At 49.0% G+C, this 70528-nt stretch overlaps 2 protein-coding genes and 1 pseudogene across 10 annotated transcripts; all 3 read right to left on the bottom strand.

Moving 5' to 3' along the window:
• Positions 1-20401: 20401 nt before the first annotated feature.
• SH3BP5L (SH3 binding domain protein 5 like) lies at positions 20402-40278 on the bottom strand. The gene is made up of 7 exons (XM_079773190.1): positions 40114-40278; positions 39292-39876; positions 33266-33328; positions 33001-33129; positions 31243-31404; positions 29666-29839; positions 20402-29343 (listed from the first exon to the last, which is right to left on the bottom strand). The coding sequence occupies exons 2-7, from the start codon at positions 39472-39474 to the stop codon at positions 28894-28896; spliced, it is 1161 nt and encodes a 386-aa protein (XP_079629316.1). The 5' UTR covers positions 39475-39876; positions 40114-40278; the 3' UTR covers positions 20402-28893.
• A 5794-nt stretch (positions 40279-46072) lies between these two features.
• Positions 46073-48359, bottom strand: LOC307100120 (serine/threonine-protein kinase A-Raf-like; annotated as a pseudogene). Its single transcript has 2 exons — positions 47928-48359; positions 46073-47445 (listed from the first exon to the last, which is right to left on the bottom strand). The product of its transcript is annotated as a serine/threonine-protein kinase A-Raf-like (transcript).
• A 3969-nt stretch (positions 48360-52328) lies between these two features.
• Positions 52329-60497, bottom strand: ZNF692 (zinc finger protein 692). Of its 8 annotated transcripts, XM_079771185.1 has the most exons (12): positions 60358-60497; positions 59775-59967; positions 59492-59523; positions 58904-59164; positions 58347-58395; positions 58131-58256; positions 57618-57839; positions 57453-57530; positions 57288-57366; positions 55804-55918; positions 53030-53129; positions 52329-52940 (listed from the first exon to the last, which is right to left on the bottom strand). In XM_079771185.1, exons 2-12 carry the CDS (start codon positions 59954-59956, stop codon positions 52664-52666), a joined length of 1521 nt encoding a protein of 506 aa, XP_079627311.1. In that variant the 5' UTR covers positions 59957-59967; positions 60358-60497; the 3' UTR covers positions 52329-52663. The 8 variants fall into 8 exon arrangements, with proteins under 8 accessions (XP_079627311.1, XP_079627316.1, XP_079627317.1 ...); XM_079771190.1 differs by lacking the exon at positions 58904-59164; XM_079771191.1 differs by lacking the exons at positions 58904-59164; positions 59492-59523.
• Between the last annotated feature and the right edge of the window lie 10031 nt (positions 60498-70528).

The raw sequence follows: 70528 nt of genomic DNA, 5'->3' as shown, positions 1-70528 counted from the left end.
TGAAGATAATGTAAGAAGCCTCTGAGACAACTTCAAGCATACCAACATTCGCATTATGATGGTGCCAGAAGGAGGAGAGAGAGAGCAAGATATAGAAAACCTATTTGAAGAAATAATGACAGAAAACTTCCCCTACCTGGTGAAAGAAATAGATTTACAAGTATAGGGAGCAGAGAGTACCAAACAAGAGGAACCCAAAGAGGCCCACACCAAGACACATCATAATTAAAAGACCAAGGGTTAAAGACAAAGAGAATCTGAAAGGCAGCAAAGAAAAGCAGTTACCTACAAGGGAGCACCTATACAACTGTTAGCTGATTTCTCAACAGAATCTTTGCAGGCCAGAAAGGAATAGCAAGAAATATTCAAAGTGATGAATAGCAAGGATGTACAACCAACATTACTTTACCCAGCAAATCTCTCATTTAGAATTGAGGGTAAGATAAAGAGCTTCATAGACAAGAAAAAGCTTAAGGAGTTCATCACCACCAAACCAGTATTACATGCCATGTTGAAGGATATTCTTTAAGAAGAAGAAGAAAAAAGATAAAAATATGAACAATAAAATGCCAGTACATATCTATCAACAATTGAATCTAAAAATCAAAATAAACAAACAAGGAATCTAATGAACAAAATAAACTGATGAATAAAATAGAACCAGAGGCATGGAAACATGGAACAGACTGATGAATCTCAAAGGGAAGCGGGGAGGGGGTGCAAAGAGATTAACTAAAGACCATACGCATATGTGCATTACCTATGGAAACAGATAATAGGGGGTGAAGACCTGGGATGGGTCTGGAACCAGGTGGAGAGGGCAGTTGGGGGGGGGGGCCGGAAGGGAGGAGGAAGAAGGGGACATTTGTAATACTCTCAACAATAAAGATTTAAAAAATAAATAAAATACCAAAAAAAAGGATGCTTACCAAACATTTAACAATCTAACCAATGTTTTTTCATTGATAATGCACTGCACATGTATGAGGTAAAGTTTACTATCCAATAAAAGGAAAAGCTAATTTGTGATCTTGCTATACAGATATGAAAATTAGAACATTTTGTTGACATTGATAAATTGAGAATTATTTTCAAATTATGCAATAGTTTATCCTATATAATAAAGAGGTAATATGCAAATTGACCATCACTCCAACACACAAGATGGCTGCCCCCATGTGGTCAAAGATGGCCACCCCCATGTGGACACATGGGGGTGACACAAGATGGCCGGCAGGGGAGGGCAGTTGGGGGGGGGAACCAGGCCTGCAGGGGAGGGCAGTTGGGGGCAACCAGGCTGGCAGGGGAGGGCAGTTAGGGGTGACCAGGCTGGCAGGGGAGGACAGTTAGGAGCAATCGGGCCAGCAGGAGAGCAGTTAGGCGTCGATCAGGCTGGCAGGGGAGTGGTTAGTGAGTGATCAGGCTGGCAGGCAGAAGCGGTTAGGGGCAATCAGGCAGGCAGGCAGGCGAGTGGTTGGGAGCCAGCAGTCCTGGATTGTAAGAGGGATGTCCCAGATTGTAGAGGGTGCAGGCTGGGCTGAGGGACACACACACACACACACACACACACACACACACACACACCATGCATGAATTTTGTGCACTGGGCCTCTAGTAAAATATAATGTTAATAATACTAAGTAGACAGAAGAGTTAGTGAAGTTACTTAATATGGACTGACTTAGTTTTGAAATTGATATGCTTTTGCTTCAAAGTCAAATAAAGTCTTCTAAAAAAGTGAACCAATTTTGTTCATGTGAATGAGAATACTAAAAGAAAATATATATGCACTTATAATACACTCTGTGTTCATCACAACATTATTCACAGTGGCCAAAACATGGAAACAACCAAAGTGCTCTTCGATGCATAATTGGATAAAGAAGATGGTGCATATATACAATGGAATACTACAGCCTTTATAAACTGGAGACAAAGAGACTCAGTAGATTCAGATTATTTTGATTTTTTTCCATTAGAGAGAGAGAGCAGGCCTTTCCCATTTGGGGACACCCCTGCTCAGATGGAGTTTGTATATGCTTCCAATAAACTTCCATATTTTATTAAAGAAGCCTTTAGTCCATGAGTTTATTCTTCAAACTTCATAGGACAAAAACCCACAAGAAGAATCTGCACCCCAAACCCCATGTTTCAGTTTGGCCATGGAGCCAAGGAGCCACACAGAGTAAGGGTTTTCAGTTGTGTCTTCCAGGGAAGTTTATGTCCAGGAGTCAGAAGGGCGAGTGCCAGGGTCTTTGACTACATTGCAGGGAGGCAGATCTGCAGGGAGGTTATGCCAATGAGTGCACCAAGACATCACAAGACAGAACCAGCACCGCAGCTTTCATGCTGTGGTCAAGGTTGAGCCTCACAGACAGACAGTCTGAGGGTGGATCCCACCCACAAACAGACCAACAGCAATCAGGGCTAATTACAAGAGAAGGGCCCACATAACCTAAACAAGGGACATTCCTAGAGCATCCAGTCAGGAGATCAAAGAGAATGTACTACTTGGTCCCATAAATCATCTTCTACATAAGACCATCAAACAAAGACTGAGAGTCATAGCACTTCTATTTAATACATAGAAATTAACACAAAAACAAAACCAAAATGGGAAGACAAAGAAAGAGGTCCCAAATGATAAAACAGGAAGAATCTCTAGAAAAAGAGCTAAATGAAATGGAAGCAAGCAAATTATCAGATATAGTTCAAAGTAATAATTATAAGGATGCTCAAGGAAGTTAGTGAGAACTACAACACCATAAAAAAGGACATAGAAACCATGAAAAAATAACCACTCAGAAATGAAGAATGGCATTAAGAATACAATGGAAGAAATTAAAAGAAGGTTAGGTGAAGCAGAGGATCAAATAAGCAATTTGGAAGACAAGATAGAAAAAAACAATCAGAGCAGCAAAAAGAAAACAATTTAAAAGCATGAGGATACCTTAAGGGAACTTCAGGACAAAACGAAACGTAACAACATCCATATTGTAAGGCTACTGGAAGAAGAAGAAAGTGAGCAAGATATAGAGAACTGTTCATAGAAATAGTGACAGTAAACTTCCATAACCTGGTGAAGGAAAAAGTCAAACAAGTTCAGGAACCACAGTGTCCCGATCAAGATTAACCCATGGAGACCCACAATAAGACACATCATAATTAAAATGGCAAACATTAGCCCAAACCGGTTTGGCTCAGTGGCTAGAGTGTCGGCCTATGGACTGAAGGGTCCCAGGTTCGATTCCGGTCAAGGACATGTACCTTGGTTGTGGGCACATCCCCAGTAGGGGGTGTGCAGGAGGCAGCTGATCGATGTTTCTAACTCTCTATCCCTCTCCCTTCCTCTCTGTAAAAAATCAATAAAATATATTTAAAAAAAATAAAATGGCAAACATTAAAGACAAAGAGAGAATTTTAAAGGCAGCAGGAGAGAGACAAATAGTTACCTACAAAGGAGTTTCAATGAGATTGTCAGCCTGATTTCTCAACAGAAACACTTCAGGACAGAAGGGATTGACATGAAATATTCAAAGTAAAGAAAAGAAAGGACCTGCATCCAAAACAACTCTATCCAGCAAGGCTATCATTTAAAGTTGAAAACAAAATGAAAAGCTTTCTAGAAAAAAAGACTAAAAGAGTCTTGCAATGTCAGCTTGCAAGAAAAGTTAAAGGGTTCCTCTAAGAATGAGAAGAAATAGGGAGAGAAAAAAAATAGGTATAAAGAATAAAATGGTAATAAATAAATAAGTACCTATCATTAGTAGTCTTAAGGTAAATGGATTAAATGCTCCAATAAAAATAAAAAAATACATAGGGTAGTTGAAAGGATAAGAAAACATGACCCATATATATGTTGTCTACAAGAGACCCACCTCAGAACTAAATATGCACAGAGTCTGAAAGTGAAGAGATGGGGGGGAAAATAAATAACCCATGCAAATGAAAAAGAAAAAAGAAAAAAAAAAAGCTGGACTAGAAATATTTATATCTGACAAAACAAAGCTCATAAAAGAGACAAAGAAGACCACTACATAATACCAAAGAGACCGAAACAACAAGAAATAAGCCTTGTAACCATGTATGTACCAAAACAGGAGCACCTAAATATATATTTTTAAAACTCTTGGTGGACTTAAAGGAAAGATCAACAGCAATAGAGTAGGGAAATTTAACACCGCACTGTCATCATAGGATGGATCTTCCAGACAAAAACTCAACAGCAACCTTAAAGGACACACACTAGATCAGATGGATTTGCTATTTACAGAACATTTTATCCCAAATCAGCAGAATATACATTCTTGTCAAGTGCACATGTAACATTCTCAAAGATATGCCACATGTTAGGGCACAAAGTAAGTCAATAAATTTAAGAAGATGGAAATTGTATCAAGCATCTTCTAAGATCACAATGGCATGAATCTGGAAATTAACCACAATGAAAAAACTCAAAAACATTCAAACACATGTAAATAGCATGTTATTAAACAATAAATTGGTTACCAATAACATCAAGGAAGAAATTTTAAAAAATTATCTAGAAACAACTGAAAATGAATACACAGCAACCCAAAACCTATGGGACACAGCAAAAGCAGTCCTGAGAGGGACGTTCATAGCATTACAGGCCTACCTCAAGGAGCAAGAAAAATCTCAAACCACCTAACACTGAATCTAAAAGAACTAGAAAAAGAACAATGAACAAAGCCAAGAGTAAGTAGAAGGAATGAAATAATAAAGATTAGAGTGGAAAAAATTTTTGTTTTTGAGCTCTATTTCTCCGTATAGAGATTTACCTGAAAAGTACAAACCAAGCACAGGCATGCAATTCTCCAGGCACTTCCATATTGCTTAAATATTTACAAATATGTAAGCACCTTGTTTGAAAGCATGACAGTTTTGGTGTCAGAAAGAAACACTCCATGTATATCAAATCTTTAAGTTTTAACATTTGCACAACTCCAAATATTCCTCAGAAAAGAGTCTCGTTCTCACTTTACATCTGCAAGTCCTCATATTTCAGCAGCATACCTTGAGGAACCATAACCTGTCACTCGATGTACCACTAATTGCTCAAAATAGAGACTTAAAAAAAAAACCCACAATATTAAAGATCCACAAAACAAAGAGCTGGTTCTTTGAAAAGATAAACAAGATTGATGAAGCTTTAACAAGAGTCATCAATTCAAAAAAAGGGAGGCGGGGGCTGAAATAAATAAAACCGGAAATGAAAGGGGAGAAGTAACAACTGAGTCCACACCTATACAAAGGATTTTAAGAAATACTATGGACAACTCTATGCCAATAAATGGGACAAACTGGGTGAAATGGACAAATTACTAGAAACATGCAACTTCCTAAACTCAATCATAAAGAATCAGAAAACCTAAATAGACTAATATCAACTAATAAAAGCAGAGCAGGAATCAAAAAACTCCCAGCAAACAAAAGTCCTGGACAGGATGGTTTAATGGGAAGTTTTCCCAAACATTCAAAGAAAAACCTATACCTATCTTCCTCAAACTATTCCAAAAAATTGAAGAGGATGGAAAACTCCCAAGCTCTTTTTTTGAGGCCAGCATTATCCTAATACCAAAAATAAAGACACTACAAAGAAAGAAAATTAAGCCCTAACCGGTTTGGCTCAGTGGATAGAGCATCAGCCTGCGGACTGAAGGGTCCCAGGTTTGATTCTGGTCAAGGGCATGTACCTTGGTTGTGGGCACATCCCCAGTAGGGGGTGTGCAGGAGGCAGTTGATTAATGTTTCTCTCTCATCGATGTTTCTAACTCTCTCTTCCTCTCTGTAAAAAATCAATAAAATATATTTTTTAAAAGAAAAGAAAAATACCATATGATCTCACTTATATGTAGAATCTAATGAACAAAATAAACTGACAAAATAAACATAGAGGCATGGATACATGGAACAGACTGACAGCTGTCAGAGGGGAGGGTGTTGGTGGGCTGGATGAAAAAAGGTAGAGTGATTAAGCAATATATATAATACATCGACACAGACAACAGTGTGCTGATAACCAAAGGCAAAGTATGAAGGGGGACAGGTGAAGGAGGGCAAAGGGCGGTAAAATTGGGATGGAAAAAGGCTTTGCTTGAAGCGATGGGCACATGATGCAGTGTGCAGATAATGTTTTATTGAGTTGTACACTTGTAACCTCTATGGTTTTGCCAATAAACTTAAATCTTTTTCCTACAAAGCAACGATAATCTAAACAGCATGGTATTATTGGCAGAAAAACAGACACACAGACCAATGGAACAGGATTGATAGCTCAAAAATAAACTCGCATTTATATGGGAAATAATTTCTGACAAAGGTAAAAACACATAATAGAAAAAATATCCTCTTCAATAAATGGTGCTGGGAAATTTGGGAAGCCACATGAAAAGATTGATACTAGACTACAGTTTGTTCCATACAAAAAAATTAACTTAAAGAGTATTAGAAAACTATATATAAGATCTGAAACAATAAATTACGTAGAAGAAAACATAGGTACCAAATTTATGGACCTTGGTCTTAAAGAAGATTTTACAAATTTTATTCCAAAGACAAGGGAAGTAAAGGCAAAAATAAATGAATGAGACTATATCAAACTTAAAACCTTCTGCACAGCAAAACAAGAAGGCAACTGTCAGAGCAGCAAGAGCACAGCTGCTCTGAGTCTGCATATTCATCTGAATTCTGCTCGATTACACCAAGTGTCAGGGCAGGTTCCTTCTCAAAACCTGCTCACTACACTGACTGTTGGGTCCGAGCCCCTCTGCCAGGGGCTGGACCTTCTTGGATGCCAGGTCTTAGATGGAGAAGCCATGAGAAGTTGTGGGTGTGTAAGAATGAGTCTTTATTGTAGAAGCCAGTGGTCCTATAGCCATCAGACAAAAGAGTTCTTCACAGAAAAGTTTTATACAGGCAGCCGCACACCGGCTGGTGAACAAATACATCTTTCCCACAAAAGCAGCATTAGCCTCTGTACCCACAGCTGTTATCTGAGCAGCTACACGCTGCCTCTAGACTCACTGCCTCACATAGCAGCAGCTCCTGAGCTCTCTGCCTCAGCAGCTTCTCCTACCTCTCCAGCCTCACATAGTAGCTATATCCTCTGTGCCTGCCTTTTCTTCTCCCCCTCACACTGGCTGGTTAACATGTATTGTACTATTTAGACAAGGGAGGCTTCTTTCCAACTAGTGACCTTGTTGTGCACCTGCACATTGTCCTTGGACATTCTGATTTAGATTCCCATGTCCAGAGTGGCCTTGGCCGTCCGGCGTACAATCAACAAGGCCTTTCACACTCTGAGTTGCCTTGACTATCTGGCGACTCTGGCATGGTTCCCACAGCAACCAACCAAATAAAAGAAGATATTTGTACACAACTCTGACAAAAGGTTAATATTCAAAATACATAAAGAACTCATACAACTCAACACCAAATAAACAAACAACCCAATTAAAAAATGGGCAGAGGACCTGAACAGAAACTTCTCTTGGGTGGTGAAGACCTGGGGGGGTGGGGGAGATAGGGTAGGGACTGGGAGGACGGGGGCTGGAAGATTCTCTCTCATCATTGATGTTTCTTTTTTAAAATATATTTTTATTGATTTCAGAGAGGCAGGGAGAGAGAGAGAGAGAGAGAGATAGAAACATCAATGATGAAAGAGATTTATTGATCGGCTGCCTCCTGCACGCCCACACTGGGGATCGAGCCCACAACCTGGCCATGTGCCCTACCAGGAATTGAACCTCGACCTCCTGGTTCTTGGGTCCATGCTCAACCACTGAGCCATACTGACCAGGCTCATCATTAATGTTTCTATCTCTCTCCCTCTCCCTCCCTCTTTGAAATCAATAAAAATATTTGTAATTTTTTCTTAAAAATATAAAATCAAGTCTTTTCCATAATCAGGGGAACCAGGGCTCAGAGCAGCTATGAGGACACAAAACCACACTGACAGACCACGAACTCCTAGTTGAGGCCGTGGAAATGACCAGGACCCTAGGCCTTGGATGCCATGCTCCTGGTTTCAACTTCTCCCAAGCTGCAATCATCCCTCCCAGACCAGACCAGCTCCACACCTCTGGGTCTGGCATGGGGACTGCCCTGCAGAAGACAGACCTGATGAAGGGTTGGAACAGGTGTGTGAGGAGCCTTATATACAGGTAGCTACACAATCTTTTTGAGTTTTTTTATTGTGGTTGATTTATAGTTTCATGCCACTGTGATCGAGAAGATGCTTGATATGATCCTCAGTCTTCTAAAATTTGTTAAGACTTATTTTGCGTCCTAACATGTGGTCTATCTTTGAGAATGTTCCATGTGCACTTGAGAAAAATGTATGTTCTGCTGCTTTGGGATTAAAAGTTCTGTAAATATCGAGAAAAACCAATATGGCGGCATAGTTATACACCTATATACAACCACACCAAAACAACTAAAAGACAAAACGACTATCACCCAGAACCATGGGAAAGCTGGCTGAGTGGAAGTTCTACAACTAGAAGAAAAGAAAAAAGTGCATTGAGACTGTGTAGGAGGTGCAGAGCCGTGGAAAAGCAGAGGTACGGAGGCACACGCGGAGAGGGCTGGCAACTGAGGACGCGATTGTCTTTTTCAAGCAGGAGGGAGACACAAGCTCCCGACTGCTCTGAACTCCAGTTTCCGGTGAGACTCTGGAGACCCAGACTCCTATGGGGAGAAACTGGACTATCTGGCATCGGGTTGGAAAGTGAGGGTGGCTTTCTCGCAGAGGTGCGCGCAGAAATCATTGTTTACTGCGCTAGGGCGCAGGACTCGGGGACACAGAAACGCGAAGACGCAGAGATGGCTGATGGGCAGCCATCGCTGTTTGCCACGCCCTAGTGAGTCCCTGAGACCCCACCCCACACAATTTACAAACCCACCCAAACTGTGCACAGTGGCTTTTGCATATGAATGGCCCTATCTCAGCTTAACCTAACAAACTGCAGCTGGGTCAGCTGCAAAACTTCCAAACCCCAAGCAAAGAGAAGAAATCTGCAGATCTTGCTGTAGCTCCTGCTGGGTGGCCTCAGACAGCAGCTGACTTGCACCTCCTTGGAGATCCAGGAACCAGTGTACCTAGTGGTCAGTGTGAAACGACACCAGATTTCAACTCTTCACATCCATAAGCAACAATCAAGAGGCAGACTCAGTCAGCACCAAAGCCCCACTGAAACAAGTCTTGCCCCATAAGGGTGTCTCCAGCACAGCAGTTCTTCCATTATAGACACAGCTGATCCTCACAGCCAATTGGCCTGGAGGTCAATTCCTCCCAGTGTACCAACAGCAATCAAGGCTCAACTACAACAAGACTGTGCACACAGCCCACAAAGGGGTGCACCAAGAGTGTCCACCTCAGGTGATTGGGGAGGCTGAGCCACTGGGCCCTATAGGTCACCTACCACACAAAGCCACTCCATCAACACAGGGAAGCAGCCAAAATGCGGAAACAAAGAAACATGTCACGAATGAAAGAAATGGAGGAAAGCAAACTACTGGATATAGAGTTCAAAACCACAGTTATAAGGTTACTCAAGAATCTTCTAGAAATCGCCGAGAAACTTAGTGAGACCTTCAAGGATCTTAATGAGAAAGCAAAAAAAAAAAAAAAAAAAAAAGGGGAAAGGAACAGTCAGAAATCAAGTATACACTGTCTGAAATAAAGAATAATATACAGAAATCCAACAGTAAACTAGAGGACCCCAAGAATCAAACCAAAGATTTGAAATATGAGGAAGCAAAAAACACCCAACCAGAAAAACACAAAGAAAAAAGAATCCAAAAATATGTAGATAGTGTAAGGAGCCTCTGGGACAACTTCAAGCGTACCAACATCCGAATTATGGGAGTGCCAGAAGAAGAGAGAGAGCAAGATATTGAAAACCTATTTGAAGAAATAATGACAGAAAACTTTCCCTACCTGGTGAAAGAAATAGACTTACAAGTCCAGGAAGTGCAGAGAACCCCAAACAAAAGGAGTCCAAAGAGGACCACACCAAGACACATCATAATTAAAATGCCAAGGGCAAAAGACAAAGAGAGAATCTTGAAAGCAGCAAGAGAAAAACAGTTAGTTACCTACAAGGGAGTACCCATACGACTGTCAGCTGACTTCTCAACAGAAACTTTGCAGGCCAGAAGGGAGTGGCAAGAAATATTCAAAGTGATGAACAGCAAGAACCTACAACCAAGATTACTCTACCCATTCAGAATTGAAGGTCAAATAAAGAGCTTCACAGACAAGAAAAAGCTAAAGGAGTTCATCACCACCAAACCAGGATTATATGAAATGCTGAAGTGTATTCTTTAAGAAGAGGAAGAAGAAGAAAAAGGTAAAGATAAAAATTATGAACAACAAAGTGACAACAAATACATATCTATCAACAAGTGAATCTAAAAATCAAGTCAATAAAAAAAATCTGATGAACAGAATAAACTGGTGAATATAATAGAATCAGGGGCATAGAAAGGGAGTGGACTGACAATTCTCGGGGGGAAGGGGGCGTGAGGGGTGTGGGAAGAAGAATCTTACACCTATGGATGAGGACAGTGGCGGGGGGTAAGGGCATGGGGGGGGGGAATCAGGTGGAGGGGAGCTATGGGGGGAAAAAGAGGAACATCTGTAATAATCTGAACAATAAAGATTTATTTTTAAAAAGTTATGTAAATATCAATTAAGTCCATCTAATCTAGTGTATTGTTTAAGTTTGGTATTTCATGACTGTCTGGAAAACCTATCTATTGATGACAGTGAGGTGTTAAAGTCCCCTACTATGACTATATTGCTGTCAACCTCTCAAAGTCCCCTAAGAGGTTTTTAAAAATATAGTTATGTGTTCCTATATTTGGTGCATATGTTTATAAGGGTTATATCCTCTTGTTGGATCAATGCCTTTAGTATTATGTAGTGAACATTTTGCCTCTTATTATGGTCTTTGTTTTGAAGTCTATTCTGTCATGAAATAAGTATTGTTACCCCAGCTTTTTTTCCATTTCCATTTGCATGTTGGAATATTTTTCCACCCTTCAATTTCACCCTATGTGAATCTTTTGTTCTGAGCTGGATATCTTGTAGACAACATATATATGGTTCTTGTTTTCTTATTCATTCAGGTACCCTATCTCTTTTCAATGAAGCATTAAATCCATTTACATTTAGGTCATTATTTTATTTTTTTAATCTTAAGTAATTTATTTTTTTAATTAAATCTTTATTGTTGAAAATATTACATATGCACCCTTTTTCCCCCCATTAACCCCTTCTAGCCCACCCCCACCACCTGCCATAGGCCTTCACCACCCTATTGTCTGTATCCATGGGTTATGCATATATGCATACAAGTTCTTTGATCTCTTCCCACCCACCCACCCTCCCCTGTCTTCCCTCTGAGATTTCAGTCTGTTTTATGCTTCTATATCTCTGGATCTATTTTGTTCATCTGTTTATTTTGTTAATTAGATTCTACATCTGAGTGAGATCATGTGATATTTGTCTTTCTCTGACTGGTTTATTTTATTTAGCATAATATTCTCCAGGTCCCTCCGTGCTGTCTCAAAGGTTAAGAGATTGTTCTTTTTTACTGATGCATAGTATTCCATGGTGTAAATGTACCATAGCTTTTTTATCCACTCATCTACTGATGGACACTTGGGCTGTTTTCAGATCTTAGCTATTGTAAATTGTGCTATGAACATAGGGGTGCATACATTCTTTCTGAGTGTTTCGGGTTTCTTAGGATACATTCCTAGAAGTAGGATCATTGGGTCAAATTGCAGTTCCATAGTTAATTTTTGAGGAAACTCCGTACTGTTTTCCATAGTGGCTGCACCAGGCTGCATTCCCAACCAGCAGTGTACTAGGGTTCCCTTTCTCCGTATCCTTGACAACACTTGTCCTTTGTTGATTTGTTGAAGATAGCCATTCTGACAGGTGTGAAGTGATACCTCATTGTCGTTTTAATTTGCATCTCTCTGGTATGTCCCCTTTAGAGAAGTATCTATTTAGGTACCTTGCCCATTTTTAAAATTTGATTGTTTGCCTTCCTTTTGTTAAGTTATATGAGTTTCCTTATATATTTTGGATATTAAACCTTTACCTGATATATCATTGCCAAATATGTTCACCCATACAATGGGCTCCGGTTTCATTTTGTTGATGGTTTCTTTTGCTGTGCAGAAGCTTTTTATTTTGATTTAGTCCCATTTGTTTATTTTCTCCTTAGTTTCCTTTGCCGTGGGAAATGTACTGGTATCTATAAATATATTGCTGTGAGAGAAGTCTGAGATTTTGCTGCCTATGGTTTCTTCTAGGGTTTTTATGGTTCCATGACTTACATTTAAGTCTTTTATCCATTTTGAGTTTATTCTTATGTATGGTGTAAGTTGGTGGTCTACCTTTATTTTTTATTTATTTATTTTTTGCATGTATCTGTTCAATGTTCCCAACACCATTTGTTGAAGAGACTTTCTTGACTCCATTGTATGTTGTTTCCTCCTTTGCCAAATATTAATTGAGCATAATGGCTTGAGTCAATTTCTGTGGTCTCTGTTCTATTCCTTTGATCTATATGCCTGGTCTTGTGCCAGTACCACCCTGTTTTGATTACAGTGGCTTTGTGGTATAATTTGATATCTGGTATTATGATCCCTCCAATTTTGTTCTTCTTTCTCAAAATTGCTGTGGCTATTTGGGGTCTTTTTTGTTCTATATAAATTTTTGGAATATTTGTTCTAGATCTGTGAAATATACTGTTGGTATTTTAATAAAGATTGCAGTGAATCTGTAGATTGTCTAGGGTAGTATGGACATTTTAATGTTGATTCTACCAATCCGTGAACATAGTATATTCTTCCACTTGTTTATATCTTCCTCTATCACTTTTTTCAAAATCCTGTAGTTTTCAGAGTACAAGTGTTTTACTTCCTTGGTTAAGTTTATTCCTAAGTATCTTAATTCTCTTGTTGCAATGGTAAATGAGATTATTTGCTTAGTTTCTCTGAGAATTCATTATTGGTGTATAAAAATGCCATCAATTTCTGGGTGTTGATTTTGTATCCTGCTATATTGCCACATTCATTTATTAAATCTAACAATTTGTAGTGGTCTTTAGGATTCTCTATGTTCAATATTATGTCCTCTGAAAATAATGAGAATTTTACTTCTTCCTTTTCAATTTGGATGCTTTTTATTTCTTCTTCCAATCTGATCACCAAGGCTAATATTTCCACTACTATGTTGAATAGAGTGGTGAAAGTGGACATCCCTGTATTGTTCCTGTTCTTAGGGGAAATGGTTTCAGTTTTTGCCCATTGAGTATAATGTTGGCTGTAGTTTTGTTGTATATTGCTTTTATTATGTTGAAATATGACCTTCTATTCCCACTTTGTTGAGATTTTTATCAAAAACGGGTGTTGGATTTTGTCAAATGCTTTTTCTGCGTCTATTGACATAATCATGTGATTTTTGTCTTTCAATTTGTTTATGTGATGTATCACATTTATTGATTTGCTAATATTGTACCAGCCTTGTATTCCCAGAATAAATCCCAGTTGGTCATGGTGTATGATCTTGTTAATATATTGCTGGATCCGATTTGATAATATTTTGTTGAGGATTTTAGCATCCATGTTCAGCAGGGATAGTGGCCTGTAATTTTATTTGTAGTGTCTTTATGTTGTTTTGGAATTAGGATAATGCTGGCCACATAAAAAGAGCTTGGGAAGTGTTCCTTCCTCTTAGACTTTATAAAAATAGTTTGAGGGGTATATGTGTTAGTTCTTCTTTGAGTGTTTGGTAAAACTCCCCTATGAAGCCATCCAGACCAGGGCTTTTGTCTACTGGGAGTTTTTTTTGTTTTGTTTTGTTTTGTTTTGTTTTTACTGGTTCTATTTACTCAGTTGTTATTGGCCTATTCAGGTTTTCTGATTCTTCCTGATTTAATTTTTGGATATTGTATTTTTCTAGGAATATGTCCATTTCCTCCACATTGTCCAGCTCATTGGCATAGAGTTGTTCATAGTATTTTCTTACAATCCTTTGCATTTCTGTGATGTCAGTTGTTACTTTACCACTTTCATTTCTGATTTTATTTGTGTCCTCTCTCTTTTTTCTTGATGAGTCTGGCTAAAAGTTCATTAATCTTGTTTATCTTTTCAAAGAACCAGGTCTTGGTTTCATTGACTTTTATATTGTTTTTTTCTTTTAGCCTCTATGTAATTTATTTCTGCTCTAATCTTTATTGTTTCCTTCCTTCTACTTACTCTGGGCTTTTCTTTTTGTTCTCTTTCTAATTCTTTAAGTAGTAGGGTTAAATAGTCTATTATTAATTTTTCTTGTTTTTTGAGGTAGGCCTGTAGTGCTATGAACTTCCCTCTCAAGACTGTTCTTGCTGTGTCTCAAAAATTTTGGGTTGTTGTGTGTCCATTTTCATTTGTTTCCAGAAAGTTTTTTGTTTCTTGATCTCATTGGTAACTTTCTTTGTTTAATAGCATGCTATTTAAACTCCATGTGTTTGTATGTTTTTTAGTGTTTTTACTGTAGTTGATTTCTAATTTCATTCCATTGTGATCTGAGAAGAAACGTGATATGATTTCAATCTTCTGGAACTTGTAGAGACTTGTTTTGTGTCCTAATCCATGTGCACTTGAGAAGAATGTATATTCTGCAGCTTTGGGATGAAATGTTCTCTAAATGTCAATTAAATCCATCTCATCCAGTTTGTCATTTAGAGTCACTATTTCCTTATTTTTTGTCGGGAAGATCTATCCAATGAAGTCAGCAGGGTGTTAAAGTCCCCTACTATGACTGTATTGCTGTCAATCTCTTTCTCTTAAAGTCCTTTAGAAATTTAAAAAAAAAAGGGGGGGGGGAGGTTGATGACAAATATGTGATACCTTAATCAATAAAGTAATTAATAAAAAAAAAGAAAAAAAATATATTTAGGTGCTCCTATATTGGTTGCATATGTTTACCAGGGTCATATCCTTTTGTTGTATCGACCTCTTTAGTATTATGAAGTGGCCTTTACTGTCTCTTGTGATGGCCTTCATTTTTTTTTCTACCGTCTTGTAATTCACTAATCCAATCCTCAGCTTCCCCTAATCTGCTGTGTATTCCTTCCAATGTGTTCTTTATTAGTGCTGTGTCATTTTGTCACATATGAGTATGGTTTTTTTTTTTTTCATTTCTATTTGTCTGAAAAAAAATTTCCATTACTTCACGCTCATCTTGTGTGAGGCTTTTGTCCTAAAGTGGACATCTTGTAGACAGCATAAAATTGGGTCATGTGTTTGTATCCATTCAGATACCCTTTGTCTTTTGATTGGCGCATTTAATCCATTTATATTTAAGGTTAGTATTGGTAGATACTTATTTATTGCCATTTTAATTTTGTATGCCTAGGTTCTATTTCTTCTCATTACAGCAGTCCCTTTAGCATTTCTTGCAGTGCTGGTGATTAACTCCTTTAGCCTTGTTATGTCTGGGAGGCTCTTTATTTCACCATCTATTTTGAATGATAGTCTTGCTGGATATAATAATCTTGGTTTCAGGTCCTTGCTTTTCATTACCTTGAATACTTCATGCCATTCCCTTCTGGCCTGTAGAGTTTCTGATGAGAAATAAGCTGACAGCCTTATGGGATCTCCTTCGTAAGTAAAACATTGCTTTTCTTTTGCTGCCTCTAAGGGTCTCTCTAATTTTTGGCATTTTAATTATGATGTGTCTGGGCATGGGCCTCTTTGGATTCTTCTTGGTTGGGACTCTCTGTGCTCCTGAACTTGTGTGACTTTTTCCTTCACCAGGTTAGGGAATTTTTCTGCCATTATTTCTTCAAACACATTTTCTATCCCTTGCTACCTTCCTTCCTCTTCTGCTGCACCTATTATGCAAATATTGTTATATTTCCTGTTGTCCCACAGCTCCCTTAATCTGTCCTCCTGTTTTTGAATTGTTTTTCCTTTTTGGTTCTCTGATTTTTTTTCTACCCTGTCTTCTAATTCACTAATCCAATCCTCAGCTTCCCTTAATCTGCTGTGTATTCCTTCCAATGTGTTCTTTATTAGTGCTATGTCATTCTTTATTTCCAACTGGTCTTTTTTCATAGTTACTATATCTTGTTTCATGCTGTTGAGCATCTTTACCATCATTATTCTGAACTTTATATCAGACAAATTTTATATCTACATTTCATTTATCTCTTCTTCTGGAGAATTCTTCTTTCATTTGGGGGATGTTTTTTTGTGTCCCCATTTTGGCTGCCTGTTTGGGTTTGTGTCTATGATTAGGTAGATCTGCTATGACTCCCAATCTCTAGTTCAGGACACAATCAGACACTTTCTAATTGGTCCTGAGTATCCTGTTTGGGGCTATTAGCAATCCACAGCTTGTGGCTCCTTCTGCTGGAGCTGGATCCATTGGAAAAGACCAAGATGTGCACCAGGATCTGCTTTTCCTAGCCCAAGGCCCAGAAGGAGATCAGGCAAAGACTCAAAGCCTCCAGAGATCTGCCTCTGCCTGCAGTCTGATTGTTATCAGCCTTGATTGGCCTTATGCTATTGACCACAGTGTGGGCCAAGAGTTCTTCCAACAGGATGTGGTGACTACCTCCCCCCCAGGCCACAATCACCTGGGTAACAAAGGTCTGCATGAGAAAGATGTCCTCTGCAGCCCAAGGCAATGACTTGGCACAGGAAAATGGGGGTAGCTGCCCTCCTAGCTCCAAACCCATGATGATCTTTTGAATGTATTGCTGGATCCAACTTGCCATTATTTTGTTGAGAATTTCTGTATCTATATTCACTAAGAATATTGACCTGTAATTTTTTCCTCTGTAGTGTCTTTATCTGGTTTTGGAATTAGGATAGTGCTGGCTTCATAAAAGAACCTTGGAAGTCTTCCACTCACACACCCCCTTGAAACTTTTGGAATAGTTTGAGGAGGAGAAGTATTAGTCTTCTTTGAATGTTTGGTAAAACTAGCACATAAATCTATCCAATTTAGAACTTTTGTTTGCTGGGAGGTTTTTTATTATTATTATTCCTGCTTCAATTTCATTAGTTATTATCAGCCTATTCAGGTTTTCTGATTCCTCCTGATTGAGTTTTGGAAGATTGTATGTTTTTAGGAATTTTCCGTTCACCCATGTTGTCCATATAGATGTTCATCAAATTTTCTTACAATCCTTTGTATTTTGGTGGTGTCAGTTTTTACTTCACCTCTTACATTTCTGATTTTATTTGTTGGGTCCTCTCTCTTTGTTTCTTGGTGAGTCTGGCTAAAGGTTAATCAATCTTGTTTATCTTTTTGAAAACCCAGCTCTTGGTTTCATTGATATTTTGTAGTTATTTTAGTCTCTGTGTCATTTATTTCCAATCTGATTTTTACTATTTCCTTTCTTCTACTTCCTCTGAGCTTTTCTTTCTAATTATTTTTTAAAAAATATATATTTTTACTGACTTCAGAAAAGGGAGAGGGAGATATAAATATCGATGATGAAAATCATTGATTGGCTGCCTCCTGCACTCCCCCTATTAGGGATTGAGCCCACAACCCGGGCACGTACCCTGACCAGGAATCAAACCGTGATCTCCTGGTTCATAGGTCAACACTCAACCACTGAGCCACACTAGCTGGGCTCTTTCTAATTATTTAGTTGTAAGGTTAGATATCCTTGTTCTTTTTTTTTTTTTTTTTTCTGCTCTGACTGGGTGATTTTTTTCTACCTTATCTTCCAAATCACTGATTCGATCCTCTGCTTCGTCAAGCCTATTTATTCCTCCCAGTGTATTTTTTAAAATTTCAACTATGGTAGTCTTTATTGCCATCTGATTATTTTCCATATTTTCTATGTGTTTGTGGGGTTTTTTTTCCATGCTGTTGAGCATCTTTATAGCCATTACTTTGAGTTCTGTTTCTGATAAATTGCTTGCCTCCTTTTCATTTAGCTCTTTTTATAGATAGTCCTCCTGTGCTTTTTATTATTAATTGGGGCCTGTTCGTTTGTCTCCCAATATTGGCTGTCTCTTGTTGTCTGTTTCTATGTAGTAGATAGAGCTGCTATCACTCACAGTCTTACTTAGGTGCCTTCTGTAGTAGGTTTCCTGTGGGACCCAGTGGTGCAATCTCCTTGATCTCCTAAACTGGGTGCTCTAGGAATGTCTCTTTTGTGGGTTATTTGGGCCTCCCTGTTTTAACTGGGTCTTAAATGCTGTTGACCTGTTCGTGGGTGGGATCAACCCTCAGACTGGCTCTCTCAACCACATCCACAGCATGCAAGTTTGCATGCTGTCCACTCTTTGTGTCATCTACTGGACCTGGTTTTGCGTGGGAGGGGTCAATCTGTGTAGACAGGTCAGCTTCCTGGAGCTCTGATATAGGGGCAGATCAATAAAAGACCATGCACTGTGAGCTCAACATCCACGTCGGCTAAGCTCACCCTCTATGTTGCTTGGACTCCCTCCAGTCTTATGCAGGAAAGCTGCTGAGTAGGCCCAACCTGGCCACACCACACTGACCCTTCCACAGGGTGAAAGCTCAGTAAATTGGGGCAACCGATTTGGGCAGATAGGGCTAGTGGGTCCACTAGTTTGGGGCAGCATAGTTTGACTCTCAAATGGGGAGAATGTGCCCCTACTCCAGAGCCATCCATCCAGACTCTGCCAGTCTCCAACTCTGGCTCTCCCAGGAGGAGTGCACCACAGGTTCATGCTGGGTGTAGCCAGCTGTCCTCACTGAAGGAGCAAGCTCAGCAGGACAGGATGGGATCACAGGGACCTGGGCCAGCAGATCAAGAAAGCCTTCTTTTGCGAGTGTCACCAACTGTACCACAGGAAGGGTCGAGCTGCATTCCTCCTTTTAGCTCTGTAGCCACTCCTGCTCAAGCCCTGGACTGGAACTTGTGAGGTAGATGCACTCTGAATGTGCTGGCTCTGAGCAAAGCCTCCTTCCCCCTCAAAACTGAGCCTAGCAGCATGGGGCCAACAGGGCTTTTGAAAACTGATCAAAGCAGTTTTCCATCAGTGGGGGGGCTAGCCCCCGTGAGGAGAGAGAGCTGTACAACTCCTCTCCCTCGCTCCACAGCTCCACCATCAGCGATCCCAACAGAGCCACATTCCAAAGCTACAGCTCCAAGCTACGCCCCCTGCTCCCTTACCCCAGCAGGACTTGGAGGAACAGATCAAAGCAGCCCTCTGATGGGTGTGGCGCTGGCTCTCAGCTCTTAGCGGAGTGAGCTCCTAGTCTTCCCCGAGTGCACCACCAGAGACCCCAACAGGAGGCTCCTAGTGATCACACCAATGTCCCAGTTCAGAGTTGTGCTCCCTCTCCGCTACGAGGCTGCACCAGTAGTACAGTGCCAGCAGGGCTTGGAGAAACAGATCAAGGCGCCCTGGCCAGTTTGGCTCAGTGGACAGAGCGTCCGCCTGCGGACTGAAGGGTCCCGGGTTCTATTCCGGTCAAGGGCTCGATCTCCACTAGGGGGCGTGCAGGAGGCGGCCGATCCATGATTCTCTTTCATCAATAATGCTTCTACCTCTCTCTCTTCCTCTCTGAAATCAATAAAAATGTATTTTAAAAAAATAGATCAAGGCAGCCCTCTGCTTGGGGTGGCACCAGAACTTGGGAGGGGAGAGAATGTCACCCTTCCCGTAGCTCCACAGCACACTGCCAGACTCTGGGAGGGTCCCTAAGGGGCTATGTGAAATGTCCCAGTTCGGAGTTGTGTCCTCTTCTCCCTTCCCCCCAGATCTGGGCTTAGCAGAATGGGGCCAGCAGGCTTTAGAAATGCAAATCCAGGCAGCCCTCCACTGGGAGTGGCACGGAGCCGTGGGAGGGGTGCTGCCTGAGAACCTGACAAAGAGGTCTTCCTTTGGGGTGACTAACCCATGGGTTCGGGAAAACTGGCCCTGGTTCCAAAATTACTCAGTTCAGTGATCGTCTGTTTATAGCTTCTCCAGAAGGAGCCCAGCTCAGGTCTCTATTGGGTACAGCCAACAGTCCTTTTTCCTGGGTTCAATCCTGGCAGGGTGGCGTCACCAGTATTGGGAGGACAGGATTAGTACTTTCTCCAGCTGGAGCTGAAAGGATAGAAGCGCTTGACCCTGGCAGGTGGCATCCAAGGGCCATGTGGGATGTTGACGCAGGACCAGGACCTCAGTAGCTTATCATCCAGATCTCTGGAGCCATGCCACCTAGATCTTCTCTTCATGGCTTCCATATGCCGAGTCTCCTTCCCTCTACCCGAGCCACAGGTGAGTGCCCAAGCCCTTGTGTGTTGGCCCTTAAGCACCTGGGATTCTAGACTCCCTCCTCTTTCCAGCAAAGTCCTCACTTATTTTTGCTGCCAATGCTGAGCGGGCTCCTCTTCCCAGCCCTGGTGCTCTGGTCTGGTGGTCCCAGTGTGGGGATGACCCCACTTTCCTCAGGAGGGACTTTTGCAACCACAGTATCCCTTTGGATTTCAGCTGCTGCACCTGGGTGCAGGGGCTCGCCCTCTCCGCATCCCCACCCTTCTTACCAGTCTTAGTGCAGCTTCCTTTTTCCATCCTCCTGTTTAGGTGTTCTTCAGTGTGTTTTTTTTTCAGGTTGATTGCTCTAAATTTTAGCTGTAAATACAGTTTGGCATCAGGAGGTGTGTGTTGCTTTCACCTGCTCCACACCAGTCTGCATCCCCACCACAGTGCACTAAGGTTCCCTTTTGTCAGCGTCCTCACCAGCACTTAACTTATTGATGGTAGCCATCATCTCAGGTGTGAGGTGATAACTCATTGTAGTTTTAATTTGCATCCCTCTGATGATTAGTGTGAAGCTCAACATTTTTTCATATAGACTCGTACTTTTTACATTTGTGGGTGTAAGATAGTTAACAACATAATAATGAGGGGATTTGTGGTCTCTGCTCTGGTGTTGGTTGTGCTTTGAGGGGTCCAGAGAAAAAGAATGATACTCCAAAGGTGTGTGATCTTAGAAGCAAAAGACAACAGGCTTAGTTAAGGTGAAGATTTGACTTTTGATAGGAAAAAATACTGCCCTAGCACATGACTATCCTCCCTGAACTACTTTCAGTTAGACATTTTTAATTTCAGACCATTCTATGGGGTTCTTTTGGTCTCTTGAGTTTGTAAGGCTGCCATGCAGGCCTCCCATAAATGTGTAAGGTTTAAATTGGTATGTGGCCCCTTTTTCGTCCACAGCTTTACAGAGGCAACTAAAGCCTGAGACACAAACTGAACTGAAGCTAACACCCCAAATGCAAAGTACGGGGCTTGTTTGAAGCCTGAGACCACTCAGTGTTAAGGGGCAATTGGGGAAATTTTAATTTGGTTTCACAGATGACACTAAGAAATTATTAATTTAGTCTGGTGTGCAAAGGCACTCTGCTTATGTTCCAAAGGCCTTATTTTTCAGACTTGCATTCCAGAAACAGCAAATCCAACTTCTGCCACCTCCCTGATAATGTTCACAGCCTTTGTTTTTCCTATCGCCTAAAATACACCAGACACCGTCCCCCAGGTAAATGGTAAGGCTGTACTTCCTACTCCTTTTAAGTTAGACCAGGTGACCTGGTGAATAAAGGGGAATGAAGTGACTGTGCCACGTTAACATACTGGGTGCCACCCCAACCCACCCCTGAGTTTCTGACCCAGGGACTTGAGAATGTGCATTTCGAAGATGCAGATGATATTTATGTTGCTGGTCTGGAGGACCCACTTTAGAAACCAGGGTTCTAGAAGAATCCTCTCTGGGCCAGGATCTCAGAGTGATGAAAGGAGGGTGAGAGACAGACATTTCTTATTTCACTGTGAGATGTTCATGCTCATAACTGATCATACCCCACACAAAAAACAAAATTCCTAGAACCCACAGTCCTCAAGGAAACATCACTGTTTTGATTAGACTTGCCCGGTCAGTGTCAGCTGGGTTCCAGGCGCACAAATCCTCATAGATTAATGGTGCGGAGCTGCCCGGAGGGCCTGGGGCACATCCTGAGCACAGTTCTCTGCGTCTTCCTACCTGGTCATAGGATGGCACTTCCAGGAGGAAGTTCAATTCTTCCCCGTGTCTCCAATGGTCCTGCCTACATATTGCATTCACTCGTATCTGGCTTCCAATTACGGGATATCAAACCCTGTTGGGGCCAGTTGGGGTTGGAGCATGTTTGAAACAAGGTTTATCAGTGATTTTCCTCACATCAGAGCCATAAACTTGTAGCTGGCAGATGGTCGCAAAATGCAGACAGCTCCAGGAAGGGCCCTCACCCTAGGACCTTGAGCTACGTCAAGGTAAGGATTATAAATCTGACCTGGGTCAGTGAGCGCCCAGGCACCTCTGAGCACCGTTCTGCTACTGGCTGAATCACCGGGGCATACTCCTGCTTCATCTGAGGCCCCCACTGCAGCGGAGTGCACCTGTCTTCACCTCTCCTCTCCACTTTTGTATTCATTTCTCTGGTTGCACAGTATTTCCTCTCCCCTCCATTTATGTTTCCATACCAATTTGCTTGCCTTTCACATTTTGTCTGGATGTGTCTTTAATATATTCAATTTAATTCAGAAAAAAAAAGATAAATAAACAGCATATCCAAGGTGGCAAGTAAGCTAAATAGCTGGCTGCATTTAAAACAAAACAAAACAAAATCTTGAGTTTGTTTTTGTTGGTGCCATGAAGACATAGCTTCCCTCCAAGAGATCATTCTAAGGCCTTGTGCCCTTTCTTGTTATTGACGGATTCCTTCCAACTGAGTCACCAGTCCCTTCTGCTAAATACAACTGTTTGAGGGAGGAGGAAAGTTTTGTGATCAGAGGCTTCAGAAATCCTGTCCAAAGTGGAAGCAGAGTTGAGGGCAGCTGAAAGAAAGCCCAATAAGAGAGCAGGGGCTGCACACTCCTGCCCAGGCACTGGGGCAGAGGGGCTCCTGGCCTCTCTCCAAGGGGAGTGGGAGACTGAAACCACAGCAGCGACACTGAGGTTAGCAAAGGGAGGGGTGTAAAGCGAGGGCCTCTCACCCTCCTCTCAACAGTGGCGGCTCCTGAGAGCCCACCCAGTCCCAGGAGCCCCCTGCCAGGAAGCCCTCCCTGCCAGCAGCTTCCATTATCCCTCCTCTTCCCCCAGCCCCACACCCCTGTAAGAATTCCTGCCTCACCTCTGGAGAAGGGCAGGCCCATCATGGCTGACATGCCCTTCTGCTGGGTGTGGAGTGGAGAGGACCCTAAGGAGAGAGGAATGGGGACAGGGTGGCCGAGGGCATGTGTGATGAAGCAGCAGCTGAGGAAAAAGGAGTTTGTCTTCTTTTGCCAAACTCTGCCAGCCTGGCCTCCATTCCATCCTAGATCCAAATGTTCCTCTGTCCTAAATGGGGGAAAACTCCTTTTGACTCCCCTTCTCCAACTGTGCTGAACAAGTCAGCTGTTTATCCCAGGTGTGGTCAACGCCTGCCAGCCACAAGGAAGGAGAGGCCACCCAAGCACTCCGCCCTCCCCGGAACGGCAGGGTCCTGGCGCAATGGACAGTCATCAGCTCACACCCAAAGCAGCCCCCCCCCCCCCCGCCCCGCCTCTGGCTGGGTCCCAATCAACCCTGGACTTGGGAGTTCCCATGCTCTGTTCCCAAGACCTCTGCAAACACATCCCCCCGGCTCACATCACCCACTAAACGCCTCACAGGCCCCAACTCTCCACCGGCCACGTCGTTAGCTCTTTAAAGAACCCGAGAGGTCATCTGCCCGGGGCGGCGCACTTCCTGCAGACTGGGACACTGAGGCCCAGGGGAGCTGAGCGGGTCATTCATGTGCACACAGCCCCTCGTGGCATAGGCACACCAATGACACCCCTCCCTGGACAGTGTGGTCAGTGCTTTTCTCTCATGGGTCACATCTGCCCCCTTTTACACTCAAGTGTACCAGTTTAGACCATACATGGCGTATGGTCACTCTATCATGTCTATTGTAGCATGTTAAGTGTTGAACAAGATGGAGTCAAATGAGCTTTGGGGAACTTGGAGAGGGTGGGGGGGATTAATTCAGAGCTGGCCGGAGAGCTGGGAACCAGAAAGGCCTTTCTTTGATGACAAGTCCACCTGAGCTGGGTCTCAAATCCAGGCAGAAGTCCAACAGGTTAAGCAGGGGGGAAACATGTCAAGAGTAACACAAGATCAGCAAGTTAGTGGGCAGATCTTGATGGACAGTGCCGTGTGCCAGACCCTGAGAACACAAGATGGGTGAGACACAGCCCTGGCTGGAGGGGCTCAGGACAGATTTCAGAAGAGGCCCAGGGTCAGGAAGACTTGGAGGCGGGGGCCCTCCAGCTTGCACCCACTGGCTGGGTCAGAGCTTCAAAGCAATGAGTGCCCCACTCAAAGCACCCCCCGTTTCATCTCCCAGATCCCTCCTTGACTGCAGCCCTCTCTAGTCATCTGTTTACTGCCCTGCATCACCTGCTACCAGCACGCACCTGTGTTCCTCATCTGGGCACCCCACCCACTTCATGGTGTTTCTAACAAGCCCTACCAGTGTTGGTACTCAGAAAGATCCTGGCAAATACTCCTTAATAAACTGAACACATTCAGCCCTGGAGGGTGTCTTCAGTGGTTAGAGCATCAGCCCACGCACCAAAGGGTCACAGGTTCAATTCCCGGTCAAGGGCAGGTACCTGGGTTGCAGGTTCTATCCCCGGCCCCAGTTGGGGTGCATGCGGGAGGCAACCAATCAATGTGTCTCTCTCACATCAATGTTTCTGTGCCTCTCTCTCTTCCCCGCCCCTCCCTGCAACCCTCCCTTCTTCTCTAAAAATCAATGGGAAAAATATCCTCTAGTGAGGATTAAAAAAACAACGTGCACACATCCATTTGCCAGCCAGTGGATTGCCCTGGTTCCATCGGTCCCAGTGTACAGAACTGGGGCTCAGGAATGGTGGGGTTGGGGAGGAGGGGTGGAGAGATATGATTGCCCAGGAATGGAAGGTGGAGGGAGTTAAGCATGAACAGGGACAGGGCCCTAGGGAGGACAAGAAATGTGGGCGGAGCAAGAGGACAGGGCACAACAGGCACAGAACATCTGGTCCCAAATAACAAGCCACCCCGCAGACCTCCTCGGCCAGCTCACTCTCACACCGCAGGGGACAACACAGAGGCGGGAGTGCAGGAGGCCTGAGGAGCGGGGACAGATGGGGCTCAAGTGGTGTGCCCACCACACTGGCCCAGCGCCCACCCACCAGGTGCCCAGATGCCCACCAAAATTCCTGAACGGAATCTCACAGGACAGACGTGAACATGTGCTTCTGCTGTCCCCTGCTGACAGCGCAGGGTGTGACATCCGGGAGCCATCCCTCTTCAACCACACCTTGAGGGAGACCAACCTTAGGTGGGGACTTTATAAAGAGCCTCTTGTCCAGCACGCGATGGGACCAGCCCCCCCCACCCCCCCACCCCGCCCCACACAGGTTCACTGTTGACACGGAGTGACTGGCATCCACTGATCTGCACCAGGCTAATGCACCTGGCCCTTCTCCTTGTGCAATTGATAACACTTTAGAGACATTGGAGAACCACCCTACCGCCCCCAATGGCCGTGGATGTAGAACCCAACCCCTAACCGAGTGATCTGGTGTACATCAGACTGGGGGCGTTTAGGAAGCAAAAAAAGCACGGCCACTGAGCACCCATTAGGCACCGGGTGTGTGCTGGGCGCTGGGAGACTGAGGCCCAGCTGCTCACTTGAGAACATGGTTCAGCAGCACTGCTACCACTCAGTTTCGTGTGACATGGTACAGGAATGGGGGGGACGAGGCCCCACATTCCCCACAACCTGGCCATCTCTTGCTCACAACAAAATTTTTAACAAAATTCCCTTTGACCATGCTGATACTTCATATAACTTCCTGAGAGGTGATTACACCCACTGCCTCTACTGTTACTTCTGGTTCCTGTGAGTTTGGACTCTTAAGAATCCAGCTGCCACCCTGGACAGGTGGCTCAGCTGGTTGGAGCATCGTCCCTTAAACCAAAGGGTTGCAGGTTCAATTCCTGGTCAGAGCACATACTAGTACCTGGGTTGCAGGTTCGCTCTCTGGTCAGAGCACATACAGGAGGCAACCAATTTATGTTTCTCTCTCACTTCGATGTTTCTCTCTCCTTTCCTCTCTCTCAAATCAATAAAAACACAGCCTCGTGTGAGGAAGCTGGAGCAGACGGGGCGCTTCCACTGTACCTGTTGTCTCATCTGGAAAAAGGCAGCTGTGGTGCTACCCCCCATCGTGGGAGTAAAGTGGGTCAATGCATACGCCTGGCACAGGACATGCCCTGGTGGTGCTGGCCACTGTTGTCGGGATCAGGCTGGGGGTGCTTTCACTGTGGCCGTTTTATTCCCTGGAGGAAGCCTCGTCAGCTCTAACCCTCCTGGTCTCTCCTCACTCCTACCTTATGTGACAGGTGATTTTGCAAGGAACTGGGTGGGCCCAGCCAGCCCTTTCCTGGGCTCCTTCACACCAGGAGACGAGACTTATAGGTCCACACTGCCAGGGACTGGGGAGGGAAGGATGACGTGGGTGTCATCTCAGAAAGCTCACTTGCCCAAAGACAGAGGCCATATGCTCACAGCAGCTTTCCTAGTGATAAAGGAAATAGCTTGGCACCCATCTGCCTTATCATACTTTCCTTGTTTCTCAATAAAAACAAGCCAGGTCAGAAAAGGCAGTCTCACACTGGACAGTACCTGTCAAAGGGCACTAGTGACAGTGGCTCCTGATGTCCCACCTGAGGTCACCAGTCACTGCTGTCCCTCCAACTCCTGGCCTTTGCCCAGCCCCTTAAGAGTGTTGAGACCTCATTTCTCACCAGCTTTCCAGGGTCTCCGACCCTCCCAGCAGTACCTTCTTCATCCCTTTGGCTGACCCCACTCCTCACCTGGATGTAAACACAGGTGCATCCCTGATTGGGCTCAGTCCAAAGCCTTTGTGTATATCATGCTCCCGAAGTCCTCAGCCCTTCTCCACCTGATGCCACCTGTTTCACAGGCTAGGGTCCACAGGAGGGCCCGGCCCACAAGTCAAACCTTGATTTGGGAGTCTCCTCTTGTGTTAAACTTTTAATTTCAGGTAGACCACAAATAACTAAGTTACGAACTAAACATTGGGGCAAAAAGCACTCACTATCTGAAATCCAAGTCTAATTGGGCAACCTGCACATTTGCTAAATCCTGCGGCCCTTCCTTCATGCTCACTCCAGTCCAGGAGGGGCACTCATATGGACCACCCCAAAGTAGCCGGCAAGTCACTCCACCCTACAAACCTGGCTGCACCAGCAGGTGGGACGGGGAACCGCCCTGTGCACTTACCCAGCCATGTTGCTATAAGCCTTCCCTCCTCTCTTGGCCTGGTTTAATCTCAGGTCCAACTCTTCTTCACCTCCCAGGGGCCTTCCCTGACCACCCCATCGAAAGAGGCCCCCATCATCCTGCTCGACACCCCCGCTTCTCCTTCCATACAGGGGTAGTAAACATTACTGTTACATAAACTATTTTATTTAAATAAAATCAGGGCAGATCCTTCCCCCCACGCACACCAGCACATGCACACACACATGGCCACATCTTCCCTTTCCTCCCTTCACCCATGGCCACCTCAAACCCAGAGGTTCTCATTGTGACCATCTTACCGCAACCCCAGAACAGGGACACACGTCCATGTGAGGGCCCACTGCTCCCAGTCAATGGCAAGAGCGCACAGGCCTAGGTACAGCCCTGCTACCCAGTCCAGCTCTCAGCCCTCCTAGGGTGGGACAGGAAGGACCAGTCTTCCCAAGGCACCCCGACCTGGTGAGGCTTCCCCACCTTCCCCCCGCCACGCACACACACAGCTTGGCAGCATCACTAAACACCTAAAGCTGCTCCGGTGGAGGGTGAGTCCCCTCCCCGCATCAAGGGCAGCCGCACTTCAGCATTCCCCAAGGGACCCTGGAGTAGGTATGGCATTGTTGGGGAAAGAGCACCAAATTCCCCAACTCCAACCTGCAGGAATAGGCTGAGATCCAGCTCAAAATCCTCTAAAAAGTAAACCTCACTCCGCAACAGGGATGGCAAGGGCCTCAGCATCAGGACCTCATACATCTCTACTCCCAACATGGACCCCTTTAGAGACCCACTAGCACCTTGGCAATGTTAAGGGCCCAACTCTTCTGGGGAAAACACCATGAGCGTGGGAGCCTGTGTGGAGGTGGTAATGTCCCCTATGCTGACAGCAGGGTTGGGTTTCACCTTTCCTGACACCAGCACCCTCGAGTCCTGCTCTGGGGCACCCAGAGCAAAGTGGCTTAGGTCATGAGGAGGGAGTGCTGAAGGGACAGGGATGTGTCTTCCAGAGGAACACAGCCCCACAGTACATCTTACAGGTTACACACAGGCAGGCTGGCACAGAGCATGGAGCCAGCTGCCAGGAGGGCTCCTTCACATCCCTCTGGCCCCTCCTGAGAAGGGGAGATGGGAGGAACAACCTGTCCACTCACTGAGGCTGGGGGGCCGAGATGCTAGATTCAGGTCCACATCCACCTTCTGTTAAGGGGTCCCTGTGCTTCCTAGACCAAGTTCCCTGAGGGAAAAGCCAGGCAGAAGGAAAGAAGTTAGAGGCCAGCCAAGAGAATGGACCGTGAGAGCCGGAGGTAAGCCTTCTGAGGGAGTAAGGCAAAGAGAGCTGTCACCTGTAACACTGGGGCGGTGGGGCGGGTGGGAAGGGAGAATGACAAAGGACAGAATCAGACACAGCCAACCCGACCTCTCCAGGGGAAGCAAGGACCCCAGGACGGAGCTTGAAGCCCCGCCCTGAGTGGGGAGCAGGGTAAGGGCCACACCAGACCCCTAAGCTGGGCTACAGACTGATGCTGCGTTGGTGGCGGCCCCCACGGCCCCCGCTCCAGGTGCCCAGCTCCTGGCCGTCTAGACTGGCATGGTCCGAGAGGCCTCGCAGGTGTTCCACGGAGTCACACTTCTGCAGGTCTGAGGCCACTGTGCGCAGGCTCAGCAGGCTTACCGTGTCCGCATCAGGGGCAGGACCAAGCCCCAGGCTGCAGCCCTCTTCTGGGGCCTCGCCCTCGGCCCCCTCAATGATCCCACTGTCTCCGTCCTCCTCCTCCTCCTGGGGCCTGGCCTCAGCGCCCACAGGGGAGGAGCGCCGAGGGCCAGGCGGGTGAGGGGGCAGGCCCCTGCGGCGCGCGTGAATCTGCTCACTGATCTGCTCCAGGTTGCGCAGGGCCACTGAGTAGCGAGTCTTGGCCTGAGCAACCTGCTGCTCCAGCTCTGTCACCTTGGCCTTGTGCTCCTGAGGGAGGAAGGGACAGAGTGGCATAACCCAGTTGGCAACTCCCCACAGCTGGGAGCTCCCAGTCCCCTTAGGTCCCACTGGGCAGCCCCACCCTGCCCCAAACCCACCCGATCCTCCTCCTCTCCTGATTCTTTTTCTTGTTTATCTCCCTACAACTCCAATCCCTGCCAGCACCCACCCCCAACTCCACCTCCCACTTCCTTGAGGTCATTCTGAGCACAGGCGCCACCCCGTCCCACACCTAGTTGATCACACACTGTCTCCCTGCTCTCACTTGCCATGCCCGCCCTCTCCCACCTATCCCCCTCCCCGTAGCTACCTCCAGGATCTGGCTGAACTGGGCCTTGAGCTCAAAGTAGGGGCGGCTCTTGCCAATGGCCCGCCGGAGGGTCTTCTGCAGGGCCTGCACCCGAGCCTCAGCCTGCTGGCACAGCCGCGTTACCCGTTGGTGCTCCCGCTCGCCACGAAGCCGTTCCTCCTCTGCCTCGTTCACCTGGCCCAGGTAGCGCAGATGACAGACATCACTAAGCTGGGGGACATGCTCCTACCCCTGCCATTCACCCCAGGCTGCCACTCCAAATGTTACCCTGGGGGAAACCCCAGTCTGAGGAGCCTGGAGAGAGCATGGGTTTCCTGAGACACAAAGGAGAACAGTGGGTCCTTGCACCTGCCTCTTGTTGCCTGCACCGCTGCCACTCGGGTTTGCTGCTGCTGGGAGGGCGCCGGGCCCTATGGACAACTTGTGAGCCTGCCAGGAATGTCTGTCTGGGCACATCTTCTACAGTCATCGTCCTTAGGGAGCCCTCAGTGCTGGGGGTGGGAGCTGGGGGACCAGAGGAGCCCCAGTGGGGGCAGCCAAGCTCTTCACTGGGTTCTTTACATTCTCACACCCCAACAGGGAGTAGGCAAAGGCTCCTGACAGCTTGTGCACCGAGAACAGGGGCCAGCCTTGCCACACACTGGGCAGGTGCACACTGGAGCCTGTCATGCCCTGCCACTCACAGCTCAACAAGCCCTCCGCAGTGCCACACTCCCCTGTAGCAGCTCCTGCTGTGCAAGGCGGTGGCCTGGACTGAGGAGTCCTCAAAGGACCTGAGGCATGACCACCCCTCAGGAGCTCACACTTGCTGCTCTAGACTAAATGTCTGTGTCCCCCCAAAGTTCACATGCTGAAATCCTAACCACTACGTTGAAGGTTTGGGAGGCAGCCCTCTGAGGTGAGTAGGTCATGGGTGGGATTAGTGCCCTTACAAAAGGGCTCTGGAGAGCGTCCTCGCCCCTTCCACCGTGTGAGGACAGTGTAAAGAGGGCAGACTAGAACCTGGAAGGGGCCTCACAAACACCAAATCTGCCTGTGCCTTGATGCTGGACTTCCCAAACTCCAGAGCTGGGAGAAACTTTTGCTGTTTAGGCCCCAGTGTATGTTCTTTGTTATAGTAGCCTGAGTGGATTAGACACTGCTCTACACGGTGAAGGTGGCTGATGCCAGGGGACCTCCCGCTCCTCTTGGAAATGATACACAAATTCTGTTTTACATATCAAAGTATAGTGACGGAGCTTAAAAGCAAGAGAGAATAGTCTGAAAGCAGAAGGGGTCACAGCTAAACATAACAAAATGTGGGCGTTGAATCGAGAGCATCCAGCAGGGATGAACTGTTTGGGTTAGTGCCAAACCTGGAGGCAAAGAGCCAAACAATCTGCATCCAGAGGAGATGTATATAAAAAGCACTGGAGGCCAAACAGGGCAGGGCAAGGAACGGGTTTGTCTGAAACAGTTACAGCTGAGGGAAGGCCGGAGTGGAAAAGAGAAAGGGGTGAGGAGGGTGATGGGATAAAGAGACAGCAAAGAAAGCATGGAAAGCAAGGGAGGGGACCTGCTGGAACCGCCTGGCTCACCTTGCAGGTGGCGTGGTTGAGCATCTCCTGCCATGTAGGGTCCAGCCGGTTCTTGTCAGCCATGACACCCTGCTCGGCCACAAACACCATCTCCCGGGCAGCATTGTGCATGCTCACAGCCCGCTCGTATCGTAAGGCTGCCTTCTGCGTCTCCTGCTGGGCCTGGGGGGAGAAGGCCATCAGTCCACTGTGGAGATAGATCCTGGGTGAGGACAAGAGGAGGACAGCCCACTGCAATGCCTCACTTCTCACACTGCGCTAAGGATAAATGCCGACCAAGAGTATTTTGTAAGGCTATGGCCTGAGAGAAGATGGGAAAGCGTGATGCTGCCCGTGGAGGGTGAGCTGAGACCGACCCGGCAGTTTCAGAGCCCGCTGGCCTTCTGCCCTACAGAGAACAAAGAGAAGTCCGCCCCTTGGTAGTTGCAAGGGAGTTAGCGACGTGGATCAAGTCTCACAGAAAGAAAGCACACCCAAGACCATCACATCAACTCCAGTCCAGCAGGGAAGGTGAAGGAAATAATCTGACAAATGCTCAGAAACAGTCATCACAGCCATGCTGACCAAACAAAACACTGGAAACAAACCTAAGTTTTCAGTTCCAAGGAACTGTTAAGTAAACATAGTATGTCTCATATAAGGAAATATTCAGCTGCCCTTAAAAATGATGGCATGGATGTATATTTATTGACATGGAACTATGTCATATACGTAAAATAAATAAAAACAGCATATCTATATATAAAAAAGCCTAAGCGACCATTACTATGATGCACACTGACCACCAGGGGGCAAACAACCTCCCGTGGCTGGCCAACCTCCCACAGTCCTTTCCCCAGGTGGGCTGGCCCGATCGACCCTGATCAGGACTGGGAAAGACTGCCCAGATGGGTCCTGGTTACCAGCCAGGCAGAGGGACCCACCTGTGCACGAATTCACGCACCGGGCCTCTAGTATTGTATAATACATTTGGCACAATGTATACAAAAAGTTTAATGGGTTATCTGTACTGTATTAACCATGCTTTTTATTGCCTATATTTTATGATGCTTTTACATCCCGGAATCCTTACTGGCCCTCCCAAAGCTAGTTAATTCCTGAGATAGTAAACTCCCTTGTGAGCACGTTTCACACGCAAACCAGCCAATCCAACACCCACCACCTCCTTTATCAGACTCTTCCACACCAGCCAATATTGCCTCTGCCCTAAGTTACCCAGGACCAAGTACCAGACAACTAGGTCCCACCACAGAGCACAGAGCCCTCCCGTTACTCAAACCATCCTACCACCCTAAGTTTAGCCAGAGCTGCCTACCCTGCCTCATTCCTTACCACAAAAACAGTAAAAGGCCGTGGGCCAAGTTTTCTTCTCCTGCCTTCAGCCTCCTGACCAACCCAGGTACTTCTCATGTAACCCTGCATGCCATGCCCTGCCTCTTGGGAATTGCCATGGTCTCTGCCATCTCACCATACTTGACCAAAACAAATCAAGTGTGCACGGTAGGATTTAGGGCAATTTTTGTTTACTTTTTCTTGTTTTACTGTTACAATTATAGTTTTCTAATAGTGAACCCACATTATTTACATAAAGAAAAGGGAGGAAGAAGGGTAAAAAAGTGGAGGGTAAGCAAAAAAGAGAGGCATGAACCAACAGGAAGAGAAGAGAAAAGGTGATCTGTCTCCCACCATACACAGAGGAAGAATCCTGGGCCAGGATCGGTGCATGGCCCTCCCAGATCGAAGGTTAGGGGGCTGTACCTCCTTAGCCTGCCGCCGAGCCTCATAGTAGGGCCGGGCCTTCTCGATGCAGCTCCCCAAGTGGGAGCCCTGAGTGTTAAGCTTCCTCGCCGACTCCTGCAGGATCCTCCGATAGGTGGTTCTGGCCTCCTGGCAAAGGGACAGATATGTGGGCAGACGAATAATTGTGTGTGGGTCCCAGTCCCTCTTGTTTCCTGTGTCACCCCTTCCCCTGCCACTGTGCTGAATAGGGGACACATGGAGACACCCGGGGCAGGATACTCACGTCCAGCTGTAGCTCCACCTGGTTGATCTCCTCGCTGGCCTGGTTCAGGTGCTCCAGCTCCTCCTGCGCGGACAGGGGCAGAGTTAGACAGGGGAAAGGAGGAGCCTCCGTGGGCTGGGTGGGCAGGGAGTGCACGCAGAGACGAAAGCCCACCAAACCAGGGAAGGGAAGAAGTGCAGGGAGGTACTGCTCCTCCTTGTGAGACCTAATCCACAATCCACTATTATCTCAAACCTACCTGTGCCAGGGAGTAAAGCCCCCACTTTAAAGGTCAGGAGCTCCAGGTTTGGAGAGGAACACTCATGCACACAGAAAGGGGCAGCAGCCTGGGTGCTCCCTCAGACCGTACCAGCTCCTCCTCAAACCCAGCCAGGAGTCTCCTCCTCCCTGAGCCACTCGCTCAGCACATTTACTGCACACTTATCCCAGCTTAGCGCATGAGACCCAACAATTCAGGGCTCAGAAAGGTGGCAGCTTATGGCCCAGCAAATAAGCAACAGACCCCCCTGGAATGAGGAGTCATGGGAGGGGTGGGGCAGCAGAGTCACCTACCTGGGCAGCACAAGGCTGGGCAGGATGCCCTGAACACCTGCCCCCAGATTGGGCCTTGATTGATGCACAGAAAGCACCAGTGACAGGCAGGTGCCCAGGAGGCAATGCTCAGATGGGAAGCCAGTGAGGTCAGGGCAGGGGGGAGGTCAGGGCACAGAGCCTGGCACTGCCTGGCTGTGGCTTGGGAAGGCCTGAGCCATGTGAGAAACGAGTGGAGAGCCCAGGCGGACAATGGTGGAGGCAGCCTGCAGGATTCCGGCTGGGGAGGGAAGGACAGGTCCAGGGAAATGCAGGCTGCAGAATTATGAGGGCCTGATGGACAAATGAGGCTAGAGGAGGGAAGAACACAGGGTTCAAGAGGCCACGAGAACACAGGAGTAGAGTGACAGTGACCCCAAGTCCCCACGCAGTAGATCCTGTGGGAGAAAGGAAGAGCCTCAGGGAGAAGTCACCAGACACACTGGCTTGAGCCTCACTGGACCCAGGACCACCTGGGAGAGAGAGCAGGGAGGAGTGCTGGCCTCCAGTTTCCACCCCTGCCCTTTCTTGGTCAAGTTCCTGGAGCACAAGTCAAGGACACTCCTGAGGAGCAGCAGTGCCCCGGAAGACGCCTGGACTCAGCTAAGGGACTCACTCCAGGAGGCCTGCAGCAGCCAATTGGACTCACCTGTGTCTGCCTGCTGCCCAGGCCCAGACATGGCCTAACGTGGCCAGGAGGCACACTGCCACTGCCGCCTTGCACTCGCCTCTTTCAGCCCTTTCGACAGTTCAGTGTATGATCCCCCTTAGCCCTTTTGTTTCTACACACCTCCTCAAGCCCTGAGATTCGAGTCTGCAAGTAAGAATCCAGGAAACCAAGTTACATGTCGTAATTACAGTAAAGGAAGACACAACAGAACCAAGAACAAAGATATTAAAGCACACTTTCCCTGCCTCCAAGAGGGCCTCAAACTTGACTCTGAACTGAACAAAGCTGACCAACAGAAACACAATGTGTGTCTCACATTTTCTAGTAGCCACGTTTTAAAAAAAGCAAAACTGAACAGATGAAATTGTAACTTTTCACTTTACCCTACATGCCCAAGAAATTATAATTTCAATTATGTTATCAACATAAAGTATTTACAACACTTTTATACCTTAGACGATGCCTGTGAAATATTCACATTCATTCGATCCTCAGGGCACATCTTAGCCTGGCCAGTAGCACTTGGCTCCTGTACTGGGCGGTGTGGGTCTAGAAACTGGTGCACCTGGGCCACCTGGTTAGTCACACAACCCAGTGTCCATAAGACAACAGTCTGGAACCATTGGCAACCAACTCAGGGACCCCAGGGAGGCCGAAGGAAGCACACAGTTCTGTTTCACTGCCTTCCCAAGGACTTCCCCTGCAGCTGATGGGAGCACCCAACGGGCCTCAGAAGAGGTAATTCCTGCCGGATGAAGCCACCTCTCCCATGGGCCCAGCTCCTGTGTGTGACTCAGCCCACAATGGCTTCAGACTCTGAGACAAGAGGTGCCGGCCTTCCCAGCAGCCTTGCTGGCATCCTCCCTTTCTCAGACCATTCTCTTGATAGACAAGAACAATGAGGTGGGGCCCTGGCCAGTGTGCTCAGTGGTTTGAACCTCGGCCCTTGTACCGAAGGGTCACAGGTTCAATTCCCGGTCAAGGGCACATAACTGGGTTGCAGGTTCCATTCCCGGCCCTGGTCAGGGCAGTTGGGGCGTGTGCAGGAGGCAACCAATCAATGTGGCTCTCTCACATCTCTCTGTCTATCTCTCGCTCTCTCCCCCGCTTCCACTCTCTCTAAAAATCAATGGGAAAGAAAATATACTCAGGTGAGGATTAACAAAAAGAAAAAAAAAAAAAAAGGAAACAATGAGGTGTGCATCTGGCCATAAATGACAGAGTTGGGGCTGCATCCTGGACCCACCCTTTGATCTGGCTGTCCTGCTACTGTGACCACCCTCCACACTAAGGATGTGCCTGGATGGGAACCTCAGAGAAGACAGGAACACCATCACCTTAGAAAACCACTGCCCTGCCGAAACCGGTTTGGCTCAGTGGATAGAGCGTCGGCCTGCGGACTCAAGGGTCCCAGGTTCGATTCCGGTCAAGGGCATGTACCTTGGTTGCGGGCACATCCCCAGTGTGGGGTGTGCAGGAGGCAGCTGATCGATGTTTCTAACTCTCTATCCCTCTCTCTTCCTCTCTGTGAAAAATCAATAAAATATATTTTTTAAAAAAAAAGAAAGAAAAGAAAACCACTGCCCTGGTGGGCAAAGGACAGGCCTCAGGAGAACAACAAGTATTGATTTTGGGGAAGGAGAGAAGGTGGGTGCAGGCCACCCTGCATTGCTCCTGTGGGCAACCCAAGATCCAGACTGCCTCCCACTTGGTTCCACAGCCCACAGTGTTCCCAGCCAGACAAGGTCATCAGAGTAGAGGGTTCTATGGAAGTCATCCGCCACTGGAGAAGGGACATGCAGGGTTTGGCTATTGGCGAAAGGCAGGAATTTGCATCAGCACAGCAGCTCCAGCAATTAAGTCTTCTGTTGAATGAGGCCTGCCCCTCAGTCACAAAGCTCTTTCTAACAGGCTGGAGGGCAGGGTGGGCAAGGGGGTGGGGGCAGCCAGGCTGAATGGAAGCTGAGGAACACCGAGCAGTTGGGGCAGCTGGCAACACTTTCCATGTGGCCTGCCCCACTGGGGACTCCTGATAGCTGCTGACACAGAACTCCAGGAAAACGAGGTCTGAGTCAGCGAACACTGCCCATCAGTGAGCCTGCAGCCAGAAGGGAGGGTGACCTTCCTGGACACACAGTGCATTCCCAGGATGCCAGGCCACTGTGGCAGAGGCCTGACCAACATGCCTGTCTGCCTGTGCCGGCTATTAAAACACCAAGCCACGATCAACGGGCGGGGCCAGGGTGATGCAGGCCCAGGTCTCAGAAATGAGGGAATTAAAGCTGTCTGCGAGCCAAACCAACATTTCAGAGCAAGAGGCAGAGGCTGCAAAGTCACCCGAGGGTCTGAGTGAATGTATCCACTCGCCCCAGGAAAGATGTGCCCAACACAGAGGCTGAGAAAGTCACAAGGGAGGAGACCCAGGCCCGGAGGACCAGTTTGGAGGCCTCAGAGAACTACGCTGAGGTCAAGACACGGATATGGACAGTGGCCTGCCCAGGAGAACAGCATACTTCCTGTAGGCCTGAAGCTGGCTTCCGTCCAACTTCCAGGCGATCCCACCAGACAACGGGGGTGGGGGGGGGGGGGGGAGACACACGGGCATGCTGCCTGCCTGACAAGAAACCCCAGTCCCTACATCACAAAGAGCCTCACCCAAAGATCCAGAAAACACCTGAACAAGGTCCCTGTCTATCTTCGAATATCCCTGGCCCAGGGGACACGTTAGAACCACTTCCCACCCACGCAGGCCGGGAGGATGCACATGTCTGTGCACAGCTCCGATGGCGGCTCTTACAGCTCCCTGGTGGGTTCTGATGGATCTGTGGGTAAAGACCCGCTGGATGTACTAACGATCCACTTATAACGCTGAGACACACTCTAAGGAGAACAGACTGTGCACTGTCAACACTAAAGGGACACAGAAAGGCGCACGCCCCACTCTCATCTGCACACAGAAGAGCCCAAAGTCCGAAGGGCTGAGTGCCAGCTGCCTGCTCCAAGCAGAGTGTCCCTCCCAACAGCCTGCCTCCCACAGACAAGGGCTGAATCCCCACTGAGGCCAGGACACTGGCCCGGCTCAGTGCCACCTGTGCAAGGAGACGTTTCCTTCCTACATAACCCACAACCAACTCCTACTTTGGCGAGTCACGGTGGGCCCACCGAGGCCAGGGGATATCACACGTGCCCAGGGTCCTCAAACCATCACAGAGCCCGTCCAATGGCACTGCCCAGGACAGAATGTCCTAGTTCTGCACTGCCAATAGCACCTGAGGAACTGTATCTTCAATTTTTCCTTCATTATAATGATTTAAGCAGGCTGTGAATGGACAGTGAAGCTTGGGAGTGGCTGCGTGGGCACTGGGCAATACAGGAGCAGGAGGGACTGCAGGAAGAAACTGCTGGGTTCTCTTCGGAAGCAGGGCCAGGAACGCTGCAGCACGTCACGCGGCCTTCCTCCCCCACGTGCACAGGGACGTCTTTCCCAAAGCACTACCTGCAAACTCACCAACAGACAGACTAAAGAATCTGTGAAAGAAAAGACTCCTAGGACTCTGACAGAGCAGTGCAGGAAGGAGTCATGCAAATCAGGGGGAACACCCCTCACTTTACAGACAAAGAAACTGAGGCCTGCAGAGGTTACATAAGTTGCATGAAAATCACAAATCATCAGTCAGAAGGTTGCTTGCACCTCAGTCCGAAATGCTTGTCACGACAACTTGTTTCCTCAGTGGAAGACAAATCTAAAATTAACCAAAGAAATTGAGCTGATTTCAATGCAATCCCCGTGACACAGCAGGAATGTCTCTGACACACCACTGCCTCACTGTGAGCAGGGACACCACCAAGCAACCCCGCCAAGAGGGCAGGAAGGCTTCTAGGACCAGCACCGATTTCCTGTGGACACACCAAAGTGATCCACTAAAAGTCTGTTGACAGAGAAGCCCAGGAAGCAAGCCCAGGGGTGTGTTGCTCACCCACATAGGTGTGAGTCACCTGCACACCAGAATCCTGAAGATGCTATGAACCGAAGGGCAGACTCAGCCTCAAACACAGAAACGTGCTGACTCTCACCTGCCCAAGCAGCTTCCCCAGCTAGTCCTCCCCAGCCGCTGCCTGGAGTCACTGCAATCCAGCCTCCCACCACGAAGCATCTCCTCCACCCGGCGCCTGCCCTCCTCGGTCCTCACCCACTGCTGCAGGCCTCCTTCGCGAAGAGCGGCCACCGACCAACCAGCCTGTACGTGCTCCGTGGTGACAAATGAGCTCGCCTACACACTCGATAGCCACAGCATCCTTAGAGCTGGGCACCTGTGTCACTGAGGACTGCCCACGGCCAACACGTGTCAGACGTCCTCAGAGGCCTAACCCGGATGCCACCTCCGTAACACAGGAAAGGTCTCACCGTTTACAGACGTGAACATCCCTGGGAGGCACTGATGAGAAGGTGAGAGTGCCTCGATCTCAGTCACCTCCTCTCACGTCCCCGCCACACCAACTCTGGGCTCACAGCCCTGCTGCTTATCTGGAAAGAACAATTCTGCTCTGCACTGACCGGAAGTGTGCCTCCTACATGTCCCTCCCCCTCTTCAATGAGGCTTCGGCAACCACCCCAGGCATTCGGTGGCCTTCCTTGGCACTCCCGTCACAAGCCGATCTTTCAGCACCTCTCGGTTCGCGGCAATGGTTTGTTGACAAGCTTGCTTTCCTTTCCTGCCGCCGTGCCCTCATCTGCCAGCTCTTCAGGAAAGCCGGCGCTCCTGACTCTCCCCATCGGTCCTCTCACCTGTATTCTAGGATCCAGCTCTTCCTCCTCCCCGGGAAACAACTTGGCCTCACTGCTATTACTTCCATCTCCGCGGGGCTCCTCTGCGACTGGGCTCCGGGGGACTTCCTCCTCCACCACCGCTGGCCGCAGCTCCCCCTGAGGGGTCTCCCGCCCCCCCGGAACCTGCCTGAGCTCAGCCATCCTGACAGGGAGAGGGCACAGCCCTATACACAAGAGAGGGCTGACATGCTGGGACCAGGGCCCCAGCTTGAGGCTTCCTGGGCTCTGGGTGGCAAGAAGGGTCTCTCTTCTCAAAGGCTGGCAAAGGGGACACAGGAAGGACTCGCACTGGGTCGGAGGCCGAGATTCCAGGCGTCAGCGGGGTTCCTGCAGCTATAGCCTCGGCTGCACAAAAGTTCTTCCCTCCCAGCCACGGGGAGCTGCTGCTCCGGGGCAGGGAGCAGAGGGGGCCTGGATCCTGGGCCGAGGCCTGCGAGGAAGCACAGCATTCGGGAGGACGGAGGCAGGCGCCACCAGGCTGGGGTGGCAGCTGGGGACAGGCGGCTGGGCGCGAACGGAGGCTGCGGCTAAGTCTCTGGGGAACTGCAAGGGAAACAAAGGCCAAGGACATGCTCAAACGCCAGGACGCCGGCCGCAAGGCCCCACTCCCGTCCTCCCACAGCCCCGAACTACGACCGGCCCCCTCAACTTCTCAGCCCTCCAGGACCCGAGGTCCGACCCCTCCGCGTCTCCGCCGCTCTTGCCCGCCCCCCAGCGACCCCCGGGCTCACCCCCGCGCCACACCCGCGATTCACCTCGCAACTCCCCGCCCCGCCCCACCTTCTCGTCTTCCTCCAGCCTGCGAGCACTCCGAGACCGTCCCCGGACCTCCGGCACAGTCGGGCGCAAAGGTCTCCCACGCACAGCTCTGCCTCAGTTTACCTTTCCGTGCGCGAAGCTCCAAACAACCTTCCCCCCGCCCTCCCCACAACAAGCCGGGCCAACCTAATAGGACGGGGCCGAGAGGAAGCGGAAATACATGACGGATAGCAACGCCCTCCGCCACCCCCCAGCCCGCCCTCCCTCCCTCCCTCCCACGATCTCCTGCCAGCGGCCTCGTCTGGGTTCCCCTCCGCTCGCCCCGCCCAACCGGCCAGCAGTTTCCGTACAAAATGGTGCCCAAAGCGCTCAGGTCGCCTCACGTTGCCTTCGGCCAGTACTCTGCCACAGATGAATGAGACTGAAATATGGGCGAGCTTTACTGAGAGAAACTAGGACAGAAGATGGAAACAGAGGGGCCCTGGTAGGTAGAGAAGTGCTACAAATAGGATGAAGACCGGCCAACCACTTCGGAGCGAGCGCTGCCATCTTGCTTTACGGCCCTGTGGAACTGAGCGCCGGGGAGCCACTTCCGGCCTCGCCCAGGAAGTTGGAAGCGCGCCGGAAGTGGGCCGGTGGGCTCTCGGCGCGGCTGGCTGGGTGGGCGCTCGCGTCCGGCCTCTGGCGGGCTTAGCAGTTGCGCTGGGCTGTCGTTTTCCACAAGTGTTTGTGCTCACTGCGGCGACGTCAGCGGTGCCCTGCGTGTCCGACCAGCGGCTCCGAGGGGTAAATCTCTCCTTCGGGCGCCCCGGGAAGCCGATCCCTGCGAGCGCTACCCCGAGGTTACCCGGGCACTCGGCGCCCCGTAGCCCGCCGCGAGGAGGAGCTGGCTGCCAGGCCCTTCCCTCCTCCCTCACGTCTTCACGCCACGGGAAAACGTTGTTTTAACCAGCAGTGCCAGACGATCCTTTAAAAGGGATTGCAAACAGGTTTTTTCCCCACAAAATTAGAAATTTTATTTTTAAAATCCCAGGTAGTGACGTTGCTCGCTGCAGTGGGTTAGCGGGAGCCTGAGTGTCTCAGTGAACAGACCTGCTGCATAATAAATGCTTCAGTCTTCTGTCACGTTCCTTTTTATTGTTGAGGTGCTGTACAAAAACCATGTAAGGTACTCATGGGAATCAGTTTATTTGTTCTTTAATTTTGTAAAACTGTGATGATTGCATTTTACCCACCTTCTGTGTACCCAGGCCCGAATCCGCCCCAATACAAGGTTGTGGGTTCAATCTCCGGTCAGGGCACATACAAGAATCAACCAGCCCTAGCTGGTTTGGCTCAGTGGATAGAGCGTGGACCTGCGGACTCAAGGGTCCCAGGTTCATTCTGGTCCAGGGCATGTACCTTGGGGGTGTGCAGGAGGCAGCTGATCAATGTTTCTCTCTCATCCATGTTTCTAACTCTAGAGAACTCTCCCTTCCTCTCTATAAAAAGTCAATAATAATAAAAAGAATCAACCAAAGAAGTGAAAGCCGGTCCACAAAGAAGTGAAACAACAAAATTGATGTTCCTCTCTTCCTTCCTCTCTCTAAAATCAATCAATAAATAAAAATTTTAAAAATGTCTCCTGAATCAACTGTTCAATGGAACTTTCAGCAATGATGGGAATCTCAGTATTTGCACTATCGAGAACTTAAAATGTAGCTAGTAATCGCTTCTTGGCCTTTTGGCTAAGATCAAGTTTAGTATCTGTTCTTATCAGTTTAATATCTGATACGTCCTCTATCCGAGGACGATATACTAAATGGATTTTTGGAGTTAGGAGATGGAATAGGAGCTTGCTCTGTCCACTCCACACATTGGCCTGGTATTGCAGTACCTCTAGGAACGGTGCATCAAAATTATATATATATATATATATATATATATATATATATATATATATATATATATATATATATAAATAAAAGCCTAAATGACCGTTAGGACCAGTAGACCAATGACTGGTCAACCAGTCGCTATGACGCACACTGACCACCAGGGGGCAGACTGTCAATGCAGGAGCTGCCCCCTGGTGGTCAGTGCGCTCCCACAGCCAACCTCCCATGGCCAGCCAACCTCCCATGGCCGGCCAACCTCCAGCAGTCCCTCCCCCGGGCCTGCTGGCCCCAATCGGCCCTGATCCCCAGCCATGCCAAGGGACCCCACTTGTGCACAAATTCGTGCACCAGGCCTCTAGTAATAATAATAATAATAATAAATAAGATAAAATGTAGCTAGTGGAACTGTAGAACTAAAATTTTAATTGTGGTTTGAATATCCACATGGAGCTAGTGACAAACGGACAGCACAGGTCTTACATGATCTCCCCACCACGTTTACCCCCTTCCAGTCCCTGGCACAAATAATCAACCCACCCCTGTTGACTAAGCTAATGAATGAAATATAAAAATATGAAAGCCATATACAGATGTTAGTAATGCCATTTAATTACTAGGTGGTATCACAGTCAACTATTTCTCAGTGAAATAAAATATTCTCATAAATTTTTATTTTTTAATTTCTTCACCCAAATTTCCATTTTGGTGTTTTTTTTTCCTACTATTAGAAACTTTTTTCCTTTTATTGAATTTATTGAGGTAAGTGATACTGGTTAACAAAAATACAGTTTCAGGTGCACAATTCTACAACACATCATCTGTACTAGTACACTTTTGTGTGTTCACCACCCCAAGTCAGACTTGTCCATCACAATTTACCCCCCCCTATATCCTTCTCCACCGCCTCCCTCCCAACAATCACCATAGTGATGTTTGTGTCCATGAGTTTTTTCTCTTTTTTGTTCAATCCCTTTGTTACAGGCACCCCAGAAACACCAAAAAAGTTGTCACAAGACAACCCCCTGAGTTGAAGGGAGAGGGTTCAACTTGCCTCCTCGGTTCTTTCAATCTCACAGGAAGGAATTCAAACAAGTGACTTGGGATGATTGCTTTGTAGTAAAGCCAATTTATTAAAAAGTAAATTTATTAAAGAAGCAAGGCAAGCCTGGCCAGTGTGGCTCTGTCAGGTGAGCATCGTCCCCTGCACCGTAAGTTTGCTGGTTTGATTCCTAGTCAGAGCACATACCCAGGTTATGGTTTTGATCCCTGGTTGGGATGCTTGTGGGCAGCAGGTGATTGATGTTTTGCTCTCACCGAGATGTTTTTCTCACCCTCTCCTTTCCTCTCTCAAATCAGTAAATAAATATATATATATTACTATTTCATTTTATTTTTTTGTTAATCCTCACCTGGAGATATTTTTCCATTTATTTTTTAGAGAGAGTGGAAGAGAGGTGGAGAGACAGAGAGAAAGAAACATCAATGTGAGAGAGACACATCGATTGGTTGCCTCCCACATGCACTCCAAACTGGGCTGGGGATTGAGCCTGCAACTGAGGTACATGCCCTTAATGGGAATCGAACTTGGGACCCTTCTGAGCAAAACCCATCAGGGCAGTCAAGATATATTTTTTAAAAAGAAGCAAGGCAAACAAATCTATTTAAACTACAACTGGTGTAGAGTGCAGATGGCTTCTCAGCTAGCCTGAAAAGCATGGTCTGGTGGGGATTCAGTATTTTATACTTTCTGTCTATATGTTTTAAAATTCCTCTGCTGGATATCTTGGGACAGATTAACTCTTAAGGTCTCTCATTTTATTTTGTTATGGCTTTTCTAGAATTTATGAGAAGTACCAGGTGATTTTATCTTTTTTTCCTAAATATCAATATTACAGGGTGTTTTTTTTTAATATGTTTTTATTGATTTCAGAGAGGAAGGGAGAGATAGAAACATCAATGAGGAGAGAATCATTGATTGGCTGCCTCCTTCATGCCCTCCACTGGGGATCGAGCCGCAACCCGGGAATTGAACCGTGACCTCCTAGTTCATAGGTTGACGCTCAACCACTGAACCACACCAGCCAGGCCTAGCAATTTTATCTTGACAAGCCCCAAAACTGTTGGCCTCCCTGTTTAAACAGTGAGATGAAAAAACGGCACTTTTTTCATTCCTCCTTCCCAACTGCTGCCTTAGCAGTTCAGGGTGATTTATGCTATGCATTCTCTGGTTATCTAGAAGGGGCATTAAGATTCCTCCTCCTTCCCTTCCCTCTGCTTTCCTGCACTCTTTAGTTTAGTGAGGAGAGGTTTTAAGCCTTTGCTCTCAAGATAAGGTCCTGCTGCAAACTAGTTGTAAACTGTTTGGCTTTGTTTAATTTTCTAGTTTCAGTTTCCCTATTCCACTTGCTTAGGAACTTTCCTAGCTTTTCATTATCTGTAACACCCCCACCCCACCCTAGCTGCCAGCCTGCTCTCTATCTATGAGCCTGTCTCTATTTTGCTTCCTATTCAGTTTGTTCATTAGATTCCACATGTGAGTGACATCATATGGTACTTGTCTTTCTCTGACTGGCTTATTTCACTTAGTATAATGCTCTCCAGTATAATGCTGTCACAAAGGGTAAGATTTCCTTTTTTATGGCTGAGTAGTGTTCCATTGTGTAAATGTACCACAGCTTTTTTATCTTTTCATCTGCTGATGGACACTTGGGCTGCTTCCAGATCTTGGCTATTGTAAATAATGCTTCAATTAACATAGGGGTGCAAATATTCTTTCAAATTAGCATAGAAACTACCTTTTTATATGCTTGAATTTTTTTCTACCATCATTCAAATATTTAATAAATATCACCATCAATTGCTAATTAAACATATTAGTTGGTTAATGTATGGTGACAGGAAGCAGATCAATGTTTGCCTAGGGGAAAGGTGGGAGGGATTGCAAAATGGCATACAGAAACTTATGGGTAGTGGGTGTGTTCTCTATCTTGATTAAAGTAAGAATTTGATTTGTGTATACATATGTCAGAACTTTTGAAATTGTACATTTCAGTATGTGAGATTCTGTATGTCAATTATACCTCAATAAAGCTGTTTAAAAAATGTTTGAAAATTTGCTCCCAGTAATATATATTAAATCTGCTAATAAATGTTAATAAAAGGGACAGCCTATATTACTAAAATCCCTGAATTATTTCTACCCTTGTAACATCTGGAAGTAAATTATTTTTCCAAGTTGCTCATCTCATTTAGTAATAAAAACAGCAAACCACTTGCCCTTGCTGGTTTGGCTCAGTGAATAGCGTGCCAGCCTGCAGACCAAAGGGTCCCGGGTTTGATTCTGGTCAGGGCGGGTGCAGGAGGCAACCAATTACATTGATGTTTCTCTTTGTCTTTCCCTCTCCCCAAAATCTAAAGAAAAATATCCTCGGGTAAGGATTAACAAAAAACAGCAAACACTCAATGCAGTGTTTATCTTTGCCAGGAACAGTTCTGAGTGGTTTATTTTTATTCATTTGATCCTCCAGACAACCAATGGAGGTAATATTGTACCTTCACTTTACAATTGAGGAAATGGAGGAACATACTACTGGTAAGTGGTGACTCCAGTCTTTGAACTCAATACAGACCTTTAGGCACAATAACGCACTGCATCAATTAAGCTTTATATAAAAAAGAAGTATTTAAGATTATTTTTTCCCCAGCAGAATTTTGTGCTTCTTAGTGATGAAAGAGGGGAGTCCTTGAATGACGGGGGAGATACAGAAGGGACCCCCAAATCCATATGGGGTGCTGGGGACCCCAAAACCTAGTGGAAGACACATCAGGCACAAATTCCAGAGAGGTTCTAAGTGGAATCCCTGCTACAAATCCCAGCCATTGGAGATGGAGGAGCTCCCAAATTTAGAAGTATCCCCAAAGTCAAGAGAAAACCAAAGTATGGATGAGGCTGTGGTCTCAGTCTTTTGGGGTTCCCCAATTCCAGAGAAATTAGAAAAGCACATGGGGATCCTCTCATCTCCCAAAGCAGAAATGGGGTTTCCTGAGGCAGTGTCAGGGCAGAGATGGGACATTGATTGATCGGTGGGCAGGGCTCCTCGGTGTAGAAGGCTGAGAGTGGTGGCTGGGGGCGGGGCCTAAGGCACAAGGCGGGCTGCGCTGAGTAGGCAGGCGGACAGCTCATCAGTCTGGGTGCCATGCAGGGAGGGTTTGGAGGCACTCCGCTCAGCCTTGGGGAGTGACCGCTGCAGCAGCTCAGTCGTGGCCAGGATCTGGGGGAAGAGGGGCCGCTCCTCTCGCTAGAACTTGAGGCAGTCAGTCAGCAGGCGCCCTATGGCCTCAGGCTAGTTGCTGAAGACTTGGCCCCGGCCTACCAGAAGGATAATCTGGTCACGGTTGTCAATGTGGCTATAAGGCAAGGAGCCGGTCATAAGCTCCTAGAGCACAACCCCATAGGCATAGGCATCCGATTGGAAGCTGTAGGGGTTCGGGTCCTGCATACGGATCACCTCAGGCGCCATCCACAGCACAGAGCCCGAGGGCTGCTCCAGGGGCTGAGCCCCGCTCCACCGAGTCTTCACCGCGGCCAGGCCGAAGTCACGGATCTTCCCTGGGAGCCCCTGGTGTGGGAAGATGTTGTTAGACCTGAGAGCCCGGTGGATGGTGTTCTGGGGAGGTAGTCCTGCCCTGGGCAGTCTGCCGGCCACGTCACTGAGCTGGACCGGGTCGAAGCGTGTGTGGGCCACGTGCAGGTGATGGAAGAGGTGGGAGCCCTCGCACCACTGTGAGGTGATGGCAAACCCCGGCCGGGCCATGAAGCCCATGAACAGCAAGATGTTGACGTGCTGTGTCTTCCCGAGCACCTGCATCTCCTTCTTGAAGGCCTGGGCCTGCCCAGCTGCGGGTTGGGCCACCTTGAGCATCCTCACGGCCACATGGCCATGCCACCGCCCACGAAACACGGTGCCAAAGGAGCCGGTCCCGGTCCTCTTCAGCAGCTGCACCTCACTGGGTGGCACCTGCCAGTAATCGCGACCCCAGATTCTTCTCTTTCTTCTTGTCATCAGCCAAGGACTTCCTATCCCGCTGTTCTGCCGGGGACTTGGAATATGGAGACTTCCTCCCGGAGGACACACTGGCTGGGCTGGGGCTCCCCCAGGACGCTCCATCACTGCCACCTCTACTACCAGCAGCATCAGTGCTGAAACTCTGGGCAGCGAGCTGGATGAGGCTGGGGTCCCGGGGGGTTGTGGTGCTGACCATATTGACATTGGGGGTAGACGTGGAGCGGATGCGCTGCAGGGTGGCATTGGCCACGGCAGGAAAGGGAAGTGCTCAGGGTCTCGGTGCTGGGTGCCGGAGCTGGAACCCTGAGAGGTTAGCGGCTCATTCAGTGGATGGTTGGAGGGAGCCTCATGCTCTCTGTAGCCTCCGGACAAATCCTGATACTGTGGTAGTACTGCTGGCAGTTGGTACTCATATTGAGAAGGCTAAAAGGGCTAATGTAACCCTGATATTTGGGGGGCTAGCAATCTGAATCTGTGCCAGCAAGCCCAGTGTACATTCTTGATAACCTATAAGTAAGTCACTGCCTCTTTCCCAGAAACTGGTCCTGCAGAACCTGTTATCTAAATGCTCACATTTCACAGAGGCCATAAACTGTGAACAGTGCACAGCCCCGGGGGGAGAGGGGGTTATTAGTGCTGGCGCCAGGCCAGACCATCAGATATGGCCTGGAGATCCCCAACACCTGGGGCCTTTTTGAAAAGCCCGTGAAAAGGACTGGAAGCATAATCCATATTTGCGGGACAAAGACACCTGAAAGATATAAAAGAGAAGCTCCCTGCATGTTACTTTGCTCAGACTTGGGAAGTTATCCCGCTGAGCCCACCAGCGTAACAAACAGTGTAACTCCCTTTCTCTAAAGCGTTGCTTGGTTTTTCTCTGGTCTTCTGCAACAATGTCAACACAGACGGTGGGGACCTTAGAGGAACAATGCTGGTGGAACTTGCAGGTTTGGCAGCGGAAGCCATGGGACAGAAACTTAAGGCAGAAGTCACAGGACGCCAGGCTGAAGGAGGTCTTCCGTACAAAACTGTGCGTGGTCAGTGGGACATCTTCAAGGACCTCAACAATGAGCTCCTCGCCATCCAGGGGGCAATGGCTGTGTCCCAGGCAGTGACTGTCTTTCACCCTTTGATGAGCCGGTAGACCACACAGCAATCCTAATTGAGACCCTGCACCCTGAGAGCCTTGTCTGGGTGTCGTAAACACTCATGCCATCTGGACAGTCACCACTGGGCGTTGTTTGTTGGGCAGGTACACTTTGACAGTGCTCACTGCCCAGGATGGCTCAGCCCCATCAGCAGGGGGGCTCCATGGTGGCTCCATGGTGAATTTTGTCCAGATGGACTGAGGCAGGGCTGGGCGCATGCCATGGGGCTCCTGTCAGGCTGCAGTGGCTGCCGCCACCTCCATCTTGAACCTGTCTTCTGGTTTCCAGTATTTAAGATTATGTAAAATATTTTTAACAATGCAGTATATGTTAAGTTTAAATGTATCTACTTACATTTTAAATGCTCCAATCTGTGAAAATAACCAAAAGAAAAATATTTTCTAAAGATGCTACAAATTTGCATGTGATACTAGTATGATTTATACTACTGCTCTTAGTCTTTGGTTTCAATCATAAAAACTGATTTTTATCCTTACCTTGTATTTTCCTTTGAAACTGATTTTCCCCTGAAGGTTCTGTTTCATAATTTTAAGCTCATTGTCTATGTCTTATTTTGTGAACCACTGATTCCTAGATGTGATTTAGAACATAATTTTTATCTAATATAGCTTTCTTCTTTTTAAATCCTCACCGAGGATAGGTTTTTATTGATTTTTAGAGAGGGAGAGGGAGAGAGAGAGAAACATGGACAAGAGAGAGAAAAAAATGATCAGTTGCCTCCAGTACCTGCCCCTACCGGGATTGAACTCTCAACCTAGGTATATGCCCTGATCGGGAATAAAACCTTTTGGTAGAAAGGGATGACACTCCAATCAACTGAGCCACCTGGCCAGTGCTAATGTAGCTTTCTTCATTTAAGCTATTAAGGACTAAAATTTCATCATTTAGGACTAGGAAGATGCTTTCTTTCTTTCTTTCTTTTTTTTTGGTTGTTTTATATATATATGGTTGATAGTATTATAGATGTCTCCCACTCCACCTCCTTCAGCCCCCTTTCCCATCCCCCAGATCTTCACAACCCTATTGCCCGTGTCTATGGGCTATGCATGTAAGTTATTTGGTTTATCTCTTCTCGTAAGAAGCTTCTATTTTAAAGCTGTTCTTTAAATATACTCTCAACAAATATTCTGTTTTTGTGCTATACCAGGTTTATCTAGTTTACCTATATCTACTTTACTATAGCTCTCCACAATTATTTCACCTGCATAAATAGTAGCAGTCTCTGATGAAATCTGTATCCAAGACCTTGAAGGTGGCAGCACACAGTAAGCAGCACAACCTCAAATAATTTTCTATTAAGAGTTGTTTAAATTAATTAAAAATACATTTAATCCCTGCATCACAACCTTAAAATGAATGTGTTTTTAAAAAATATATGTATTTTTTATTGATTTCAGAGAGGAAGGGAGAGGAAGAAACATCAATGATGAGAGAATCATTGATCGGCTGCCTCCTTTACGCCCCCTACTGGGGATCAAGCCCGCAACCCCAGCATGTGCCCTGACCAGGAATCCAACCATGACCTCCTGGTTCATTGGTCAATGCTCAACCACTGGGCCACACCTGCTCGGCTGAATGTATGTTATTGATGCAACTTGTAAGTTTGCCCTTGTTTTCCTCTTTCATTTCCTGAAATCCATTTTGATCTGGCTTTATAATGTTTGCAACTTAAAGTTAATAAAAATCATCATTGCTTAAAAAAAGTAAAATCTAAAATTCAGGAGTTCATGAAATGCATGCATTCTTTCCTGGTCTCATTATTCCAGATGGTTAGATTTCCCTCTTCTGTACCTGGTTCTTTCCACTGTTGGGAATCCGTGTCCGCTGACCTCTGTGGAGTCACTGGGGGCAGCGTGGGAAGCGGCCGTTTTTAAGGTGAGGGCACTGCAGCTGGAATGCTTAACAAATGAAAACACTAGGGAAACGCACTGGCAAGTGAGAACAGGAATCATCCGGCCTCACTGGAAGCTGCCTCACTACCGGGGCGGTTTGGGCGGTGGTAGCACCGGCGCGGGCACACGGCCGTGGCACGGGAAGGGTGCGCGGGTCTCAGGAGGACCAGGCGGGGCACCCGACTCAGCGGCGGACGCGGAGGGTGCGCTGGGCTCCGCGCCGCGTCCTCAGCAGGAGCAGGGATTGGCTGGCCTGGGCCGGAGGCGGGCCTTGGGCCGGGGGCGGGCCTTGGGCCGGGGGCGGGCCTTGGGCCGGAGGCGGGCGGGACAAGCGCGGCCCTCCGCTCCGGGTAGCCTGCCCCGCGGGCTGAGCCGTCCGAGAAGCCTTCGTAAGCCTCCTGTCTTCCGGCAGGCAGCGGCACGGCCCGCTGAAGCCACCACGGGGGAGCGGAGTTGAAGCGGGACCCCCTACTCAGAGGCACCTCCCTGCTCCCCAATTCGGCGGCCGGTCCCTCAGTCCGCGAGGGGATCCGGCGAGCCGGCTGACCGGGTGCCGCGCGGTGTCCGATGTCCGAAGAGCCAGCTGGCTACCGGCGAGGGCACCTATGGTGGAGGGCAATCAGTGCCCGCACCGTAAACACGGCCGCTTCCCACGCTGCCCTCGTCTGCGGACACGGATTCCCAACAGTGAAAGAAGCAGGTACAGAAGAGGGAAAGCTAACCATCCGGAATCATGAGAACAGGAAAGAATGCATACTTTTCATGAAATCCTGACCTCAACACGCCCCCAGCTCCTCCGCTCCGGGTGGGCTCGTGTCTGCATTCACAGTGCCTGTGCCGGGGAGGGAGGGTGGGGGGAGGCCGAGTGGGCGTTGGCCGGGCGCGCCCCGCCCCCGGGACCCCCGGCTGGCGCTGCGCCGCGAGACGCACCTGGGTGAGCGGCCACACGTGGGTGAGCCACAACGTGCCGAGTGCTAGTGCTTCAGCCACAGCCGCTCGCCCTCGCAGCACCAGCTGGCCCTTAATCATGCTCGTGCCACCTCCACCACCCAAGGCACCGCAGCAGCCGCCCCCATCTATGCTGGGCAGGCAGGACAGCGAAAGCAGGGACTTCTTGTGTCCCAGCTAAGGGAGCCTTGCTGAGAGGCATCCCTGGAGTGGGCTATGCAAACGCCAAAATAGTGTCGCAGGGACTGCGGGCCAACTCACCAGGTGGGGCCTTTACTACCTGGCCTGCTGCGGAGCCCTACACCTACTTCCTTGTCAGTCCTTCTGTTCCTCTGGTGGGCGGAGGGAGGAGTCAGGACAGGCCTCCAGATGCTTGGGAGAGCCTCGGGGCTGGGGTGTCCCACAGCCGCTGTGCTCTGGGGTGTTTTCCTGTCTTCCCACTTGAGCGGTTTTCTCTGTCCCATCTGCTTTTCCCAGCCTGAGTCTCCTCTGCCTCTCCTGCCTGGGTACTTTTGATGTCCTGCCTCTTCAGGTAATGATCACAGATGTGGCCACTGTCACATCCCACCTGCCCTTCCTGCCTCATGGTTCCCCTTAGCTACTAGCCTCCTTGGTCTTCTGACAGATCAGAAATTTGCAGACAGAAAAGGCAGGGGAGCAAGCTTACCCTCAGGAGATCTGTACATCAGAGGCACACAGCTGCTGCCTGAGAGATGGCCCACTCTCATGAAGGCTGGTGGGAGCCTTCAGCAGGGCTGCCCGCCTGTCCCAGATCCAGTGCCTCTCAGGGCAGTATTCTCCAGCCAGGTGGGAAGCATTAGCCCTGGGACCTAGGCTAAGACCACATGGGTCCCCAAAGCCTGGCACAGCCAAGTGGAACACGTGAATCAAGCTCAGACTCCAGAGGCAACAGGGCTGGGTGCACATTTCCTGGGCCAGCCGTTTTCTGCTATGACTGGTGGAATAAAAGGTATGTGTCTGGGTTCCGGATGCCAAGAGCCTCCTTTATCAACCCCGAGGCCGCTGCCTCTGCAAACCTGAGAAGTGACCTGAGAGTCAGGCCCATTCCAAGTCCCTAGGTCTTGCTCTTCCCAAGGCAGCTGAGCAATGCTGCATGCACAGCCCTCTTGATCGTGTACTAGAAGGCAAGATTCTTAGGCCTGTGTGTTTGCTTCTCCCGGTTAACCGACAGAACATGGACCAGGGTCACGTACCGTATGCCTGCTGGTCCAGACCTCCAGAATGACCCGGTACTCTCCCTGCGCTCACAGCCTGCTCTGCTCCAGTGAGAGTGGGTGTGACACTCCACAGGAAAGGGCTGCAAAGTGCCCAAGCAAATCGGGAAATCTGGGTCCTTGATGGGGGGCTGCAGAGGCACAGGGCTGGCGCTTGGGCTGCACCGGCAGTGCCTACAAAGGAATCAGGATTCCTGCGCCTCCGGTGCAAAATCACTCACTGCCCACACGTCCACGTAAAATACTGAGTTTATTCTGTCCTGTAGGCAGAGTACTACTGCCTTACTGCCCTGGAGTCCAGTCCTGCCTGTGCCCTGACTCCCTCAGCCTGGTTCCCAGGGCCCAGGCGCTGGCCCTTCTCCTCTCCAGTCCCGTGGTCACTGCTCAGGAGGCAGGGTCAGAGCCTGAGAAACCCGAGGCCCCCAGGAGCGCAGGGGGAGCGACACCGGGACTGGGCTCCGCTGGGCTGAGTTGCTCCGACGGGGCCAGGAGCAGCGCTGGGTGGCTTTTGCTGCAGTGAGCTGCGACGCTGTCTGGCTTCTCAAAGCACTTGCCACAGACCTCGCAGGGGAAGCGCAGGGTGGCCGCGGTCTCTGCATGCTTGCGCCGGTGCCAGTTCAGGGAGGCCTTCTGGCGGCAGGTGAACCCGCAGATCTCACACCTGTGCCAGGGTCAGCAGAGGGGAGTCAGGGGCCTCGGCCCAGTGGCCTGAGTGTCCTGCCGGCCCCCTCCTCCAAACCCCACACTCACTGCAGCGGTTTCTCTCCAGTGTGGATGCGCCGGTGGATGACCAGGTTGCTGCTGGTGCGGAAAGACCGGGCGCAGAATTCACAGATGTAGTCCCGGGTGTCTGCGGGGGCATGGGGACACCCCAGCATCCATCTCCAGGCTGTGGCCCCTCCTCAGCCCATCCTCCAGCCCCCACAGGAGTACTGTCCCCATTCAGCCTACACCTCACATCCATCCTGGCCCCCAACAACGGCCTGTGGCTATCAGCAATCCCCTCTCTATTTTTTTTCTGGAACCTGCCCTCCCTGCCACCTCCAAGCTTCTCAAGGGCCCTTTAGACCTGATGCAACACCACTGTATACCCTGCCATCAGATCACACACTGGCAGCCTTCCACTCCGTTACTCCCCTGTGCCCCATGCAATCCTGGCTCCCGGCCTTCTCTCCAGCTATCCTGGTGTCAGTTCACTTCCTACTTGGCCAGCACTCACGTCTGTTCCATGACATAACCTTCACTGACCTAGCAGCCCATGCTTCTTAACCACCACTCCCAAGACATACCCCATCACCACAGTTTCAACCATCCGAGTTCCAGCCACGGGCCTGCCTACAATACCCTACCTTGTCACACTATGATAATCCAGTGACTCCAGGCTGCCAGTCCAGGGCCCAACCCCGTCCCCAGTCCGCCTTGCCCAGTGCGGTTTCTAAGACAGCTGTGCAGCCTTCTGTCACTCACACCAATTCACCTGTCCCTCTCTCCCTCAGCTGTACCGGCTAGGTTAAGACCAATGCAGCATAAACACAACCCTTGGCCTGCCCTTGTATACTGCAGGGCAGAAACCCCTCCCCTCAGCCTCCACGTTCATCCACCACAGCTCTCGAAGGCCGCCACACGCCTCTGCACTTCCTGGTCAGCTCACTCGCCCCTCTTTGGAGTCCAGAAGGCCATGTTCGCACCACCTCCTCTCAGCAGCTCCATGCAGCACTGAGCTGGTTTTGAAGCCATCAGTAAGAGTGAAGCCCAGAGAGGATGCTCATATCCTGCCCCCAAATCACCAGCCAGAAAGCTTCTGTGCCCACATATGTGACTACCGCCTGCTCCTCTGCGGCCACCTTCCGACTGTGCCTGAGATACCCCCTCACTGACCAGAGGCTGCCCACCCCCCCCCCCAGTAAGTCTTTCCTCTCTGAGGGATTGGTCCCATTGTGTGCCCCAAGCTTACAGCCCTCTTAGCTAAGACCCCAATTCTCTGCTTGTTTTCTCAGCAATTCCCAGAGTTGTTCATATTCACCGTCTCCACTTCCTTAGCTCCTTCCTGCCTGGAACTCCCTCCATTCGGGCTGTCATTCCCCTTGTCACCCACCATCTAGTCGAGGATGGCTTCCCACCATGTGTGGTGACCTGCCCTCGTCCTCTTCCTCAGCCCTGTGCGCCGGCACACGCCCCTCCCCAGTACTTCGCTTGGTCCTTCAATACCAGTTGCCTCGCCTGCCTCGCTGGCTCCTCTGCAGCTGCCCTTCCTACCTGCCCGCTCGAGCCTCTTCACCTGGCTCAGTCCTTCCGTGTGGGGTTATGCCACCCACAGCTCCAAAACCAACCATGTGCTCATGACCAGCCTACTTTTTTACCCATACCCCCAAACTCCGGATTCACATCTTCTGGGGTACCTATTGGTATGCCCCAAATAAAATGTCCCTTTCCTACAGCACGTGTGTTTCAAGAAGCCATATTACTTCCTGCCCAGCTGCTCAGGCTGGAATCCTCCAAGTCACCCGTCTCCTCCCGCCCAGCCCACCTGTGCTAATGTGTCTTTCCCATGGCAGCCCTTCTGGACCCACTCTCGTCAGCTTCCAGACCACCAACACTGCGCCCTGCACACCCTGCATCCCCTACGCCACCTGGCAGCCACAGCTCTCTTTTTATTTTTTTAATTCCTCACCCAAGGGTATTTTTTCCATTGATTTTTAGGCAGAGTGGAAGGAAAAGGGAGAGCGAGAAACACCGAGGTGAGAGAGACACATCGATTGGTTGCCTCCCGCATGCCCCCGACCAGGGCCTGGTGCCTGCAACCAAGGTATGTGCCCTTAACTGGAATCGAACCCGGGACTCTTCAGTCTGCAGGCCGACGCTCTATCCACTGAGCCAAACTGACTAGGGCCACAGCTCTCCTTTTAAAGTCAGCTGTGTCCCTTCACTGCTCAAGACCCTGAGGTGGAATCCATCTCATCTGCCCAGGACCAAGCCATCCTCATGATAGTCTTGGGGCCCCATCACCTATCTGTCTTCTCATCCTTCCACGTGCTGCTCGTAGAGATGGACACTCCATTTCTCCTTTCACTGAGGTCTTTGCTCAAAGCACCTTCCCTTTCTACAAGAGCAACTCCCCATGCACTCCTCACGTCCAGGCTTTCACTTCTGCCGTGCTCTGTGTCATGGGAGGGGCCAGCTTAGGTGGGGGCTGCCTGCTTTGCTCACTGAGGCGTCCCAGCACCCACAACAGCCTCAAGCAGGTACGTGCTCCACACACCGGGAGCTTCTGCATGATGAGTGTGCGAGTGAGTCACCTGGAGAGTGTGACAGGGACTGCAGATAGCTGACGGCCCCACAGGGGAGGTGAAGGGACTCACAGGTGGGAAGGTACAGGAACCCCAAGGGGAGGTGAGCGGTCCCACAGGAGGACATGACAGACCCACAGGTGGAGGTAAAGGGATCCACAGGGGGAGGTGACGGGTCCCCAAGGGGGTGCTGAAAGGACCCACAGGGGGAAACGAGGAGGCATTCCCCCCACTGACCACTGTGCAGCTTCACGTGCTCCTTCAGGTGTTTCTTGAAGTTGAAGGACTTCCCACAGGCCGGCTCCGGGCAGGAGAAGGACTTCTGGTGGATGTGCTGGTACTTCTTATGGTGCTACGGAAGGAAGGGAACGGCCCCCTCAGGGAGACCCCGGAGCCGGCCCACCGGACAGGCTCCTCTGCCGAAAACCGTCAGCACTGGCTCACATCACCTACATGTGAGCGCCCCTCCCATCCCATCCTGACCACAGAACGCCCTCATCTTGTCGCCTTGACTTCTATGACCTCACCTCCTTGCCACAACTTCCCCTCGTCATGCCCAGTTCCCCAACCCTGACTGTGCTGTCTGCCGGGGATGGACAGATCGTAGGGGCATGATTGCCCTCCTCACTGTCAATATTCAAGTACAACATCGCCCGATGGCCTACTTTTCAGCAAAAGATCACCACGGATATGTGTTATACGCTTTTCTCTGACATCTGTTTTGGACACACATACTCTCAACCTGGAACACTCTTAAGGGTAGTGTGTTCTTCGACCTTGACTTCCAAGTACTTCTGGAATACATTTCTCTTCTTCTGTGACCCAGGTTCACCCCGTCTCATTAAATCCCGTGGGCTTCCCCCTCCAAGATCCCACATTCTTTCCTTTGTTCTGATTTCATTTTATTTATTTTTCCATCACTATTTATCCCCTCTATGCCCTCTTCCACTTCCACCCACCCTCCTCCATACCCCCACAGTCACCCCACTGTTGTCCAGTACATGAATTCTCATTTTATTTTTTGTCCACTGAGTTAAACTGCTGTTGGGGCTGTTTCCATCTCCTCCTGTAACAGGCTCAGTGTATCTGCCCAGCCCTGCTGAACGTCCACAGCCCAGAGCTTCGCTTGCCACTTGGGGACTCTCTCCCTCTACTTGCTCCTGGTACACCCATGCCTCACCAGCCCTGCGTGAGCCTCCTCAGACCCCAGACCTGCCCCGAGGGCTCTGGCTGAATGTACGGGTGGGCCCTTCCCTTTCTGTGCCTCAAACTTCTCCTGGATATGGGGACAAAACTCAGAGACCCCCGCACTATTACACACTAGCTGAGGAGCCTTGGACAGCGTTTAGCCATGTGCACCCTGGCTTCCTGGTTTGCAAAGTGGGAACAGTATCAGCATCTACTCCCTAAGGACGTTTCGAAGATCAAAAGGTCAAGTGCTTATAACAGTCACTCTCACCCAGAGAACCTGTGGTCCCTGGAGGCCATGCCACAAGCAGCAGTGGGCAGTGGTAGTGTGTCCAAGGCTGGGATTTCTGCCTTCCTACCAGTCACCTGGTTTAGTGATTAGTAACTGCAGGTAAGCTCTGCATGTCCAGCCCAACCCTTCTTTTCCTGACTTCCAGTCCCCCCACACCCCAGGTTCCTTTGCCTCAGCTTCTCCTTCAGCCCTTCTCCACCAAGGCCACATGGAACCCAACCGGTGCCCTTCACATCCTCACATTCAAATACTGCCGGTTGGAGAAGATCCTCCCGCAGCCAGGGTAGTCACAGGGCAGCAGCTCCTTTTTGGCAGCTTTCCTGGGGGAGCAGAATAGGGAGGAGCATGAAGACTCCTGCAGGCTCTCCTCTCAGCCCCCTCGCGCAGACCCCTCCCCGAGCCTTACCTAATTCTCTTGGGGCCAATCTGTGCACTGTCCTCATCGCAGGCCACCGCCAGAGCAGACTGGACCTGACTCCCAGGGCTACGAGCAGCAAAGAGGGAGCAGAGGGCCTCGAGGAAGGGCCATGTCCCAGGACACCCCTGCCCTCTGTCTCAGCCAATAGGTTACCTGGCCAGGGGCTCAGTTTGCTGGGCCACTTGAGGGGTCCGATGGAGCTCCGGTTCCCCCTCATCTTCTACAGACAGAGGAGCTCCAGAACCCAGTGAGGATGCTGATGAGGGTGGCACAGCAAGCGAAGTGGGGGCAGCTGCCGGGGCCAGAGGTGTCTCTCCCTCCTTAAGGGCATGGGTGACAGGGGAAGGGTGTGGTCTGGGGGCATCTGGCTCACAACTGAAAGAATGAAGAGGAGGACATTAACTTCCTGGGCCCCCAGCCAGCCACAGCCCCACCCCAGCCCCTAAATCGAGACGATCCCAAACTCAGAACAACTCCACCCAGGCCTCTACTCATATCTGCATTCGGCCTTCATTCTCCCTTGAAGCCTAACTTAACCCCTTCCCGCCCAATTTCAAGCCTCCGGTTCGTTCTGCCTTTCCCACCAAGTCTGCAAAGCTCTTCATCCCTGGTCAGCTGCCCCCACCCTCCTGCTCTGCTCAGTGTCCCCCCTCAGCCCCAACTTGCTTGTCTGAGGAGGAGCTGTAGGTCCATGGGCTGGCATCACTGAGCATCTCCTCTTCACTCTCATCTTCATCCTCCCCCTCGTCTTCTCCTGGAGGCAGGAAGGACTCCGGTGGGGGTCCCATTCCTCTGCAGGGGCAAAGAAGGCAAGCCTGAGGTTCTGATCCCTCACCCCTACTGCCCACCCATCTAGCCTGTCCCTCCTTCACCCAGCCTCACCTGGGCAGCCTCGCCTCCTGAGTCCTCTCCTCATGCTCAGATTCCAAACCTGTTGGCACAGGTGGGGTTAAGGGGGAAGAAACTCTGGCTGGAGGGATGAGGGCAGGTGGACTCTAAGGTCTGAATTCATGGGAGGACTCTTAGGAAGGGTTAGAGGCTACTACAGTGGGAAAGGGTATTTTATTTTAAAGATGACACATTCACATGGTTAAAAAAAGCACACACAAGTATAAAAAGGTACACTGTGAAGTCTCCTTTCCAATACTGCCCCCTCGTGGCCTAACTCTCCCCACAGGCAATCTGGTTTCCACTTGCCTTCCCAGAGAGATCTCCTTCTTTCAAAAGTGTTTCTCCCCTTATTTTCCCACCAAAACACATGCCGTATATCCTATTATGTACTTTCCTTTTTACACCTAAAATGTATTAAGGATATATTTCCTGGACAGCATAGTTTTTCCATTGAGAACAGATCATTTTTAGAGCCAAAGGTTCTGAGCTCCAGAGATGGAAACCCTCTTCCCTTCCTATTCTCCACAGCTCTTCTTTCCCCCGCCTACCTGCAGGCTCCTGCCCACCCCTGGCCTCTGGGCACCAGCTTCTCGGGGAAGTACTTGGAAGGAGGGCTGGCTTGGGCTCCGCTGGAGGTGTGGGGCCTGAAGAGGGGCCCCAGGAGAAGGTGTGGCCCGCTGAGCACTCCCACACAAGCCCATCTCGGCCCCCGGGCCCCCGCAGCCCGGGCACCAGGCTGCACTCTTGGCTGTGGGCATGAGATAGGAGCACCAGATACTGCAGACCCTTGGGGGGCAAAGGCTTAGGACCTAAAGGGGTGAAGGTGACAGTCAGAGCAAGCTGGGGTGCCCCCTAGTCTCACCCTTGAGAGCCATACCCAGAGAGCCTTGCCTGGTAACACCCCTGAGCAACCCTGGTCCCTAGTCCCGTTCACCATTCTTCAGAGCCCAGACAGCAAGGTCCTGAGAAACGGCTCCCTTCCCCAGTCTGCTCTCATCCAACTGCCCTGGGCTCCCCGACGCCTTAGCTCTTCCCAAACTCCCACAGGGCTCCCCCTGATCCAGGCCCCTTAGGGAGAGTATTCCTGGGTCCCTCTATGGCACCTGAGCCCCTTCCCCCAGCTGCTGCCTACCCACCTGCACAGAGCACACAGCCCGAAGAAGTGTACCTGCCAGAGGGACAAGAGGCAGGTCAGGTCGGGCCCAGTCGGACAAGTGTCCTCAACTAAGGGCCCTCACACACTTAGGGGGGCAAGCTTTACGGGTCCCTGTGCGATGGGGGCGCAGAGGGTGGGGCAGGACCCTGGGAGGCCACAAATCAGTCCATACCATACGCTGAAGTGAGCAATGGGCCAGCACTTGGGGTGAGGATGGGGGACTCTGGGTGCCCCCCGCCCCCCCATCCCCGTCCAGCCCTAACCGGTCCAGCAGGAACTTGGCGAGCTGCGAGTGCAGGGAGAAGCCCAGCTGCTCCTTGAGGAGGCACCACTGCTCCATGTGGCCGCCCAGGCGGATGCGGCACTTGCTGCGGCGCGCATCCAGCTGCCGCCGCTTCTCCCGCCGCCTGTGGGATGCGTCGGCCTCTGCCGGGGAGGCAGCCATGGGCCCGGGCCCTGCAAGGCAGAGGACGCGCGTGGGCCGGCCGGACCCGCCCCTCGCCGGCCGGCCTCCGCGGTCTCAGCGGGGGATGGGCAGGACCAAACCGTTGCCATAGCACTCGCTGCCGTCGGCGGGAGGTAGGGGACCCGACCCCCGAGGGGCAGGAACGGCGGGCGGGCGGGCGGGCGGGGGCGTGCTTCTTCCACGGGGAGCTCGTCCCGGAAGGGGAGCCGGGTGGGAAACAGCTTCCACTGCAAGGACGCGTCCTGGGGAACGGGGGCCGGGGGCCGGGGGCCCGCCCGACCCGGTCCCGGGCCGCAGCACTTCACACGTACAGTGAGCGGACCGGGCACTGCACAGGCCATCCCGGGGCCGCCTCGAGCGCCCGCCCGGCCCGGCCTTACCAGCTTCCCACGGCGCCTGCGCCGCCGCCAGGCGCGGGCGGGACCGCGGTGGAAGGACGGGGCCCACCTTCCGCGCCCGCCGCCGTTTCTCCTTTAAGAGCAGCCCGGCTCCTGGCTCCTGAGTGGCCCCCGCGGAACTGGGCCGGCCGCGGAGGAAGGGGCGGGCACGACGCGCGCCTGCGCACTGCCGCCCGCTAGCCGCCTGCCGCCCAGTCGCGCACGCGCGCCGTGCGGGGCGGGGCGGGGCGGGGCCGGCGGAGCTTGGGGTCTGTCTCTTTCGTGGCGCGCACCTGCTGCGGGTTTCCAAAGGCTTGGGCACCATGCTCGGACCCGGCCCTCCAGCCTGCACCGCCCCCCTCTCGTTATTCCTAGTTTGTACTTCCGCTTCAGTTCCGCCTCCCCTATTGCCACCAACAAACGCGAGCTGCAGAATCAGCTGCCATTCTTTCTACAATAGCCCAGCGGGACTTTGCTTGCCACCGAGCCACTGGAACGCGCTTCTCAAGGCCACTGGCGGTGGCCACGTGGCCAAATGCAGGGGTCAGCTCTCTGACACGCCACCCCTGGAGCAACATCTGACGATGTCGGTCTTGCCTGCCTCCACACCACCCCCTCGGCTGCTGTGCCCGCACACGCTCCTGCGGTTCTTCCGCCTTGGCGCCTTTTCTTGGTTGGACCCGCTGCTGTCCCACTGAAACACAGATTGTGTCCCCCGACTCAGGCCCTGGACCAAGTCTTCTCTCTTCTCGGGCTATCGAATTGGTCCCGTGGCTTTAAGTAAACACAGCGGATGACTCCCAGATTTATATTTCCAACCTAGCCTTCTTTTGGCTCCATACTCACAGCTAATTGCCCGCTTGACTCTCCATGGATAACTGAGTTATGAACTTAGCATGATACATACTACTTGATATTCTCTCACAGACGACTCTGGCCAACACATAACACCTAATCATTCTTGTCCCTTCACCCCCCACCCCCCTTTCCTATCTCAGCCACCCACTTGCACAGAACAAAAACCTAGAGCACGGGCCTGAACTGGGTCACGTCACACACGATCTGGTCCAAGAAGTCTCTCTTTGCCACGTGAGCACCTAAAACACAAGGCTATCTCATGACTAGGTCTCAGGCAGCACCCCTGCTGTCAGATTTCCGAGGGCGAATCCGACTGCTGCCTCCCTTCTAGTCATTCTTGCCCCCTTCCCCAAGCTGTGCTTCCTGCCCAGGTGTCCCTGGGCATAGGTGTACATAGGGATACCTGCTTGTGGACTATTGTGGACTTACTGAGGCAGGATAGGAAGAAGCTAGGAAAATTCCTGGGCAAGTTGGATGGGGAAACGGTGACAAGATAATTAAACATGGCCTAATTTGTCCGATTTACAGCCAGCCAGTGAATCATAAAAACTTATCTTCCCTAAACAAGGATACTTGAGAACAAATGGTTAATACCTCTCCTTCCTGCTCAGAGAATAAATAGTTTAAATCACCCTGGTAAGGGAGATAGAGGAGAGACTCAGATAATGCCATTTGTGCCAGCCAAACCCAAGGACGGATGAAGTCAAGGGAACAAATAACAAAAACCCACTAAGAGCCAGACAGACCCATGATAAAAGTAAAACAGTAAACTCGACCAAAGAATAATCCCAAGCTCCCCTATATACTCCTTTGGATGCAGCAGCAGCAGCAGCATTAAAAACGCACTTGAGAAGCTGGTGAGCGTTCTGCTGGGGACCCTCCACCTAAGAGAGAAAACCCTCAAGACAAAGCATACCAGCATGGGCTCTCTCGGGAGCACGCCCATGCCCTGCTCAGGCATGAACTTTTCACTTCCTTTCTCCTAAATCTAGGGTCCCCAAGGGACTTGCAACCAGGGGAGCAAAGGGCATCGAAAGGACATCCCAGGCTCACCCCATGAACCTGTCTCCAAGGTCCTCTTTTTCTGACTTCCCAGTGAGCTAAAGCAGCCCCACCTAGGCTCATTCTGTCACTGACCTTCCCTTCCCAGTGAGCTAAAGCAGCCCCACCCAGGCTCACTCTGTCACTGACCTTCCCTTCCCAGTGAGCTCAAGCAGCCCTGCCCAGGCTCACTTCTTTCCTGTCACATTCCTAGGGAGCCAAGCAGAGCCCCGCCTACGCTCTCTCCTGCTGCTGCTTCTACCCCAAGTCCTTCCTTTGTTTCACTGTCCCCAGAATTAAAAAACACACTCTCAAACCCATCTGGACTCCTGATGCAAAATCTTTTCTACACAAAGTCAAGAACCCGCACGCTACAGGCCGGCCTGAGGCAGACCTGCTCCGGACCTGGTCCCTGTCTGGTAACATTACAGGGGTAAATCAGTTACCACCCAGGCTGTGGCAGAGATCCTTGGGTGTGTTGCAGAAGAAGTAAAGGTATTTCCAGAATAAATGTCCAGGGAAGGAAAAAAAACAAACAAAAAACATTGGGACTCAGGCAGGGCCGTCTTGGGCACTTAGAATCCAAGTTCCTGGACCACTCCTTACGCCTCCACCTCTGGTGAAGACAGAAAACTGATTTGGTCTCAGTAAAACCTGGCTTTTTTGTGGGTGGATGGGTGAGGAGAGCTCAAAGATGGGGTTCCTCTAGTAAAGGAGGAGTGCCTCTTTTCCTCCTTAGCCCCCCCCCTCAACCCCTTCCCCAATTCAGTATTTCTCCTTAGTCATTTCACCCCGTGCCAGGCCTTTGTACTGTGGCACCTCTGTGCATTCACAGGAAGAGATGAAAGCAAGGACAGGGTCTTGACAAAACACTAGTCCCCTAAGTCAGGCCTACTGCGCCCTCTACCTTTTCTTCGGCTACATACTGGCGGGCTAGGACTCCAACTGGAATTTCCCAAGCTTTCCTCTCCTTCTGCTCCACTCCCTGTGTTCATTCTTTCCCTCTCGTCTCTATTCTCTCATTCCTGTTCTCTCCATTTACTGTCATTTCGCATCTAACTATACCCATTTCCTTCCTTTCTGGCCCTCATTGTACATTCTTGACTCCTTTTTCTTTCCTTCCTTGTGTCTTCCCTTCTCCTTGCCTCATTCTTTCAGCTTTCTTCCTCTGTACCTAGAAAGTTTTACCTTTCAGCCAAAAAGGGATCCAACCTATCTTCCGCCATCTTCCAGCACCGGGCTTTTAATACAGAATTTGTGAGCCACCAACATTCTAAGTTCTTCCTCCTAATTCTGTTCCTGTTGCATTCCCCTCCTGGTTCACTCAGTCCATTCAGCAGACCGTATTCGGGTGGTTCCCCAAATGACCAGCTTTCCTTGCTTGCACCTCCCAGGGCCTGGTGAATCTTAGCCTCCACAGACTGCAATTCAGCTGGTGAGAAACGAAACCCCTTGGACCAGTGCGTTCTGGGAAACATGCTGTAACTTTCTGGTTGTCAGTCTTCAGTTGACTCTTTCTAGGAGCACCTACACCAGCGTGTAGCGAAACTTCCTGTTTGGAGCCCTGAGCAGAGACGGCGGTCTGCTGGATCAGAGTGGTGGGCTTCATTAGCCTTGACACCCTTTAGGCTTTCTCCTAAACTCACGGAGGCTAACCATCCCACCCCTCTGCTCCTAGATCAAAATTCTAATGAAAGATGCTCCACTGGATAGACGCAAATGGGCTGGACTTGATCACAGAGCATCTCTAAGAGTCCCAGAAGCGTGCCATAGTTGTGTGTAAAAACGGTCCCCATCGTGTCCCTCCCACAGCCCTACTTGGAATGCCTGGGAAAGGACATAACATATTGACAGTCCCAACAGTAAAATAAAGTGAGAAAAGTGTTTAGTGAGGATATGATTGGGAAGGACTTTTGTTGTAAGGCCCACTCCTGATTATTATTCTTTCTTTCTCTCTCTCTCTCTCTCTCTCTCTCTCTCTCTCTCTCTCTCTCTCTCGGCTTTGAAGACACCCAACACGATGCCCAAAGACAAATGCCTGACCCTCTGCCCTCTCCACCAGGAAAATCCAAGTCTGGCTACTGCATGTATTGAGGTGACTACACTTTCAAGTTTATTAACAGAAGTCTTAATATTCTGAAGGCAATAATTTCAGACTAGAGCAGAACTGAGATCTGGATGAACACTGGGAGTAGGTGGGATCTGCAAGTTGCTTGGTAGCAAGAAGTGGTGTTAAAGTGAGGTGGTTCCTATTTCCACTGAGACTTAAAAATAAGGCTGTATTTCCTTGGAGAGCTTTACTAGGATGAACAATGATATGGGAGTGGTCATGGGGAATGAAACCCTCTCTCCCGCCGCATGCACTAGTGCAATCCACCATGGAGAGAGGAGGGTGGATGGCAAAGCCCTAGGGGAGGCATTTTGGGGGCCATTATAAGACCCTCATTTTGTAATCTGAGCATTTAAATTTCTTGAGTCTCCCACTTCCCTAGTAATGCCATATACTGGGGCCTAGGAGGTGGCAGATGTGATGTTGTGTGAGTATGTCCAAGGCCACTAGTGGAGGGTCTGGGCTTTGCTGACCTATCAAAGTTCAGTTTATCTTGGGGGAGGGCAGAACCGGGGAGAGGGAAGGTCAAAGAAGAGCAGAGAAACAACTAGGATACTTGAGAGAAGGACCCTGAGGCACTAAGGAGACAGGGGCAAAGGTTTGCGAGCAGGAAGAAAGGACCACTTCTAAGTCCCAGTCAGATGACCTGGTTCAAACTCTTCCTCTTTTTTTTTTTTTTAAAGATATATTTTATTGATTTTTTACAGAGAGGAAGGGAGAGGGATAGAGAATTGGAAACATCGATCAGCTGCCTCCTGCACACCCCCTACTGGGGATGTGCCCGCAACCAAGGTACATGCCCTTGACCGGAACCGAACCCGGGACTCTTCAGTCCGCAGGCCGACGCTCTATCCACTGAGCCAAACCAGTTAGGGCAAACTCTTCCTCTTTACTCTCATTTCGTCCTCCACCCCACGACTCCTACCCTGCCTGCACCACCTCTTCAGCCACCCCTACTTCTTGCCCTGCCATCCTCTCTCCTCAACCCACTCCCTACAAGGTAAAAAAAACCCTTGACATAAATCCACGGGCATTGTTATCTCATACATGTGCAACTACTCCCAGGAAGTGAAACTGCAAGAAAGCAGCCCAGCAGGCTAGAACCAGAGCCAGGGCCAGAGCCTGGAAAGAATCTTAATCTATTCTATATATATATAAAAGGCTAAGCTATCGTTAGACTGTTCCACTGGTAGCTATGACACGCACTGACCACCAGGGGGCAGGTGCTCTGACTGGTATGTTAGCTTGCTGCTGGGGTCCTGCGATGGGGACTAGGCAAGATGGGTGGACACGCCCTGGAGCCCTCCCGCGGTCCCTCCCTGGCTAGCCAACCTCATGCGTCCCTCCTGGGCCCCGATCGTGCTCCAGTGGGGTCTGTTGTCCTGGCCTATGCCCTCTCACAATCGGGACCCCTCAGGGGATGTCTGCAGGCCAGTATAAAAATAAAACCAAACACCACCTGGCCAGTTTGGCTTAGTGGATTGGGCATTGTCCCATGTATCAAACCAAAAGGTTGCCCATTTGATTCCTGGTCAGGGTATTTACCCAGGTTGTGGGTTTGATTCCCAGTTGGGATGCATACAGGAGGCAACTGATCTCTCACCCTCTCCTTTTCTCTCTCTCAAGTTAATAAAAATATATTAAAAATTAATAAAACCGAACAATTCAGTGTGTGTTTTATTACCACCAGTCCCTGTCAATTGTAAACAATGTCAGTGTTAAAACACTTCTCCCAGATAAAACCATCCAGTAGTCTAAGTTCTAAACAATTGTAGAATAACGGTTTAGGTTGTCTATCCCAAGATCCTTATACTTCAACTAGCACATTATCATTATCCTTTTTTTTTTTAAATCATTGTAAGCTGCTTTATTGTAAATTGATTGGAATATATTTTCTACATTTTTGTGGATCTTTTTGGGTCTGTTTAAATCTTTTATGCATTTCACTGAAAATACGCTTTATTGGTGAATTTGCTATTATATACCTCATTTTAAATGTGTTCATATTGCAAATTTTAGCAATATTTTTAATTTTTTAAAATTGATAATCAAAATATTCTTGGAATGACAGAAGCAAGCTTTCAGAACCATTTCCATTTCTAGAGAGTAGTAAGCAGTGACAAACCTATTTTTATAAACATATTCTATGCCAGACAGCACCTTATCCCAGGCGAAATATGACCTTTCCGTGGCGGAGTGAAGAGCTCCTTTGAATCCGCGTGTTTGCGCCAATTGGGGACCCGTGTTCTGGGGCTCACAGCTGTTCGGTGGTTGCCACAGTTGTGGATTTTCAGGCTTCTGATAAGATCCACTTCCCCTTTCCTCATTTATCCTTTAATAAGCATATTCTAATGGAAGTTTATTTGGAGAATTCCCATTATTGAGTCAGCTCTGGACACAGGCCCCACTCAGCTACACATGTTCACTTCCAAAGCAAGTTTCTAAGAGTTTGGTTTGGAACCATTTGAGCTCATTTTGGCACAGACTGAAGGTACCACGTACACCTGAGTGGATTTGAAAGAAACCATAGCACAGTGCTGAGAAGACAGAAGATCAACTTGGGTTAAACAATGCTGTCATTCTCCATAGCCACTTGCTAGGAAGCCAAACAGTGAGACAAAGTGTGAACTGCCAAGTGCAATATATTTGTGAGTAGACATTTTAGTTTATGCATGAAATGTTTTATTGAATTTGAACATTTTTAACACTGAAAAACCCAGAGTTAATGAATCTAGGAAATAAAGCATTTCATCAGTATATAATTTTGTCCAATGTCATCTGTTAAAGCTTTCCCCAATCCTGCTGAGGCAGTCCTAAAAGCGGTGTCTTCTTGCTACCTGACAACATTCCAAAAGCATCCTGCTCTCTAACATCACCTGTCTTTCTAGTGCTCTCCTTCTGGTCCGCTCTGGACCCCCTGGCACTCCACCCACTGACCCACTCCACCTCTGTCCTCCCTCCCCAGCTTGCCCTTCCAGTCCAGGTTCTACCACAGCAGTCACTCCCCTGGCACACACCCTTATCCCTTCTTCCTGCATCTCATTCACCTGGCAGGAAGCCTTTGCTACTTTATATCTCTCAGATGGCCAACTGTTTACCGGGCACAACGACATGCTCCCTCCCCATGCCATGTCCATCTTTTAATATATTTTATTGATTTTTTACAGAGAGGAAGAGAGAGGGATAGAGAGTTAGAAACATTGATGAGAGAGAAACATCGATCAGCTGCCTCCTGCACACCCCCCACTGGGGATGCACCCGCAACCAAGGTACACGCCCCTGACCAGAATCGAACCCAGGACTCTTCAGTCCACAGGCCGACGCTCTAACCACTGAGCCAAACAGGTTAGGGCCTGGTCAGGGCCATGTCCATCTTTTCTATCACCAATTTTCTCTTGACCTCAGGGGTTTTAGCCTGGGATTCTAGTGGATAGAACTCAGGGTCCCATGAATTTGGATGGAAACAATTTACGTCTTTATCTTCACTAACTTCTAGCTGAGTATCTCCTTCCATTAACAATGGAGATAGCAAACCACAGTAGTATTACACATTACAGCTGTAAACATTTCAGAATGTCATTTATACTTATCACTAATTCAAATGATACTATAGCTTATTTAATGTGTTAATAAGTATACATATTACAATATCACAAATTAATTTTAATTTTTTTTGGTAACAGAATTTCAACATACTAGGTAATTAGTTTCCTCTATAATCCTATATGTTTTATCTTATGCATTTAAAAATATTGAGGGAATATGAAGGGCATGTATGAAAAACACAGAGCTAAGATCAGAATCAATGGGGAAAGACTAAAAACTTACCTTTTAGGATCAGAAACAAGTCAAAGATGTCCACTTTCACTGTTATTCAATATTGCACTAAGAAGTTGTAGCCAAAGAAATTAGGCAAGAAAAAGAAATAGAAGTTATCCAAATTGGAAAAAAGGAAATAAAACTTTCTCTAGTCACAGATGACAAAACCATCCTGTATATAAAAAGTACCAAAGAATCCACCAAAAAAAAAAAAAAATCTACTAGAGATAATACCTAAGTTTAGCAAAGTAGCAGGTCATGAGATCAAACAAAGAATTCAGTACAGTTTCTATACACCAGCAATTCCATTTACAATAGAAAACAATTCAGTTTACAATAGTCCCAAAATAATAAAATACCTGTCCATAAATTTAACCTAGAAGGTGAAACACTTGTACGTTGAAAACTATAAAACATTGTTGAAATGAAGAAAAGACCTAAATAAACGGAAAGATATCCTCTGTTCATGGACTGGAACACAATCTTGTTAAGAGCCCATACTACCCAAAGTGATGCGCAGACTCAATGCAATCTTTAACAAAATCCCAGGGAACTCTTTTTTTCAGATGTGGAAGAGTTAATTCTCAAATGCGTCTGGAATGGCAAGGGCCCTCAAACAGCCAAAACATTCTTGAAGGGGGAAAAAAAAAGTTGGAGGATTCGCACTACTTGATTTCAGAACTTACTACAAGGCTACAACAAAAGTAATGAACACAGCGTGGTTCTGGCACAAAGATGGACACACAGCCCACTGGGGTAGAACTGAGAGGCCAGAAATAAGCCCATGTATCCACGGCCAATTGATTTTGAACATGGGAGGAAAATAGTTTCACAAATGGTGTGGGCACAACTGGGAAAGAATGCACAGAATGAAATTGTACTCCTAACTCATATAGAAAAAATTAACTCAACATGGACAGGCGACCTAAACATGAGACCTAAAATGATACAACTATTAGGAAAAAAAGAAGGGTGAATCTTCACGACCTCGGATTTGGCCATGGATTCTTAGATACACCAAAAGTCTGAGCAGCACAAAGGAAAGTAGATAAATTGTATCTAATCAAAATTAAAAACTTTTGAGCATCAAGGGCATTATAAAGAAAGCGAAAAGACAACGTACAGAATGGGAAAAATATTCGCAAATCATATAACTAATACAGGTCTAGTATCCAGAATATGTAAAGAACAGAAAGACAAACAACTCAGTTTGAAAAATGGACAGACAAGTAGACGAAATAAAAGGAAGAAGTATAAGTTTTGTTTTTTGCGGGCCAAAAAATCCTCGAGTTATGGAGCCAAAATCCTGTTGGTTCCACCTTCAAAATTGACTCTGTCACCACCAGGTCCACTGCCATCCGGCCCAGCGAGGGGCTGCCGCGGCCTCAGCCCCGCACTCCGCGGCCGGCTCCGCACAGAGGGCCTTCCTCCGGGATTCTCTCCCACGGCTCTCGGACTCCGTTCACCGCTGCGCTGCAAAGGCGCGTGGGGCGGGGCTCGGGGCCGCCTGCACCCCGGACCCTCCTTCCCTGCGTTACCGCTGCACTCATCGCTGCCTGGACGGAACGGCTTGTTCCGGCCAGCTCTGCGGGACCTCGGGCTCCTGCGGCCAACTTCGCTCCCCTCCCGTCCGGCGCTCCTGGGGCCAGAGACCCGAGCCGGCGGGACCGCCGGAAAAGTTGCGTCCCTGCTGCTCTCCCAGTGCCCGCGATCTCCCTGCAGCCGGGGGTCCCAGCCGATGAGAGCGGAGGGATCAGCACTGGGTTGTCGCCTGGCGCCCTGTCGGCCTGGGCTGCTGGATGTGGCCGGCCTGGGTTGGGCTCCTGCGAGCTGACCCGGCCCTCGGTTTTCCGCAGGGTCTGGACAGGTCCCCATCCGTGTGCCCACAGCTAATAGGCTACATGGGGAGGAAATAGCAGAGGTGTCAGGATGGCCGAGTGGTCTAAGGCGCCAGACTCAAGGGACTCCCTTACCTACGGGTGTTCTGGTCTCCGTATGGAGGCGTGGGTTCGAATCCCACTTCTGACACATGACTTTTTTTGCCCCCCTCATTCCCATCCTTTAGGCCCCTCAGAAACCAGTGTTTTCTACTGTTCACTGCTTGTTTCTCCGGGTCTGCGGTGACTGGGAGGCGGCCAGGGAAGGAGAAGCAGGCGGTCTAAAGCTTATGAAAATCATCCAATCACAATCACACCTACAAGTTGCGTCACATATCAGGAACTTAGTGCATTAGAAGGAGCATTGTTACCATCTCCCTGGTGGTCTAGTGGTTAGGATTCGGCGCTCTCACCGCCGCGGCCCGGGTTCGATTCCCGGTCAGGGAAGGAGTCTTTTTTCCTTTACCTT

Source organism: Cnephaeus nilssonii, assembly GCF_951640355.1.
Source record: "Cnephaeus nilssonii genome assembly, chromosome: 5".
NCBI classification, from domain to species: Eukaryota; Metazoa; Chordata; class Mammalia; order Chiroptera; family Vespertilionidae; genus Cnephaeus; species Cnephaeus nilssonii.
The sequence above is the reverse complement of the archived record's forward strand: the minus strand, read 5'-3'. Positions and strand labels throughout refer to the sequence as shown.

Excerpts from the sequence above, each read along its gene's own strand:
- ZNF692 (XM_079771184.1), bottom strand. The coding sequence starts at position 60,318 with ATGGCCTGTGCAGTGCCCGGTCCGCTCACTGTACGTGTGAAGTGCTGC. Across the intron at positions 57,531-57,617 it reads CAAACTGAGCCCCTGGCCAG|CCCTGGGAGTCAGGTCCAGT; the intron begins GTAACCTATTGG and ends TGCTGCTCGTAG. Across the intron at positions 53,130-55,803 it reads GCACGTGAAGCTGCACAGTG|ACACCCGGGACTACATCTGT; the intron begins GTCAGTGGGGGG and ends ATGCCCCCGCAG.
- SH3BP5L (XM_079773190.1), bottom strand. The coding sequence starts at position 39,474 with ATGGCTGAGCTCAGGCAGGTTCCGGGGGGGCGGGAGACCCCTCAGGGG. Across the intron at positions 33,130-33,265 it reads AGGTGGAGCTACAGCTGGAC|GAGGCCAGAACCACCTATCG; the intron begins GTGAGTATCCTG and ends TCCCTTTGCCAG. Across the intron at positions 29,344-29,665 it reads AGTTCAGCCAGATCCTGGAG|GAGCACAAGGCCAAGGTGAC; the intron begins GTAGCTACGGGG and ends TTCCTCCCTCAG.